Source organism: Myxocyprinus asiaticus, chromosome 34 (assembly GCF_019703515.2).
Source record: "Myxocyprinus asiaticus isolate MX2 ecotype Aquarium Trade chromosome 34, UBuf_Myxa_2, whole genome shotgun sequence".
Classification (NCBI taxonomy): domain Eukaryota; kingdom Metazoa; phylum Chordata; class Actinopteri; order Cypriniformes; family Catostomidae; genus Myxocyprinus; species Myxocyprinus asiaticus.
The window spans coordinates 17,771,537-17,843,625 of record NC_059377.1 but is presented as its reverse complement, the minus strand read 5'-3'; the positions used below and the strand labels follow the sequence as shown (position 1 = coordinate 17,843,625).

At 37.8% G+C, this 72,089-nt stretch overlaps 1 protein-coding gene and 2 long non-coding RNA genes across 4 annotated transcripts; 2 read left to right on the top strand and 1 right to left on the bottom strand.

Moving 5' to 3' along the window:
- Positions 1 to 1,634: 1,634 nt before the first annotated feature.
- On the top strand, positions 1,635 to 13,322 carry LOC127424824 (tribbles homolog 1-like). The gene is made up of 3 exons (XM_051670278.1): positions 1,635 to 2,458; positions 3,162 to 3,454; positions 11,657 to 13,322. Exons 1-3 carry the CDS (start codon positions 2,174 to 2,176, stop codon positions 12,120 to 12,122), a joined length of 1,044 nt encoding a protein of 347 aa, XP_051526238.1. The 5' UTR covers positions 1,635 to 2,173; the 3' UTR covers positions 12,123 to 13,322.
- Positions 13,323 to 36,264: 22,942 nt separating this feature from the next.
- On the top strand, positions 36,265 to 38,740 carry LOC127424830 (uncharacterized). The gene is made up of 2 exons (XR_007894532.1): positions 36,265 to 36,501; positions 36,683 to 38,740. It is a non-coding gene; the product is annotated as an uncharacterized LOC127424830 (long non-coding RNA).
- Positions 38,100 to 43,569, bottom strand: LOC127424829 (uncharacterized). 2 transcript variants are annotated; one of them, XR_007894530.1, is made up of 4 exons: positions 43,255 to 43,569; positions 40,143 to 43,031; positions 38,264 to 40,032; positions 38,100 to 38,177 (listed from the first exon to the last, which is right to left on the bottom strand). It is a non-coding gene; the product is annotated as an uncharacterized LOC127424829 (long non-coding RNA). The 2 variants fall into 2 exon arrangements; XR_007894531.1 differs by lacking the exon at positions 38,100 to 38,177 and having other exon boundaries at positions 38,890 to 40,032; positions 40,143 to 40,195; positions 40,319 to 43,031; positions 43,255 to 43,565.
- Between the last annotated feature and the right edge of the window lie 28,520 nt (positions 43,570 to 72,089).

Here is a 72,089-nt window from a genome sequence, read left to right as displayed (position 1 = left end):
AATCCTCAGCCTGGCTGTGTTGGAACTCCAAACCTGAAGGCCTCGCTGTCTACAGTACTCTACAATGCATTCTGAAATATTCCACACTTTTTTGTTGGAACTGCAGGAACCTTCCTCTTGGTATAAAATATTGACAGTGTAATGCAGTATCCCGACAGAATAATTTTAATGGGCACATATTTTCCTTTCTTTTGGGCATCAATAGCCCACTAAAAATACCTGTTTATCTTTCTCATTAATTACAATCTGATAAAGATCTGGTATTTCAAGCATCAAAAACAGTCTGCATTCTCTTGAGTCTATTCTAAAATAGCTCTCTGGCTGGTGAAACAGGTGCTTGTTTAATTACTCTACCAAATTAAGAGCAGTGACAATGGGGATAAAGGTTCCAATACTGACTTTGTGGGGCGTACAGTCATTTGTACATGATTACAAATCTTATTCTAGCCACACAATTTCTTTTTCCATCACACTGTGTCAACTGTACTGTCTTGTGTGCCCTGAAGGCTGGTAAACTATTTCCTAAAGTATAATGGGCTACAGGACATGGTAGAGGTATAAATTGATTTTGTGAGTCATTTGCAGTTTTGCAAGATTCCTTCTGACCTCTCTTCATGCATAACCCCCTTCAGTTTAAATTAATCAAACATCCCTTTAGTAGAAAGATCTATGGTTATTTTACAAAGGGCACAACCACTCCCTTGTCTTTCTCTTTATGGCGATGACTCATCAGCACATTATCAAAAATGAACTGCAAATATAGAGTACGACACCCCGATCCATCAGACACTGACCTTTTTTAACCAAGCAGTAATGAAGAGAAGGCAAATATATGTCATTATGGTTGACACACTGGCAGAAAGATGTAAAGTCTTTAACATATTGGTGAGAAAATAAGCACAGGCTTAGTGCAACTAATGAGCACAACATAGCCTGAATGTCGAAATAAAGCAAGTTAATCATTGCCAGCCACGTGTTTTGATGTAGAGGGAAAAATATGAATGCATAAAGTTATTTGGATTACACAATGTCGAACATATGGAGCAATTTGTGCAAGTACACAACATTTACAAGATTGTACAAGAATGCAGAGTACAAATTTACATGAACGTGACTAAAATCCTTTGCGTGCAGCTTTTATGACTTCTGAGGTGGAAAAAATGAAGTCTAGCGTTTTAGTTTTCGTCTGGAAGCGGGTTGAGCAGCATGTGCCGAATGCTCCATGAATGTGTCACTAAAGACTCTGAACCGGGCAGAGTTCCAGCAGCATTGAGAAGCCCGATTCATTTGAGCGAATCGGTTCGTTCGGATCGGTTCGTTTAAAAGAAATGGTTCGATAAAAGCGATTCACCCATTCTTTTGATTATCCGTCAAAAAGGTGTCACCTGAAGTCGAAGCATTTTACGTTTCATTTTGGTTGTAAAATATATTTTTTACTTAAATATTGCTCTTTATCGCTATGTTTTCGATTAAATGATCGTCAGTGACACAAATGCTGTGTTTTTTATGCTTCCGTGTCACCTCAGTTTTTAGTGGAGTGATTAACAAACGCTTGTTGGTTCGAACGAATCATTAAAACATTTTATTTTTGTAGTAAAATATATTTTTACTTAAATATTGCTATTTATCGCTATGTTTTCGATTAGATGAATGACATATGACACAAATGCCGTTGTTTAAGCTTCTATCAAACATTTCATCTCACAATTCTCCCTGAGAGTGGAGTGATTCACAAACTCTCGTCGGTTCGAACGGATCAAAAAGAACTCGTTCAAAAGAACGACTCGTTAGCGAATCAGATTTCACCACGGTTGAAAGTAGAGCTCAGACAACAGCATCAGTAGTTCATTGAGACAGATAGCCCTTCAGTCGGGCTTTAATTCCACATTGCTCCTATATACAGCATCTTTCGGTCAAGCTACAATTCTCCAACGAGCTTTAAACTGATAAATGCAAACACTGAAAAAAGGATGGATAAGCGGAACGGCAAATCCATGATACACACACCTTTTGTGCATTTATTTCCATTGATTAGGAACTAGGATCTTCTCGTTTTGCAGCGCGGGACACATATCTTTTTCTGGAAATATGTGCATGTGAGATTAGTCGGATAGTCCGACTCACGGACTCTGTTAGAGAACTGTCAGTTTTAGGTTGACTGTAGTTTGTAAGCATGAGTGTGCAGTGGATTCATAATCCGGTACCGGGAAGACACGGACACAAGCGCTTTGACACGGACGAGCCAGTGGCCAAATGTCCCAGGCTCAGCGAGTCTTCGGCTGATGCGGGTCTTTTGGGTTCCTCGCCGGGATCTCCGGTCAGCGGAGCTCCTCTGAGCGTCACTCCAACCCACCAGGGTCCCACTCGCATCGGGCAGCTCCTGCTGGTTCCCCTGACCGATCGACCGGGGGTGCACAGCGCTTTAGACATGGACACAGGAGAGGAACTGGTCTGCAAGGTAAGTGACTGTATACAATAATGTACACGACCCATTTACTTTGGAGCAACCTCGTTATCAATCTGAGACCTAGCAAAAATTACCATGTATTTATTTATTTATTTATTTATTTTTAACATCATTACTGTATTTGGTACATAAAACGTATTACGAAATTATATTTATATTTCATAGATTTTTAAATTATTATTATAAGCATTATATTATTTAGTATCACATTAAAGCCCAGCCCCAGAGTGTCATCTATAGACACCAAAACTTAAATAGATGTATTCCCTGTCATGTTGATTTAATATCAACTATTTGAAAAAGGGTCCAGCATTTGTTTCAGTAATATGAGAGACAAAACAGAGCTGACATGACGCTCAAAGAGATTGTGTTCTAGGAGCTCAAGCTTCACAAGTGAACCATTAAAATATGTTTGTTTGTTCTCTTATTGTATTATCCATTCCCATCCAGCTTTCAAGAGTGTTTCATTGTCAGGGTGCTTTCATTAAGCAGGTCTGACTTTCATTTAAGTGAATTCACTTATTCTTATGAGTGACCCTCACATAAGTGTCGTAAAGGCAATGACAAATAATTGCATGCTATATCATTTTAAGCACCAGTGTTGTGTTTTTTAATTTGTATTGTGGTTTCATTGACTTACCCTCTCAAAACTTATATGAAAATGTGAACACAGGTATTTTATTGCCATCTGTAGGTGTTTGATATGAGCCAATACCAGCAGAAGATAAGCTCCTACAGCATGCTGTCAAAGCACAAGAACATTGCACAGATCAAAGACATAGTTCTTGGGGAGCGCAAAGCCTATGTGTTCCAGGAGAAGGATTTTGGCGACATGCACACATTTGTAAAAAGCAGCAAGAGGCTTCCTGAAGACCTGGCCTCCAAGCTTTTCTTCCAGGTGGCATCCGCAGTGAACCACTGCCATCAAGTTGGCATTGTTTTGGGGGACCTCAAGCTTCGCAAGTTTGTGTTCTCAAATGAGAAAAGGTGAGAGTCATTGTTATAAATAAACGTGTGTGCACATACTTAACTATAGTTTGGGGATAAAATTGTACCCAAAATAAGGGATGCACCTATGCATTGGCTGCCGATATTTATTACTGACCAAATTAAAACCATCGGGTATCGGTTAGAAGCATGAAAACACGGATATGAAAAATCAATAGTTTATTTATAATTAATTATCATCACACTTTTTTAAAAATCTGTGAATTCACATGCATGATCCAGAAATAATAAAAGCACCAAAAAAGTTAGAAGGGTTGGCACTCCGAAGAACATGTTCATTTCATTTCATTTTTATTCTTTCTCGTTTTCACGTTAATGTGGAAAAACCGCCATAAGTTGACATGACAGTTGTGAAAGAATTACCTTCAGGCTACATGATGAGGCAAACCATCAAAAGTAGATTTTGACCATTAATGCTGCATTTAAGATCAAAATCACAATATGGCCTTGCATGATTACTAAAACTTAAAAGGCTGTCTTTGCTTTCAGATATTCTTTCAGAGTTGTGTGAGCAAGTGGCGCCCTCTAGCAGTCTGGATGACATTATCCGTTATCAAGTATACCACTATAATAAAGACTTTAAAAAGGTTTTGATTTCCTTTGGTTAAAACTTTTTTTCCCCATGATGTGGTTGACATATATATTGACAGGGTTGGGAGGGTTACTTTTGAAATGTATTCCACTACAGATTACGGAATACACGCTGTAAAATGTAATTTGTAACGTATTTCGTTAGATTACTCAAGGTCAGTAATGTATTCTAAATACTTTGGATTACTTCTTCAGCACTGGTAGATTTTTTCACTTGTTTTGACTATAAAAACTCTGCCAGTACAGTAAGACAAAATACACATGTTAAAAATACATTCTCTGAAAAACCTAAATATCTTATGCAGTGTTGTTTCTAAAACAAGATAAATCAAATTGATTTTGTTTTATTTTTAGATATTTTTCAGGAAAACAATACAAAAATTATTATCAAGAATATGATTTTTGCTCTAATATCAAAAGTCTTACTAGAAAAAAATAAATTATGATCCTGTGTGAATTTTGTTGATAAAAAAATATGATCATGCCTGGTATCATGTGCATATAAAATGGCTAGAAATAGCATTTTAGCTTAGCGTAAAACTAACAAATAACACAAGGTTCATTTCTGTTTCTTCTGCTCCAAACTTACTTCAAACTTACTTCTCTGTCTGCTCGTATGAATGTAACACATCATAAGAAAGTGTTTCACCGCTGTTCAAATGCACTTTGGATCGCATCATTTATATGTATAAATGTTTTCCATCTGAAAGGACTAAATATTAAATTAAACAAATGACAATAAAATGCAAAGTAATCTCTTCAGTAATCAAAATACTGTTTGAATGTAACTCTATTCTAATTACCAATGATTTAAATTGTAACTGTAGTGGAATACAGTTATTTATATTTGGTATTTTAAATACGTAATCCCGATACATGTATTCCGTTACTCCCCAACCCTGTCTATGGAATTGCCTAACATATGCATATATGGTACATAGTACATATATAGTACATACAGTATATAATACATACATGTAAAATGTGAGTTCTGTTGTTTTGAACTGCAAAAAAAGACAAAAATGCAAAAATAAAATAAATTAATATCAATCATGTTATCAGATTTAGTGTTTTTTATATATATATATATATATATATATATATATATATATATATATATATATTTGTATCTTCTATTTATATTTCATTGTGGCTCTCTTTAAAATTGTGGCCTGTCATGTGTTCAACAGATCCAATCCATGTTCAACGGTGATTGTTTTTTGTTAGAACAGTGAAAAAGCTTGTTTACCTCTTTGCACATTTTTAAAGCATAATTCCTAAGAAAACCAGTGATTTGATGACAAAATAAGGTGAGTGGCAAAATATCAGTATCGTATCGGTCAAAACTTTTTGTATCGGTTCATCCCTTCCCATAAATAACATCATTTTGACAAAACCTCCTTTGGGCCCATTTTGGGATGTCCTCGTTTGTAGGTAAACAATGAAGTAAATAAAGATATATATATATTTTTATTATTATTATATCTAAAATGCAAAAAAAAAATAATAATAATAATAAATAATAAACAAAGTTTTCTTAGAGGATTAGGTTGTGGGTTAGGATAAGTCTATAGTAATTAGAATAAGCTTTATATAAAAACAATAAAAGTCTATGATATGTTCCTATTTAGGTAGCAATGAGTCAATGAAGTCAATGTGTATGTGATTGTGTTAAAGTGGGTGTTTTTGGGATCTGCCTGGTGCAGTACCTCATGCATAATGATGTGACATCAGTAGTGTTATATTGGGTGAATAGTGTCAGTTCTTGTTTAATTTGTTTCTCACTTCCTTACACATTTGTGACACATCGCAGGTGATTGGTGCCACTTCCCAAAAGATTCAAAGGAACAAACCTAAAACATTCACTTACTCATGTTTCTCTGTAAGAGGAACAACACAAGAAATGAGATCTCTGGATCTGTGTCACCGATTTTTTGTCAGGAGTCCTCTAAATTATGCAAGTAAATTATATATAAAATATATAAATATATATATGAAAAGCAAATGGCCTAAATTTTTATCTGGTCCCCGATGGAACATCCTGTAATAATCTACACCAAGCCTGTGTCGTGTAGTACAATATAATCACAGTCCATCTGCAGTCACAAGTAGATAGGTTTGTCATTTCTGGGGCAACATTTTAAAGGCTGACCTTTGGGCATCGGCGTGCTTGTGAGTGAATGGAAATAGACAAGAACGTGTAAGAGGATGTAGTCACCCTTCTTTCATAGCAGCCAGCGGGTGCAGTGAGATGAGTCATAGCAATGCACTTACAGAGGGGAAACGTACCATTCAGGATCATGTACTTACAGACGCAATGCTCAGCTCCTAAAGACGGCATCAGTTGTAGGCAAGCAGTGCCAGCTATGGACATTGCGACAATGGCAAACTGGCAGTCTGGTCTGGCAGACGCGTCTAGATGTGACCAGGTCATGATGACATTTGGGGGGACGAGAAGTGCAAAGCTGCTATCTCTATTTTCTTTCACTTTGTGCAGCACCAAGAAGAATAACACACTGACAGGTTATGCAAAGTGTTATAACAGGTTTTTCTAACTCTGCGAAAACATTTCCTCATGCAAAGGTTATTGCCGCTGAATTATGTGACTCTTTGCAATAATTGATTCTGATTTATCAATTCTGCAGTCTAATATTTTAGGACAATGAATGCTGAACTGTCTATTTGAGCATGATCTCATTAAAATTACTCATGACTGTGGTGACATGTTTGCAAAATTAAATTTTTTTTCTTTACAGTTCTGTTCTTTACATGTATAGCGACAGTTCCGTTGTGAAATGTCCACGAGTTAAATGTTAAAAATGAGTTAAATGTTCTCCCAAGCAGATGAGATTTTTAAGGTTAATGCATCAAGTTTAAAATCAACAAAAACCTCCTTGTCTTAAACCATAACCACTCTGGTGCATTTTTGGGTTGCTGCCTGCAATTTTTCACACTCAAATTTAAAAGCTCTCCATTCACCCGTACTGTGGACTAATTGCAAAAAATTGTCACATTTTTTCAGAACACCCCCCAAATTATTAAAAGACTCGAATTATTCATAATAAATATTGTATATGTTCACAATCTTATGATGAACCAAAATTTCTGAAAACTTTTTTGTTGTTGATTTTCTAACTTTGTAAGCATGTTATTCAGGTTCTGTTCACTCTATCTCCCTTTTAAAAATCTCTTTTTTTCACTAGATGGCAGTAAGTACTAGAAAAAAGACTTTTTCACCTACCATCACAAAATGCCGATCTGAAATGTAGGTGGCACTCATTTTAGCCCTCACAGATGTGCTCGTCCATAGAAATTCAGTCTAATTTTCAGTTCATGCACCACCCTCATTGTTTCATCAAATATCTTTGCTTCTTAGTGGACTAGAAGCTCAATACATTTTATCACCAATAGTTGATAGCATATTTTTCAGATTATTTGTTTATCATGCTTTTCCTGCTGGACTGCATATTTTGTTCTGGACATATTAGACATAACATTGTGTTATTCACCCAAGTAAACTCACAGACAAGTATTAGTGAATAAAAGTTGTTGCACAATGAAATAATTCAAAACTCAAATCAATATTTCAGGATAATCTACAATCACAGTAATGTATAGTACAGATAATACAAGTCCTATTGGGGTTTACTTTGCGATAATGACCAGTTGACTGTACATTATCCATTACAAATATAGTATATAGTCCTTTTGAGCTGAAACTTTGAGCCAAAATCGTTTCCGTGAGCCAAATGCAATTCCTATACCTGGAATAGCTTTTACGAAATGCAACGATGATGAGTGTTGGATAAGTGATAGGCAAATAAGGTTGAAACCTTGATAACACTGAGATATGGTGCGTGATCACAAACACAAAGACGCTCGCTGACCTGGAATGTGTTTGTAGTTAGATTGTGAAACAGACACAGGTTGTGTAGGGGCTGTTCATGCGTCACTGATGTATGAGCAGTGTTCATGGGTAATCAAGGGCTTGCAGATGCGTGAGCATGAGATACAGGTGCAGCAAGAACACAGTAGACCTGCAGCATGGCAATCATTTGTCCTATCGCTCAGTCTTTCTGTCTGTCACACACACACACACACACACACACACACACATCGGCACACACAGGGCTATGACTCATTTTCTCCAGCTCTCTGGCAGAATGCTGTTGTGTCATCTACAAACCCCCCAAACTGAGGCTGATAGCTGGTGATGAAACACAATACCATGCATAGCAGCTCATGTTTTACTGAAAGGGATACCAGCAGACACCCATACACATACACACACACAAACTCATATGTCATCAACTCTAGACAGTGTTAATTTCCACAGGGATATTCCTAGACTAGTAGCAGATTGTGTCCTATTGGAAATTGAGCTAAACTTACCCACGAGTCTACAAGATTTCACTGGCGAGTTCTACAGAGAGAGGAAGTCTGTTTATTGTGCGTGTGCGCTGTGGAAACTCTGGTGCATGCTTTTGTTTAAACGAAGGCCATAATTAGACAAGGCTCTGTCCTTTAGCTGTTGTTGTAGCACTGTTTGAGAGTCAGAACACTAACTGTATTGTGCCTGTCTCTTCCATGATTTAAATGCACTGCAATCTGTGATCTAAACAAAAGTGACAGAGAGTTATTTTAGTTTAATGTACAATAAAGGAGGGCTTCCAGACATTGCTTTATTTAGCAGTGGAAGAGCGAATTCTCTCAAGATACTAAATCCATCATCGGCAGACCCACATGGAATCAGCACCTGCAGAACTCTGCAGAAAGCTCCGTAGATTTCTGCAGAACTGGAACGCATGTCAACGGCTGACGCGTTTGTTTATTAAATATTTTGGAACGGTGATTTTGTCAAGTAAGACATATTTCTGGATCAACATCTTTTGTTGGCACTGGAATAACATTCATGCCAAAGTAACAAAGTCCTAACCCTATTCCTAATCCCAATTCTAACAATAACAACCCTTAAAATAAGAGTATAATGATAGGTTGATTAGAATGGTGTACATCCCCAGCCCCCCTTAAATTTGATTGGTCAACCAGAATTTTTTCACGATTTTGCATCCATCTGCACTGTTCTTATATATATATATATATATATATATATATATATATATATATATATTTATTTTTTTTTTTTTTATTAACATGGTTGATGACCATTGCGACACGTTTTGCTGTTTTTCAGCGTCTCGTGTAACATCTCACGTTGTTAAGATGCCATGTCAAATTAAAAAGAACATGAAAGTTTTTTAAGATGAATATTAGATGGAGGTTTTAATGAGTACAACATACGTCCCTAACCTAAAACTTTAACCTAACCAATACAGATATTAAAAGAAATGAGAGACAGACACAAAACAGACATCCTTACCCTTAACCAACTCATGAACCTAACCAATAGTGTCCAAAAACAAAATGAGAAATTAAAATCACATTTTCTGAAGCAACAATTTAAACTTGTGTCACTTCTATGACACTCTTTTCTCATGTGTCAGCTTGCATGCTTGACTGGTTTCTAACTGCGGTCTTCTGAGGTCAAAGTACAAAACTCAATGAGTTGAGCTACTGCGGAAGCTAACCACATTGGATTACGTATGTAAATGTAGGTATCTGTAATGCAAGTGTTAAAATGTATCGTTTTTTCTAATGATGTTTTCGAGTAAAAGCGTTTTGATATCATAAAATAGCAGTGTGTGAGTAATAGTGCGAGAAATAAGTGTTTATAAAGTCATAATTAGCTGTTTTAGTTGTGATTTGTGTGAAAGTGAATAAAACGCACAGTTGTTGTCTCTAGTGTTAATTTCACCAGTAAACTGCGGCTAAAGGTGGAACGCTGTACGTAAAGTCAATTTTCAAAGATGTAGTTATAGTAATGTAACTGTAGTAATTTTTTTCAGAGTCTGGTGCAGCATCTCATGTTGACTAGTTAAGAAGAACATCAACTTTTAAAAACATCTCAAGACACCTGCATTTTTTGACACTGTGTCAAGTTAATAAGAACTTCAGCTTTTAAAAATGCATCTCATATCACCTGCGTTCTATTCTATTCGTTGCATTTCGTCTAGCTTTTTTAACACAAGAACATGCACAAGAACACATTCGGTATGAAAGGCCCCTTACTTGTCAAAATCACTGTCACCTTCAGTACTATTAATAATAGTGTTGAACTCTCAGCTCTGTTTAACACTTTTTAACATGTTTAAATCCATTCTGCAAAATTCTACAGATTTCTCACCCAAAATTAGTGCAGAAAATAAGAATAAAAGTCTGTAGATTCCATCTGGGCCTAATCATTGGACACATTTTGCTGTATCTGAATGGGTTGTAAAGTGCAAAGACCAAAACTCTAAGCAAGCTCGATTTTGTGCATTGTTGCATTCCAAAATATGTCCAATTCATAAGCACAAATGTGCATTGCAGTCTCAACGTTGCCACAAGGGGCTTTATAGCTGACATTAGTGTGAACTGTCCGCTTCTACTGTGAGTTTCCTCATTCAAACCAACTACTGTCATGGCAGATCAACAGTTTGAAGAGAATATTGCTAAGTAATTAAATTAAAGTTAATATACAGTATTATTAGCAATTTACCTGAATAATTATACATCCAGTTTAGCAGGGTTGGGGAGTAACGGAATACATGTAACGGGATTACGTATTTAAAATACAAAATATTAGTAACTGTATTCCACTATAGTTACAATTTAAATCATTGGTAATTAGAATACAGTTACATTCAAAAAGTATTTTGATTACTGAAGAGATTACTTTGCATTTTATTGTCATTTGTTTCATTTAATATTTAGTCCTTTCAGATGGAAAAATATATACATATAAATGATGCGATCCAAAGTGCATTTGAACAGTGGTGAAACACTTTCTTATGATGTGTTATGTTCAAATGAGCAGACAGAGAAGTAAGTTTGAAGTAAGTTTGGAGCAGAAGAAACAGAAATGAACCTTGTGTAAATTGTCACCTTTACGCTAAGCTAAAATGCTATTTCTAGCCATTTTACATGCACATGTTACCAGGCATGATCATATTTTTTTATCAAGAAAATTCACGTTGGATCATAATTTATTTTTTTCTAGTAAGACCTTTGATATTAGGGCATAAATCTTATTCTTGATAATTTTTGTATTGTTTTCCTGTAGAAATATCTAAAAATCCTTAAAACAAGATCAGTTTGATTTATCTTCTTTTAGAAACAACACTGCATAAGATATTTAGGTTTTTCAGAGGATGTATTTTTAACAGGTGTGTTTTGTCTTACTGTACTGGCAGAGTTTTTTATAATCAAAACAAGTGAAAAAATCTACCAGTGCTGAAGAAGTAATCCAAAGTACTGAAATCCCTTTTGTACTGAGGTTTGTTACCACCACAGTAGCACAAGACCGCACGTTAAGAATGTTAAACCAGACAACGCGCTTGCATTGCGTTGGCCAAGCATGTGCATTTATGTACACGTACTTGTGTAAAATATGTTTCTGGCCTAGGCCAATCCTATTAATTTCTTTACACCCATATCACAATGACTCTTGTGTGCTACTCATTATTAACAACACTGATCTGTTTGTTTTAGGACCCATTTGATGTTAGAGGGTCTTGAGGACAGCCATATTCTGTCTGGTGAGGACGACTCGATGTGCGACACGCACGGCTGCCCAGCATACGTGAGTCCTGAGATCTTGAATGGTGGAGGGAGCTACTCAGGCAAGCAGGCTGACGCGTGGAGCCTCGGCGTTATGCTGTACACAATGCTGGTGGGCCGCTACCCTTTCCACGACCCGGACCCCGCTACTCTGTTCTCTAAGATCCGCCGGGGCACATACTGCCTCCCCGAGGGGCTGTCTTTAAGGGCACGCTGTCTACTTCGCAGTCTGCTCAGAAAGGACCCCAGCGAAAGACTCACCGCTGCAGAGGTGCTTATTCACCCGTGGTTCAATGGCAAAATACAAGATACAGGAAATGCAGGAAATGAAGTCATCCTCAGAGAACAGACAGTGCCCCAGATAGAAGTGGGGCAGGACGAGGATCTTTTCTCCTGAGAAAACCAATATAGCTTGAAAATGGACCAACACTGTTCAGCATTCTCTTTGTGTTTTGTTTTCTGTTTTGTTTCAAATGCATTTTGTATAGATAAAGAAGTATACACACAGTAAAAACTAGTGATAGACCAATATGCTGTATCGACAAGGCCGACTAATCGGATGATATTTAGCCATTTTGAGATTATCGGCATAGGCTGATTAAAATTCAAGTTTAAGGTATGACTGCGTGTAATTTATTTTGTAGAACAAAACATGCAAGTCTCTTCAAGTAATGTAAAAGGGTTAGTTTACCCCAAAATGAAAATTCGGTTGGAATGTCTTTCTTAGGGGCTGACAGCCTCAGTCACCATTCAGTTTCATTGTATGTAACAAAGATGCAGTGAAAGTGAATGATGACTGAGGCTGTCATTCTCATTTTACATTCCATGGAAGAAAGAACTATTCCTTTAACTACACACCTAAATAGAAAAAAAAAAAGAAAAAAAAACTATTCTAAAAATAGTTTATCTAATTTACTATAATTAAATTACAATTTTATATATCTGCATTATTATGGCTATCGGCCATATATATCGACATCAGCCATTGAAACAAATCCATATCGGTCAACTTCTAGTGAATACTCACTCAAAGTACTGTATCATCTGTGTCAGGTTAAAGGACAGCGTGCAAAGCCAGTGTATTTTGAAGTTGTTTGGTGCTAGTAACCATTGTTGTGCTGTATGAAGTGAATGCTGAGTCTTGGCATTACGGTTCACGTGAAAGCGAATGTCACATGGTGACTAACCTCATCAAGAGGAATCAGAACATACAGTATTAATTACAAAGGAGGGGCATTGACAGACATGCGCCAGACCTGTGGCTTCACTCTTACTCTCAAAACCAGAAGTGTATGTTGACTCACCCATTGAATATTGTGGTACCATAAGATATGAGGCGAATGGAGACACACAGCCACACATTTATTCTCTCTATACATGCATTCATGCAATAAGTTGTTCTAAATCACTGATACTGTGTGTCAATCTGACTTGCGCTTTGCCAAACTGTACAGGAAAGGTGTTTAAAAGTGAAGTAAGACTCATGGTACTGTAAGCTATACTGAAATACTTGCCCTGTGAGTCATAGATGTAATGGTAAAAGCCATAGATTCTTAAATTCTGCATGAATTTCAAATAAACTCAGGCTTTCTAAATGTTCATGGTGAGCCTATAGATTTTAAACAGCAAAAAAAAAAAAAAAAATTAAATTATGAGTATTTTGTTTCGTTTGTCTTGTAGGCAAAATTGCTTAAGATATTAAGACTTGATTTAAGAGAATTTATGTTAAATTATTTATTTATTTACTTAACTTTAGCTTCAATTAACTTAATTGAAGATTGATTCTTACTATCTTACACAATTTTGCTTTTAGTAAAATTAATTTAGTTTTAAGGATGTTTAGATGTTTTAACTGGGAAACAAGACAAAAATACTCATTAGGAAAAGTATTATTATTACCATTTTTTTTTTTTTTTTTTATGTAAAGGTTGCTTTTATTCTGAGTTAAATGTTTATTTCAGTAGACCCCTTACCCGACTGTATCCTGACCTTTTTATGTCATACTTGAATCCAAGGAATCCTTATACAATACAAGGATTCAATACGGCAGTTCAGTCTATACTGCGGGTAGGATATAATATGACTCAACAGCTGGGTGTTGGTGTGCAGAAGAGAAAAGGGCTTTGAAACCGATTAGTGCGTTCAGTATGACTATGTGTGTGAATCTTTACTCACACTTGAAAGAGAACAGTACTACAATAGTGGACAGTTAGGGTAGAGTTGTGTTTCCCATAAATCATAACTCTTGTCTGTTTTTTGCTTCCCCTCATGTTGTGGGAACTGTATGTTTTCTCTGATTCCAAGCATAATGGTCAGTGGCGGTTCTGGCTTACTTGGTGCCCAAGGCGAGATACGACATGGCACCCCCTTTAACTTCCCAACCCCAATATTATGAACAATATTATGGATTTTACGATGTTAACAACTTAGAAATATGCTTTAACACAAAATATATAAAAGGGTTAGTTCACCCAAAAATTACAATTCTATCATCATTTAATCACCCTCATGACATCCCAGATGTATGACATTCTTCTGCTGAACACAAATGAAAATATTTTTAGAAGAATATTTCAGCTCTGTAGGTCCATACAGTGCAAGTAAATGTTGGTTAGAAACTTGAAGCTACAAAAATCACATAAAGGCAGCATAAAAGTAGTCCATAAAACTCCAGTGGTTAAATCCATGTCTTCAGAAGTGATGTGATTGGTGTGGGTGAGAAACAGATAATATTTAAGTCATTTTTTTTACTCTATATCTCCACTTTCACATCTTAATGTCACATGTGATGCCTGTTTAGTTTCACTTTCAGCTGTGAAAGTGTAAATGGAGATTTAGAGTATAAAGGGATTATCAATCTATTTCACACCTATCATATCACTTCTAAAGACATTAACCACTGGAGTTTTATGGATTACCTTTATGCTGCCTTTATGTGCTTTTTAGAGCTTCAAGATTCTGGCCAACATTCACTTGTATGAACCTACAGAGCTGAAATATTCTTCTAAAATCTTCATTTGCATTCTACAAAAGAGAGTAAGCCATGTTTCTGGAATGGCATGAGGATGAGTACATGATGAGAGACTTTTAGGGAATAACTAGACAATTAATATATAAATTAAGTAACTATGTATATATGGCAAATTATATTAACATGTACATTATATATACAGAACTTAAATTGCACAATTAAATTATAAAGTCAATAAATAAAGAAAATGGCAGAATACACATAATTCCTAATTTCAAATTGAACCCTCCCCTTAGATTTCATTGATGCAAAATCATCAATGACTTTGTCAAATCTGCCCAGCAATTACATGGTTGATACTTATTTTCTCAAGACCACTGAGTCGATCCTGTGTCACGGTGTACCTACACTGTTGATTATGGTTATCGTATGTTTGTTCAGAATGTAAGAATACTTTATGAACATCTATAATCCTAACCATTTAGAGCCTTTTAGGCTGAGTAGCCTGTCAGGAACAACTCGTGGCACCTTCCCCCCATCGTGATATTGCGAGCTCTGTGTGGGGCGGGTCACGGGGTGGCATGATTTGGGGCACCTCTCTCTCATCACGATCTTGTGAGCAGGGGCGGGGTGGCACGATTTGGGGCACCTTTCACCTATCGCGAGCCAGGGGTGGGATGGCACAATTCGGGGCACCTTTCTCCCATCGTGATCTTGCGAGCTCTGTGCAGGGGCGATCAATTAAGTATCCTGTCGTGCCGCCCCAGAGAGCGTTGCCACCCTAGGCGCCTGCCTATATCGCCTATGGCAGGATCAGTTACATGATAATGGTTATATGCGACTCTTACGGCTTCTGAAAGGCTCTTTTTAAGCAAAGTCTCTCTGAGGCTGCAGGGCATGCAAAATGTCTGTCTCATGCACATGGAGAAAGCTGACACAGGTGCACAAAGTTCATATTGCACTGTCAATTATGTATATGTGACACAAACCCTAGGGCTGACCACGAGGGTTTAACGGTTAAAATTCATTGTAAATATGTACATTTTAAGTGTGTGGATAAAATGGAATAAAGATCACTCTTTTTATTATTTAAGTTTGTGGTTGACTGAAAAGTGGTTTCTGAAAAAAAAAAAGAAAGAAAAAAAAACATGTGACCAAACACAGAATCTTTCTTGATTTACACATTTGCCAGATGATTTTGTCCAAAGCAACTTTTAGTGCATTCAAGATATATATTTTGTCAGTTAAGTGCGATCCCTAAATGGGAATTGAACCCAAAAACTTTTGCTAGTATCATGCTCCACCAGTTCAGCTACAAGTATGCCTTTCTAAAATGTTGCATTACCTTTTTTTTTTTTTTTTTTTTTTGTGCACATGTATGCTCAACAGAATATTTCAGTCTATTTTAAAATTCTCTGATCATTTACTCACCCTCATGCCATCCCAGATGTGAATGACTTTCTTGCTTCTGCAGAACACAAAGATTTTAGAAGAAAAACCTACTCTGCTCTGTAGGTCCATACAATACAAGTGAATGGTGAAAAAAAAAAAGCAAATAAAGGCCACATAAAAGTCATCCACATGACTGCAGTGGTTAAATCTATATCTTCAGAAGTGATATGATAGGTGTGGGTGAGAAACAGACCAATATTTAAATCTGTATTTACTATTAATTCTACTCCCTGCCTAATAGGTGGCGATATGCACAAAGAATGCGAATCGCCAAAAATGAAGAATGTAAAAGTGGAGATTTATAGTAAAAATTCTGTTTCTCACTCACACCTATCATATAGCTTCTGAAGATACAGTATAGACTTAGCCACTGGAGTCTTATGGATTACTTTTATGCTGCCTTTATGTGATTTTTGGACCTTCAAAGTTCTGGCAACCATTAACTTACATTGCGAGGACCTACAAAGCTGAGATATTCTTCTAAAAATCTTTGTTTCTGTTCAACAAAAGACAGAAAGTCATACACATCTGGTATGGCATGGAGGGTGAGAAAGTGATGAAAGAATTTTATGGATTTATGGATGAACTATCCCTTTTCTGTCATTCAGCTATTTAAAGGTGCAGTATGTAACAATTTTCATGTAATATTTGCCTTTTTTTTTTTGCCAATGTATGAACGGCTTGTAACGCAACTTAAAAAATGAGCCCTTCTCAGACTTCCTAGGTTGCCTATTAAAGCCTGTAGACTGATTTTCATGTGAAGGGAGCAGGTCGCCTTTGCCGGGAAAATCCAAAGGATGTGACGTTTATGCACGCTCCTGAGAGCCTTGCCTCAGTGCTTCTCTTCTGCTATTCAACAGCGACAACAAACTGCAACACTAGGTAACGTTATCTTAGAGATGGAATCCAGCAAATGTCCGGCTCCCAGCACAACACTGACTCCTACACAAACTCTGAGTAAGCCATATGACATACAAAACATACAATAATGCAACATTACTGCAGTGCAACAGTAAACTGTCTGGTATATTTCGGTAGTATGTAGCTGTATGTGTGTATCAGTATGCTATGTTAGCTGATAAGTAGTTTTAGTTTAGTCTCAAAGTTTGTAGTAAAACAATCATAACTATTTAATTTTAATTATGCTACCTCATCTGTCAGCACGATGCCGGTGAATCACGTTCAGTCTCTTTGTACGTTACGTCATTGTTTTGGTCGATGCTCGCTCGCTCGTGTCCCTATGGAGTGTGTGCATGAGCACGAGCAACAGGTAGCTGGCTGCAGTTCACTTAACGGCCACAGGTGTCATTAATAACAAGGGTTTCTGAATCTTACATACTGCACCTTTAAGTAATTTTTTTCCCCATTTTAAGGATGTGTACATATTTTTACTGAAAAAAAAAAAACTTTGTTTTTGCGGTGCATGTACAGTATGTTTAATTTATAATAATGTATATTATTAAAAGATTACTCAGTTCAGTTTAATGAAAATGTGTCATACTATTGAAATGTGTAAATTTTTAATATAGACTAAAATATTTTTTGAGTGATAGCAAACAACAATGCATGGCTATAGAAGAATTGTGCAGTTTAAAGGTACACTTAATAAGGAAGTTAATGAGATGAAGTAAGCAGTTTTCAGCTGGTCATGTGATCTCTGCATATTGACTCGCTTTTAGTAGAATAAAACTGAATTTCTAGGCCACTGATATGAGTCTTCATCCCATGTGAGCATTATTTTAAATATATAAGTCAGAAGTAGTCATGCCTTTAGGGCTAAAACTTTTTTTGTACAGTGTAGAAGTTACTTAGTGCAAGTTTAGTTCCATAATTAAATCCTTGTGACCTCCGTCATTTTTTCAAAGCCTAAAGACCTTAAAGGGATAGTTCACCCAAAAATGAACATGTTGTCATTATTTACTCACCCTCATGTTGTTCCAACCCATAAGACTTTCTTTTCTTTTTCAGAGCACAAAAGGAATTTTTGTTTAGGAATATCTCAGTATGTCTATTCAGTACAATGTAAGTTGATAGTGACTCACTTCAAAGTTTATAAAAGGACCAAAAATATTATAAAAGTAGTCTATACGACTCTTATATCATATTCAAAGTCCAAAATTTAAAGGGGTCATGACATGAAGAATAACATTTTCCTTGATCTTTTGGCAAATAAAAGGTCATTGTACCATAAAAACATACTGTAAGTTTCAGAACTCAAAACTTCCTCCTCACTGCAAAAAAAAAAAAAAAAAAAAGAGCATTTGTTGAAACCAAGCTGCCAAAACGACTCTTTCTCTACTTCTTCCACATTGTGATGTCACACTGTGGTAAACATTTGCATCTGACCGCCTCCACAACTTCACATCAACGCCTACTTTATCAAATCACTTCCCTACCCCGCCCAGTATTGGTGAGCAGTGAGACGGCAAGTAGAGAGAACAGGTCAGTCAAGAGCAGTGAGCAAATCATAACAGTGGGCATTTACTGTCAAGTCTTAAAGGAGAAGCAGCACCAAAATCCGAGTGTTTCTGACCATGTTTTACAAATATATGACTGTTTTTTGTGCAAAAAAACTTTATTAATATAATAAGCGAACCTCATGTAACATATTCAAATAATAAAAAAGGCATGTCATGACCCCTTTAAGTCATTTTTTTTATTGAAAAATTAAGTACATTAGAGACTCTTGTTTACAGTGGTTTGCTAAAAACAAGTTTATCTCGTAGCATTCATGAAGGCAAAATGGACGTCAAGATTTTTACTGAAAAATTACTTACATTTTGGGTTGTGCTTTTTTTGATTTCACAAGACTTAGAATATGTCACATGAGTCACATATACTTCTTTTATGATACTTTTGTGTTCTTTTAGCTTGAATCACTATCCACAGCCATTGTATTCAAAAGACAATTTAATGAAGATATTCTTTAAAAAAAAGAATTTCATTTTCTGTTCTGCAGAAGAAAGTCATATGGGTTTGGAACGACATAAGGGTGAGTAAATAATGACAGAATTTAATCTTTAGGTGAACTAGCTCATCCCTTGAAGATTAGGTGTCAGTATAACCTTTTAATGATTGGCGGGTATAAAGCCACCTCCTGTGCTAGATTCCGGGCGGCTGAAAGAGAAAGCTTAATGTGCATTTTGACCTGAGAGTCAGGTATCTCCGCCCCTCTGTTACGACTTCATAGAGGCTTGCGTAAGCGGCTGATTGGGTATCAACAGAGTAGCTGGAGCATCTCCATTGCTGGGTGGCAGCCAAGGAGTGTCGAACGCCATGGATGCAATTGCTAAACATGTCAGAGCTGGCCTTGGGTGACACTCTGATAAAAAGTACCACTGTGCCTGAACTACTCAAATGATGTGCCATCTTGACTCTTGTCTGTCTAAGTGACATTATGATGAGTGTGCATGCTGTATAAAGATGTCTCCAAATCAAAGGATGATGTGATAGTGTGATAGGTAATATTTAAGGTCCTGTTAGGCAGCTTAGTTGTGATATGCAGTCAGGCAATAAACATGGGGATAGATAAAGGGGTATAAAGCGGCTCTGTGAGCAACTTGCGACACAATGTGTCACTGTACAGCTGCCCTAACTATGAATCTCTTTTGAGAGATGGTTATGTTAACAGCCCTTAGTGGCAGCAACTGCCTTTAGAGACTTGATAACGTTGCTAATTATATATTACCTTCATATTATACTATGTTAAACGTATATTACCTGCATCTAAATCTAACTAGAAATTCTTTATCACATTGAGGCAAATAATGCACCAGATTCATTGTCAGTTATACAGTAAATTCTAAATGTATTCATTTAGCAAACTCTACAGTACGGTGCTTTCAAGTTATACAGTAGTACACTTTGTCAGTTTGTTCCCTGAAAATCAAACTTGTGACCTTGGCTTTGCATTTGCCATGCTTTACCAGCTGAGCTACAGGAACTACATTCTGCATTGACAAATAAATCAAATTAAAAAGAGATTTAGACTGATGATCAAATAGTACAAAACCATCAAGAATTAATCCAAGCTGCACTTGTTGCTCATCCATTTGAAGATTTTTCATACAAATAACTTACTGTACATTAATTTCAAGGACAGACCTCCTGGGCCTACCTGAGGCAAAGTGACGTGCTCAAGGACAACAATATTGTAAGACTTACTTCAGTTGCTCTTAAATTCAAAAATATGGATCAATTCTAAGATGTGCATTAGTATTTCCTGACACGCATTGAGGACATTTCATGTTTGATTATCAATGTTATGTCACAGCCATGTGGATATGTTAGGTACTGCAAAATTTAAAATGGATAATTGTATAATAATTGAAATAACAATTATAATCAAGCAATCACGTTAAACATATTCCAACATAAATACATCAGCCATCTTCATAACAAACAATTTTAATTATTATTATTATTATTATTATTAATTGTTTTTTTTTTTTTTTTCAAAAGTATTATGTAAGTATTATTAGTATATATGGTGGTTTGATGATTGTCCATGCATGTTTAAGCATCAGAGTATATTAAAGTATGCACATCACTTCTCAAAACAAACAAAAAAGTGCCATTCACCCACACAAAATGTAGATCATTTTACCCTGTAACTCGGCATCAAAGGGAAGTTATGGGATAGCCTGTCAACCTCAGTCAGTTTTAATTAAGTGTGCTTACTAAAGCAAGCATAACAATTACTATTGCTCACGCTTCAAGAAAGAGTTCACACACACACAAAAAAACCGAATATGAGGATTGAACTCACCCTCATGTCGTTCCAAAGCCGTATACAGTTATTTTTTCAATGGAACACATTAAAATGAGGAAACAAGAATAATTTTCTTTACGTTGAACATGGCTGTTATGCTTAAAAAATGATAATGAATATGAACACCAAAAAGCACCTGATCTCATTTTTTGTTCAACAAAACCCAAAGAAAGTCATATGGGTTTGAAACGATATTAGGGTGTGTAATTCATGAGTCATTTATTATTTTCATTTCTGGTTACTTTTGAACCAAACCCCTAAACACAAGTATTACACTTCTGTGCATAAATCATCCCTCACCATTTTTTTATTTATTTTTGGCTACAGAGATGAATGATAACTCAATATGTGCAGCATCTTGAGGAGAGGTGTACTAGCCTATTACTTGACTTCAAGCAAATTGGTAAGTGCTTTTTGCATTGTTATAGCAACATCAGGAGTAAAGTGTAAATTAGGCTGCTTGAGCATTCAGTGTCAGATCAAGTTTTGAAAAGTAGTGCTGCGTTCCATTCAACTCAGAAAAAACAACTTCCTTCTAGGAAAAGTGCAATGGAATGCATCTTGAAGTCAGAATTACAACTTGTAGGCTCCTGCATAAATTCTCAACACCGAGTTCGCCGAGATGCAGGTATGGCAAGCCGTTTTAGCTTTTATTAATTCGCAGGATAGGAATTGTTGATATCTATGGCAAGCCGACTTTACTTTTATTCATTTGCAGGATATGAATTGTTGATATCAACAATTCAGTTTTCACTATTAAAATGCTAATTCTTGATATCAAGAATGTATTTTTCACTAGTGGAATTGCCAATTGTTGATAATAATTACATTTCCACTAGTAAAAATGTGAATTCTTGATATAAAAAATGACGTCATCACTCGCAGAAATCACATTCTTTATATCAAAAATGGGATTTCAACTAGTAAAACCCATAATTTTTGATATCTATAATTTAATTTTTATTAGTAAAGTTTCACACCGATATGTCATTCACTCTTATTCAAAACGTAATTATTGATATCAAAAATTAGTTTCTTACTAGTTGAAAGTTCAATTTCACATATCAACAATTCTTTTCTTACTAGTAAATAGAATTTTTGATATCAAGAATGTAATTTCTACTAGTGGAAATGCCAATTTTTGATATCAAAAACTGAATTCCAATGAATAAAAATGTTTGATATCAGTAATTCGGTTTTCACTAGTGACAATTTTAATTTCTGATATCTGTAATATCTTTTGGAGTTACTAGTAAGAAAGTCTTGTTAGATATCATTAAATACACTCCAAATTATTAATATTTGACATCCACTTCCAGATATCAGAAATACCAAATGTAACATGTTGAAATTAAATTACTGATATCAAAAATTATCATTTTCACTAGTTGTAATTCAGTTGTTGATATCAAGAATGAACATTTTACTAGTAACAATGTAATTATTGATATCAGTAAAGGGAGCTCTACTTGTAACAATTATTGCCTTGATATCTAAAACAGCCTTTGCAACTAGTGAAAATAGAATAACTGATATCTTAAATGTATTATCAATATCTAGAAATACAATTTTAACAGGTAAGAATAGCTATGGTAATGACTTTATGAATATTAATGAGACCTGGTTTTCCATGAATCCACTTTTGGAGCCAATAGTAGCAGGTTAAAAAATGGAGGGAGACATTCAATGTAGGTAAAAACAGCTTGTTTTTTTTTTTTTTGGTTTTTTTTCAGTTTTATTTTTATGCTTCAGAAACGGAAAATGAGAATTCATTTAAACTTTTCTTTTTTGTCCATTGTTAAAAAAATAAAATAAAAACAATATTAGATTTGCATATGTGGGTGGCACTGCAACACCCCTTTCATCTGATTGGCCAACCCGCGCCGTCTTCTACTGCCTTAATCCTTTTAGTCAGAATAACAGTTCGTACCGCTCTGCATATTTGGCTCAATTTTAATTAAATATTGTCCCGAACTACCACTCGCTGTAAACTACACATGCCATACGCAGAAAAATCTTGTTGCTGGGCACAAAACTGGTGCTGTTGCAAGGTGTTGTCTCTAATGGACGATGTGTAAGAGATCGCAAGCCACATCATATGCTGACTGGGAGTTTAGTCTCATATTTATAATATATTATTTTTATATTGAATAAATTTTATGATTTTGTAATACATTTGTTTTCATGGCGTTTTAATAAATGTAATGGCAAATGGGATTAAGGGAGTACAGAAGGAGTAGGTGTAAATTTTATTATTCCAACTGCAATATACTGCTCATTATTTATAAATAATGGTCGTTGTGCAGTCCTGCGTGCCGATGGAGTTACAGTCGGGATGCCTTTTGTCCAAATAATTAGTCTTAGCTATAGTTTGATGGTTTTAAATGTGTTTAAAATTGACATTGCTCTTTCATGCTTTTTCTGACATGAGAAACCAGTAACAAAAAAATCACTCCCTGCGCTAAATGCCTCCCATGTCTGCTGCTGTCTGCCAAAGGAAAAAGTCTTCTTACCTGCTAAGCCAAAATCGTGGAGGAATGGGTGTTACAATAGCACATAATAACATAAACAAATCTTCTAGAATGCTAATATTGTACGTCTGTGTGTGTTACTGTATGGTAATTAAGTGCATAAGAAGACAGCGCAAAAATGTTTTTTTAAAATTACGGGTGCACCCTTTCAACCAAAATTACTGCATTTAATCCAAGCATAAACATTATGGAAATTCTCAGTTATTTTATGGAAAGTATTATATGTATTATAATTACACATTTTAATTTCATAACAAAATGTAATCAAAGTTAGCAATCTTTAACAATATTAAATCAATAAAACTTGAATACATTTAAGTTGTATTAATATTAGCTAAAGATCACACAATTATTATGTTATGAAATTGAAATGTGTAAATTTTAAATATAAGCAATATATATATATATATATATATATATATATATATATATATATATATATATATATATACACTATATTGCCAAAAGTATTCACTCACCCATCCAAATAATTGAATTCAGGTGTTCCAATCACTTCCATGGCCACAGGTGTATAAAATGAAGCACCTAGGCATGCAGACTGCTTCTACAAACATTTGTGAAAGAATGGGCCGCTCTCAGGAGCTCAGAGAATTCCAGCGTGGTACTGTGATAGGATGCCACCTGTGCAACAAGTCCAGTCATGAAATTTCCTCGCTACTAAATATTCCACAGTCAACTGTCAGTGGTATTATAACAAAGTAGAAGCGATTGGGAATGACAGCAACTCAGCCACGAAGTGGTAGGCCACGTAAAATGACAGAGCGGGGTCAGCGGATGCTGAGGTGCATAGTGCGCAGAGGTCGCCAACTTTCTGCAGAGTCAATCGCTACAGACCTCCAAAGTTCATGTGGCCTTCAGATTAGCTCAAGAACAGTGCGTAGAGAGCTTCATGGAATGGGTTTCCATGGCCGAGCAGCTGCATCCAAGCCATACATCACCAAGTGCAATGCAAAGTGTTGGATGCAGTGGTGTAAAGCACGCCACCACTGGACTCTAGAGCAGTGGAGACGCGTTCTCTGGAGTGACGAATCACGCTTCTCCATCTGTCAATCTGATGGACGAGTCTGGGTTTGGCGGTTGCCAGGAGAACGGTACTTGTCTGACTGCATTGTGCCAACTGTGAAGTTTGGTGGAGGGGGATTATGGTGTGGGGTTGTTTTTCAGGAGCTGGGCTTGGCCCCTTAGTTCCAGTGAAAGGAACTCTGAATGCTTCAGCATACCAAGAGATTTTGGACAATTCCATGCTCCCAACTTTGTGGGAACAGTTTGGGGATGGCCCCTTCCTGTTCCAACATGACTGCGCACCAGTGCACAAAGCAAGGTCCATAAAGACATGGATGAGCGAGTTTGGTGTGGAAGAACTTGACTGGCCTGCACAGAGTCCTGACCTCAACCCGATAGAGCACCTTTGGGATGAATTAGAGCGAAGACTGCGAGCCAGGCCTTCTCGTCCAACATCAGTGTCTGACCTCACAAATGCGCTTCTGGAAGAATGGTCAAAAATTAACCTTGTGGAAAGCCTTCCCAGAAGAGTTGAAGCTGTTATAGCTGCAAAGGGTGGGCCGACGTCATATTAAACCCTATGGATTAAGAATGGGATGTCACTTAAGTTCATATGCGTCTAAAGGCAGATGAGCGAATACTTTTGGCAATATAGTGTGTATATATATATATATATATATATATATATATGAGGTCTGTCATTTTTAGTTAGATAGCCACGGTAATTGTTAGTGCTGTCAAAAGAGACTAAATTATCATTTTTCCTTAACCACCCCCCCCATTCCTGGGCCTTGTTTCCCAAAAGCATCGTAACTTAAGTAGTACTTGAAAATGCTGTTAGATTAAAAAGTGCTCTGGAGTAATCGTACAGCACTAAGAACATCGTAAGGACACAGACTTATGCAGACACCTGCAGGACAATCGTGAAATTACACCTAATACAATTTAAATACCTATAGCTACACTTTATGCTCATTTAATATCAGTATAAATTCATTTTGATTTTATTATTATTATTAACCAACAAGGCTAATAATAATAACAATAATAAATGCAGAAAATGATTGTGTAAAATAAATCTATCGTTCTGCAAAACAAAATGCAGTCATTATGTGGTGAATTAAGTTGTACATTTAAGAAAATATTTTTCAATATTCCCAGCGAGGTAAATTACAACATTTTTAAAGTTACGCACAAATATAATGAAGTGGCAATGACAAGCAGCACTATGGTCACATTTCAGCACTGCCACATGGACAGTGACTCTCTTAAGTAGCACTTAAAGCGCGTCCTCGCACGTTCATGTTAAGTGCAGTTTTGGGAAACGCACGTAAAAAATATTCATAAAACATTCGTAAAATCGTTGGTAGAAAATGCTCTTAACCGCTAAGATCAATCATCATTGGGAAAGGAGGCCCCGGCTGTTAAATTAGTGCATTTCATTTTAAACTAAAGTGTATAAAATAATAATAATAATAAAAATTTATAGATTTAGCCAATTTATTTTCTCAAAGGTTAAGTAAAAAGTAAAACGTGAAAACCATTATTTTTACGGCTTCTTTACACACACAGGCACACAAGTTTGTTAGATTTTATATCTACTCATCCTTGTTCATCCTAATACCCAAACATTAATTTAGCCTACGATTTTATGCAAAGTGATGGAACACGTTTTCATACATTTATCAACAGCACACACAGGGGCGGGTTTACGATTTCTGAGGCCTCAAGAAACCGACCAACCCAGGGCCCCATTTTGAAAATTTTTGCTTAAAAAATTACATAATTTTAAATTCATCCTATAAACTGTTGTAGCCAAGTACATTCAAAATGTTTAATTAAATAAAAATCTAGTTAACTATAATGAATGCATGTTTTCCAGATTTTCCACAGGTAAAAAAGCAATGTTTACCTAGCCTACATCTATTTTATTTTATTTATTTATTTGTTTTTGTTTTTTTGAACAGGGTGTGCAAAAACCTACTACTTCACCCAGTAACATTATAACCCATCAATTACAGTATTTATTGTTGTCCAGTCTGTCATTATAATATGATACAGTATTAGTATTATAACTTTGAGGATTTGTTGTGTACAATATATATTCCTGTCTTATTTACTTCACTTTCACCTGGAGTTTATATTCTGATTCTGCAGTGTATTGTTCATCATGTTGCAGAAGGCTGTATTTTCTGTAGGCTAAGCATCGTAGGCAACATTCTTAACAGTAACAGTAAACACACAAGGTGCGGCCCATCAGCACACTAGAGCAGAAGGGAAAAAACATTGCCGTTTATCAAGTGCTGAAACTTTGCTTGGTGCAGAACAATCTGGAATAATGTTAAAAATTGTAACAGTCACCTCTTTGCAACCTGAACGTTAAATCTTTGTGACACCTGGGCTAAAAACAATCTAGACACAGCGCAACGAATGACACTGAACGCTGGTGTCTCGACATACATTTTTGAAACCTGAAGTTTTTATTAACTTGACACAGTGTCTAAAAATGTGCCGGACACTGCGTGAGATACTGAAGAAACAGCGAGACGCGGTGCAACAGTCAAGGACATTCGTCCAGTGCGTGTTTACGTAGGAAAACAATGAAAAAACAGAGCAGACGCACAAAAAAATACATTTGGTGTGAACGACCCCTAACTCATCCTTTCGCGCGTATATGTGTGAGTGAAACGAGTTCGGAAGGCCTATATATTTTTTTCATAAATTACAAACCCAAAGTCCTACTGACCTGAACCCAGCAGCTTCTAACGTGAAATGCTCTGAGAAGGCTGACAACGGCGTGTTCGCGTGTGTACCCAGAACAACATGTCACTTCAAGCGGTTTTTGCTGACCTTTCCTACCAGGGTGGGGGCCCTCTCGATGTCCGGGGCCCCATGCAATTGCGTGGTTTGCATGGTGGTTAAAACTGCTACTGAGCACACAGATACATTAGACACAATAGTATTCATGTGCTGAGCCACAGAGCCGTGGTTTGACACAGAAGTATAAATGGGCCTTAAGTCACAGCAGTTTCAGGCCCGCAGTCTCCGGACAGATGTTATGGGCGGAGCTAATGACAGAACAATCATGCCGGAGAGCACGGTAAGTTGTTGTCTTTGTAAAGTTTTATTAAATCTAGAATTTTTGGTAAACAATTACTTTATTAAGATAAGTATTTATCTGCTAACTACTGGATCTGTATAGCCTAGATGTATTTCATAATGAATATTATTCTGGAAACAGTTCGATTGTCGATCGGGTTGTATTTTTTTTTTTTTTTTAAATGATTTGGTTTGGAATCACTCAAGCTTTTGTTGTTTAAATAATTATTTTAGTTTAATTTATTATTATTTAAATGTCTTATCAATTATGTAATTGGTTTTTTATTTTTATTTTGCAGTGTATATGTTTTGTTAGGCTTTGTAATTGAGTGTTTATTTTGAATTTGATTTGATTAAATATGGCATTAAATGCCCATTCTTTGTGTCTTTTTTAAGTACTCTTTGTAACATTATGAACAGGAAGGAAATCAAATGATCACATATAATATAGTCAAATGGGTAACACCTTACAATAAAGTTTCATTTGGTAACATTTGTTAACTTGAAAAACAATGAGCAGCATTTGTTAATCTTGGTTAATGTTAATTTCAGCACTTACTAATATATTTTTAAAATTAGAAGTTGTAAATGTTAACATTAGTTCATAAAATATAAATTAACAAAGAACAATGTTTTATCCATTAACAGAGATTAATAAATGCTGTTAAAAAATGTATTTGTTAATTCATGAAACCTACTGTATTAACTGTTGTTAACATGGAACCTTATTGAAAAGTGTTGAAAAGACTACCATTAAATGTTTTACATAGTAATCAAATCAAAATCGATGTAAAAACAGCACATTTGAAATCTATAAAAGCAAACAAACGTAAGAAATGATGCTCCAAACTATAGATGGCGCTAACACTGCATTGGTCCTGAGACTGCTGTGGCTCTGCGGCTCTGCAAATAGACGTATCTCGATACACATTTCAAAATCATACAATGTTATTAAATATCAAATTAATATACACCTTGTGGTGTTGATATGAAATATAAAAGTGTGGTTTATAAATGACAGAGTAAACGGATCGTGTGGATGAAGAAAGTTCTCTTTTCCCCTTGTGTATCCCCTTCGAGGTTCCATACTTTTCTTTTTTTAAATATTCATAAGGTACGTAAGGAACTCGTAAGCACTCCTCATTATTATGCACATATGCAAAAAGGAATTTATGAAATCTGAAATGACCATTTGAACTAGTAAAAATTACTACATTTCAACATGTAACAATTCCTTTTTTACATGTAAGAATTCAGTCACAGATATCAAGATTGATGGTTTTTACTAGTTGAAATTCAATTTTTTATATCAAGAATATGTTTCTCTGAGATCAGCTGAATGTGAACAAGTTCACTGAAACTGAGGTAAGCTACAAACAGACATTTTCAGACTTAACAAAATGTGCATTTTTCTCACAGTCACTTGAATAAGAGCGCGCGTTCTCTCTCCCTCACACGCAGCACCTGAGGGAGACACGCAAAACTGGTTAAAATTAAAACGATACGCTAGATTTAAATGGCGAACAAACACATATTTATGACATGTATCCATGTATGACTACAGAGAGCACTTCAATATGAAAACAAGCAAATCCCGGGCATTTAAGGCAATTTAGAAATCCCGGTCTGACTTTTTTAAAGTCCTGTTCGGGGGTACGGACATATTGTCACCCTAAACTAGCAGATATTACAGATTTTCCTACTTACAATACAACTTGTGGACAGTTTTGCCGCTTCTTTTGGTGATTGTTGTGCTGCACTGATAGACTGAACAACGGGGCAGGTGAATGCTCTGACATCTCGATCAGCGTATATGTTCTCCCTCGTAATGAATATTATCCATAACGATTGATTGTCACTTGAGGGTGAAATGCAACTGTCGTATCCACAAGCCGGAGATGGTGAAACGGGGGTGTTTTCGCCTGTAAGTCATTGATGCTCTATGAGAGTTTGGGCATACCAAGATGGCTGCTCAAACACTTCCGGTGGCTTCACCTTCTGCTGGCAGTTTACTGTTGCATATATATATATATATATATATATATATATATATATATATATATATATATATATACACACACATATACATCAGTGAGGTGAACCCAGTAGGCTAATTCGCCATGAGTTACCTCTGGATTTCCCTAAGGGTTTTAATGGCAGATTATAGATTTATGAGTAAAATAAGGTCTGTGGTAAACATTACTTTAAGATACTTGGACATTTTGTTCTACAACATAAATTACACACATTCATACCTCAGACGTGAATTTTGAAGCCGCCGTGTTTTTAAAAACATTATCAGAATCAGCTTATGTTGCTAATAAGTGCTAAACTAGGACTACAACTACGACAAGCAAGAGTGAATGTGCCTGACGGAATGGAATATCATCATAGTCCTTATTTAGCAACTTGTTAGCAACTTACTTTTTTTAAAAAACACGGCAGCTTCAAAATTCAGGTTTAGAGTATAACAGTGTTTTATTTATGTTGTAGAACAAAATTTCCAAGTATCTTAAAGGTGCACTCAGTAATTTTTTGCACCTTTAAAGTAATGTTTGCCACAGACCTTATTTTACTCATAAAAACAAAACTGCATTATAAAAACCCATAGGGAAATCCATAGGGAACCCATGGCTCGAAAATGCTAATTCTCTTCTGGGTTTTTGGACTACAACCTGAACAGCTCTATAGCAGGTAAGAAACACTCATTTTTTTTTTTTTTTTTTTTTATGTTCTTCTGTTGTTGATGTTACTGTTCAAATAATTTCACAGAATACATTTTGTAATGCATTACTGTACCGAATATGACAATTTTCCAAGCTACTGTAGGTTTGGACTAGCTTCCTTGCCATTTCAAAAGGTACACTGTTCCCCCTCATGAGATCACATGTTTATGAGTGCTCTGCTGGCAGTGTTATATCATTACTCCTGATGGAACTGAAAGTTTCAAAACAGCCATAATTTCAATACTGCTCAGAAAGATGATGCCTGAGTCACACTCATTCATTATTTTACTAAATTTAATGTTTATTCCAGCTCCACTACTATTCCATGTAGTTTTATACTTTTTAATGTAGCTATAAAAAGGGTTTTCTTAAAGGTACACTCAGTAATTATTCCTGTTATTTTGCAATATATGTAGGAAATCATGACCACTCACATTAAAATGAAGACTCCAGTTATATCAGTAATCTTATAAAAGCTGTTTTATTCTACATGGAGAGGGTCCGCACATGGGGGCTGCCATGTTAGTGTCACATGACCAGCCGAATACTACTCACTTAATCTCAGTAACCGTCCTGTTATTTGACTCTTTCACTCATTGATTAAAGTAATCATGGCTGACTGTGAATACTACATTTCTACATTGACATCTGAAACTGAAAACTATTGATTTTAAATTATGCTGCATCCAGGCCGCTAGGTGTCAGTGTACATCCAAGATGACACAAAGACAAAAGTTACTATCAGTAATGGCCCTGGCCCAATACCCACACTTGTGGTCTTGATACTTAAGTGCGCGTGCACGCAGCACCGAGAAAGTGTTCAAGACTTTCAAGTTTTTCAAGTTTTTTAACAAACTGAGCGGGAACTTCAACGCCTTTCTTTAGTGACTACAGAGAGTTGTCTGCGAGAATTTACAATCACCATTGGGGAGAGGCTGATGGTGACATCGTCAGCGGGAAGTAGAAAGGGAAAGGCGGGGAGGCACAACTGCTCCGGGAATGGAACAGAGAGGTGTGAATGGGGGGATAGCGAGGGAAGTATGGGGGTAGGAAGTGAAGGAGAAAATGGTGGCTCTTATAGGGAAAGTTGGAAAGAGGTAAGAGGGTAAACGAGGGGAAAAAAGGAAGGATAGAAGTGGTTCAGAAGAACCAGATGAACAGAGTGAGAAAAATATTAAATGCATCATAAGGATTGGTGATCAATTTGGGGTAAGTAAAATTAATCCATTAAAATTGACAAAGATGATAAATAAATCTATTGGAAATATAGATTTTGCAAAAGTACTATCTGATGGATATTTGTTTGTGTGATGTATCAAAGAAGAACAGGCAAATAAAGCTCTTAAACTTAAGGAAATCGCCAGAATTAAAGTGGTTAGTACAAACAAAGTAGGAGAAAAAAGTAGAAACGGCACAAAGAGGTGTTATTTCTGGGGTACCACTTAACATAGACATGGATGAAATTAAAAGTAACGTAAAGGGAGGAATAATAATGAATGCGCAAAGAATGAAATCAAATGTGAAAAGAAATAGGAGAAAAACTGAAACAGTAATGATAGAATTTCAAGGGGAACAAATACCAAAAAAAAGTGATGTTAGGGTTGATGAGTTCTACTTTGAGAGAATATACACCAGGGCCAATGAGATGTTTCAATTGCCAAAAGTTTGGACGTGTTGCCTCAAGGTGTAGAGAAGAACGTAGATGTGCATGCTTTGGAGGGAATCATGAATATGGTAAATGTGGGGAGGGAGTGCAACCAGAGTTTTGTAACTGTGGAGAGGCCCACAGTGCTGCATATAGAGGATGTGAAGTAGTGAAACGGGAAATAGAGATACAGAAAAGGTGAGTAGAGAATAAATGACATATGCTGAGGCTGCAAAACAGATTAGAGGACAAGAGATAGGTCATAATGTACAAACATGGGAACAGATGGGAGGAAACAATGAAGTAACAAGGGAAAATATAAGAACTGAAAAGAGAAATTTGGAAATATTTATTGCAGGAGTTATACACAGTACAGCCGGGATTGAGTCTAAAACACAAAAAATACAATTGATAGTCATAGCAGCAATACATCACCTAGGAATGGAAGGGTTAACATGGGAAGAAGTAAGAGATGAACTCCAGATAAGATCCAGTCAAGAAACATGTGGGTAATAATTAGTTATGGTAGTAATACTTTAATGGAATGCAAGAACTCTAATAGCAAATGGTCAAGAGTTTAAGCATTTTATTGAAGGATTACTAATAAAGCCAGATGTAATTTGTGTTCAAGAGACATGGTTGAAACATTATATACATTTTGTTATACAGGGGTATATAGTAATAAGAAGTGATAGGGAAGAAGGGAATGGTCGGGGATGTGCAACATTTATTAAACAAGAAACACCATATAGAGTACTGGGAAAGGGAAAAGGTCAAGAATATGTTGTGGTGGAAATGTGGTGCAGGGAACAGGAGTTGGTGATTATAAATTATTATAATCTGTGTAAAAGATTAGAGTTAGACAGATTTTTGGAAGTACATGGACAAGAAAGACAAAGAGTAATATGGTGTGGGGACTTAAATGCACTTAATACACTTTGGGGTGATAGGAACATAGATGCAAATGGCAAGGTAGTAGAACATTTTATAGAGAAAAAGGAACTGGTATGTCTGAACGATGGTAGGGGGACTAGGTTAGATGCTAATACAGGATTGGAAACAGTGCTGGATTTAACATTATTGTCCAATAATTTGGCTAGAAAATGTAATTGGGAGGTATGGGAAGAATAGCATAGGGAGTGATCATTATCCAATAGTCACACCAATAGATATTGACACAGATATGATAGCAACACAAGGAGGGGGAAGATGGATTTATAAAAAAGCAGATTGGATTGAATTTGAGAGAATATGTGAGGAAATAGTGACAGTAATTGATGAAAAGGTAGATATTGAGAAATTAAATGAGAAACTTTGTAAAAGCATCAGAAACAATACCAAAAAGGAAAGGGAAAATGAAAAGGAAAGCTGTTCCATGGTGGACTGACAAGTGTAGCAAGGCGATAAGAGACAGAAATAGAGATTTTAGAAATCTTAAGAGAACACATAATTATACACAATTAATTGAATACCAGAGAGCCCAAGTGGTAGTGAGGAAAACAATAAGACAAGCTAAGAGAGGAAGCTGGCAAAGTTTTTGCAATGAGAAGATCAACTCCAGTAGAAGTGTGGAATATGATCAAGAGAATGGGGGGGGTAATAGAAAGGAATGTGAGTATCCAGTATTAGAAGTAGAAGGTGAAGTAGCAGTTACAGACAAAGATAAAGCAGAAATGTTGGTTAAAGCATTGGTCCAGATACATGGGTCAGGGAACTTAAATGAGGAAGGAAGAAGCAGGAGAAAAATAACAAAGCGAAAATATTTAAAAATACTGGAAAGGAGTGGGGAAATGGAAGATCACCCAATCAGCTTTCCATTTACTCTAGAAGAAATGAGAAGAGCTTTAAGTAAATCAGCCAATACTCGTACATCACCAGGGAAGGATCAAATAGGGTACTTAATGCTGAGACATCTTAAGGATGGAGCAATGAGGAAACTGTTGACACTATATAATAGAGCATGGGAGGAAGGTAGGCTTCCAAAAGCATGTAAAGAAGCTTTAATAATTCCTATTAGGAAGACTGGGAAGGATCCATCTAAGCCCACAAGTATAGGCTGATTGCCCTTACATCGAATATATGTAAAATAATGGAAAGTATGGTCACAGAAAGGTTAACATATTCTTTAGAAAAGAGAGGACTAATAACAAAATACCTGAGTGGATTTAGAGAAGGAAGAGGAACAATGGATCCTATTGTGTGTCTGGAAAATGAAATTAGAAAAGCACAGATAAATAAAGAATCAGATATAGCGGTATTTTCTGATGTTGAAAAAGCATATGACATGATGTGGAAAGATGGTCTTCTGATAAAACTAAAAATGATGAATGTAGGAGGAAGAATTTTCAAGTGGATAAAGGATTTTATGGGAAATAGGAACATTCAGGTAAGGGTAGGATATGAAATATCAAATAGACATGAAATAGAAAAATGGACTCCACAAGGAAGTGTAATAAGTCCATTAATGTTTTCTATAATGATTAATGATGTTTTTTCCCAAGTTCAGCCAGATATAGGAAGATCTCTTTTTGCAGATGATAGGGCAATTTGGTAAAGGGGAAGGAACATTCTGCATATAAATAGAAAGATGCAAGAAGCAATAATAAAGGTAGAAAAATGGGCATACGTATGGGGATTTAAATTCTCAGTAGAAAACACAAATACAGTAGTTTTCACAAGGAAAATAATTCTCCCAGAAATTAACTTGAAAATGTATGAAAGAACATTGGACAGGGTGAAAGTTTTTGGATTCTTAGGAATCTTATTTGACACAAAATTAACATGGGCAGATCATATAAATAAAATTGTTGGAAAATGTCAGAAAGTAATAAACATCACGAGGAGTTTAAGTGGAGTGGAATGGGGGGGGGGGCAAACTTCTCATTAAAAACTATATATGTGACAGTGATTAGGTCTGTGATTATGGAAATATAATATATGGGTCAGTGCCAAAAACTTTTTTGGAAAAAATAAATTAGATACAAGCTCTCAAACTCTGAGGTAGTGCAGTTGAGCAATAAAAACAACATCCACATCAGCTCTGCAAGTTCTGACAGGAGAGATGCCACTAGAAATAAGGAGGAAACAGCTAATGATTAATTACTGGGTCAATCTTAAAGGGCATAAAGAGGAACATCCTACAAAAATGGTGATACAAGAAAGCTGGGAACAAGTTAAAAGAAATAGTTTTGGGTGGGCTGGTAAAATATATGCAAAAGAAATGGGGATTAATAGAGTCAAGATGAGCCCAACAGTTTTAAGCCCAGAAACAGAACCGTGGGTACATAAGACACCACAAATAGACATGCATATGTTGGAAATAAAGAAAGCAGGAAGAGGGGAAATAGATTTACCAACAGAATTTTCAATTCATGTCAGTGTTAATTACCCCCAATATATACAAATATTTACAGATGGGTCAAAAGATCCAGAGCATCAGACAACTGGAGCAGCATTTATAGTACCAAAATGGAAAGAAAGTGGAATAAAATGAAGTTCAAATTATATGGGAGTATATACAGTGGAAATGCTGGCGATATTCATGGCTTTACAGTGGGTAGAAGAACACAAACCAGGATACATTTTAATATGTTCTGACTCCGTTTCAGTCCTTAAGAGCCGGAGATCTTTCAAATCCAGCCGACAAGATATTCTGTTTAGAATTTTACAAGTACATACAAGAATCATTCGAGAGGGTGCAGTAATTAGGTTTATGTGGGTTCCGGCACATGTAGGTATAAAGGGAAATGAGGAGGTGGATAAATTAGCAAAACAAGCATTACAAAGAGAAACAATAGAATTACAAGTTGCATTAGTAAGTCAGAAGTTAAGGCAGTAATATGGGGTAAAGCAATAGAAGAATAGCAAGGAAAGTGGAACAATAAAACAAAGGGTAGATTTATTTACAGCATAACCAATAAAGTTAATCGGAAAATAGGAAATATAGGTAAGTCATGGAAAGAGGAAGTTGTTTACAACAGAATAAGGTTAGGACATTCCAATTGAAATAGTACACTAAAAATAATAGGAAAACATCCAGATGGGTTGTGTGAATACTGTCAGGTTGAGGAGAATATATCACATGTAATTACTGAATGCAATAAATATGAACAAGAATGGAAACATATGATGGAGGAGTTGATGAAGAAAGGAATTAAGGAGTGCAGTATTAAGGAATTAACAAATATGTCAAGTTGGAAAAGCAGTAGAACTTTCTTTGAATTCATAAGAAAAACAGGATTGATAGGTAGAATTTAAGCTCTGTTCCACACTCCGGAACAGAAGGTGGCGGTAATGCGCCATTTATGTTGGATGCCACCCACCGTTAAAAACCAAGAAGAAGAAGAACATGCCAAAGCTCGGTGCACGTAACCTACACTAAATCCACACTGGCCTGAATACATCTCCGGAGTGGTATTTCAGGCTAAGCGTATCCCAGAGTTCATCACGTTCAGGAGCCGACACCCCACCTACCCGAGTGATCGCCGTATCTTCGCCATGATGACGTCAAGGAAAGCTTTTCAATACAAGTTATTTATTATACTCAGATGGTAAAAACGTAAGTGAAGCATATGTTATTGTTGTATATATGAAAAAATTCAACATAAAGCCCAATATAATGTTCACAACTGGTTGGGATTACTTAACAGCATCATCATTATTACAAAATATTTATGTGTATATTTATATGCCTCTTTGTTCTCCTTCTAATCACCTGATTTGTTTGTTCTCACATACAGCTGTTGGTGATTTTGGTCATTTATCAGCCAGTGTGGCATGCAATATACGATTTTGCAAATGTTGTTTTTAAAATGTTATTAACTACTACCACTGTTTCTGTCTCATCTGTACATGCGTTTATATATTTAAAGTATAACCTATGGTTTTATTTGTTGTATGAAACCACATACTGATAAGTTGTGTAAAGTAGTCTTTGGTTGTCTTAAATACATGAATACACAACGCATATAATTTAAATGGTTTGTATTAGTAGCTATTAATGGATCACATAGGTTTAGAAAAGTTTTATGCAGTGTATTGAGAAACAACGTAGAAAGAAATGGCTTTAATATTTTACAGTTTTAATGTGCAAAGTATTGAAAATCAAAATGAGTAAAAATACTTAACTTTTACAATTAATTTAACACAATAATACATTGTAAAAAACCAAACCAAACCAGTAGTGTAATGATAAATAAAAGGATGGGTAAACTATTCAGTTATTTATTATTTTAAGTAGACTATAACAGTCACCACTACTAACAACAGTCAGTGTTCTGAGTGCAACTACAAAAACAGCTGTTGCAACTGGTACCAACATAGTTTGTCAACAAGTCTACGAGTGTCCCATGTGCATTCAAAAATCATACACGCACTAACAGTATTCACGTCTACTTGCACACTGTGGCCAAACACCGGAAATACGTAAGACAAGTGGGTAAGTAGGCAAGACCAAAACCGCAAGTGGGGGTATTGGGACAGGGCCAGTGTTTATGTTTTGCTTGCTGTTGTAGTTTCGACAAATACTGACACCTATTGGTGTGGAAGCAGCACCACCTTTAAGGTGTTTGTTGAAACTGAGCACAGTTTATAGGCCAATGTAGGCACCTGAAAGGATGAAACTATACAAGTTATTAAGAAAATAGTATGACCCTAACATGACATAGGCATTCTGAAAGATTTAAGAATGTTTTTTGTAGAAAGATTTAAGAATGTTTTTTGTAGAAAGAGGTGTATAAAGCTACAAAGCACAATGTTTTTCCCTTTTTGGAGATAGCTAACATTCAACAAATGTTGCTGTTTTGTGCAAACAGAGCTTTTTTTATCAAGTACATGATAAAATGGTACATATTAGATGTATTGAACGTTACACAGTAAAGCAAGAGCTGTAAGTAGCTTAGATCCAGGCTCCATCAGCAAATACCTAATTAGCATTTTTTTAAACCCACCCAAAATAACAAGAAAGATTAATTATAATCTTAATCTTACACCACGTTGTGAGAGAATGCTGTCTCTATTTTCCAGCCTCCATATGTCAAATGAGAGTCAAGCTAGTCCTTCACCCAATGAGAAACACAACATGCCATTCTTGTCTCCGTGGCAACATATCAACCAGATTCCAGGGCTGCAGGACTGTGTTTCTTTCAGCGTAGATCTCTGCCATTCTCTGGTTCAAGACTCAATTGTGAAATATCTTATTCCTCCTCAAACAGAACACGCTGTAGGATATTTCATCTGGTTTGTGGCAGAAGAATTAGGGAAAATTATATTTAAATGCTTTTGGGACATTTTGGAGATACACACATTGTTCTTTGGCTGACCTGAATGTGCCTCTTTGGTCCAACAGAAGCATTGGGCTGGGTCGTCAGGCAGACCAACCTGTCTGTCACAGAGAGCTGGATTCTGATTGGATGACAGGGTGGCAGGATGTAACCACCCTTGCAAGTGATTGATGGCCAGAGTGTCTTGATGAAACGCACATTGCAGCAGCGTGATTTATGCAGGGATTATCTCTATCTTTCACAGCCTTATGTAGAAAACTAATCGCACATGTGGATATCGATCCCATCACCTTTCCATGGGGACATGTGGAGGAAGGACAGCCGGTCTAAAATTCAAAAAAAGTTCAACATTCAATGTGATGGCTAAGGTATTATTTGAAGATGTATGTATGTAATGGCCAAAGAGTTATTTTAAAGTATATGCCTCATGTAAATGATGTAAATTTAGAGTTACATTACACTACAATTGTAAAGATGTGAATATTTTCTAGAAATACAAATTCCAGACACTGCAAATTAATTTTTTAACTTTCTGTATTTGATTATTCTTTCTTACTAGGTTCTTTAAAATTCTAGTTACAATCAATCACAACAATGTATATACAATCACAGGTGATTCACAATTACAATCACAATAGTTTAGAAAAAAAAAAACATTCAATTCTCAAAGTGAAAAGCATATAAATTGTCAGTTCATTGTTTTACACACAGACACACACATGCACACAGACATTATTTCATACACGACATACTCTTTCTTTTTTGGGCACCACAGATTTACAGAAATTGGTAAGAGCACCACACACAATCACCATGTCATCCAAGAGGCTAACTTGGGAAATTGGAATAACAGAATGCAAAATTTTGTAACTTCCATCTGCTTATAAATCTCTCTACGTGTATTCTCACATGAGACAGTTGTCTGGATGAATCTACTTCACAAGCAGGTAACTGACTCTTTCCTTTAGTGAAACTTGGCATATGCAAAGTGGCACCATAAGCAGCAAGTTCATGCCTGATCAAAAATCCCCTGTCTGCTAAGATTTCATCTTTTGGCTCTAACAGGTGCAAAAATCCTGATTCATGTGTTATTTGCTTATCTGACACTCTCCCATCCCAGCCTGTGGACAGAAATGAAACTGCCCCTACAGGTGTTATTCCCACCAGGTACTTAACAGTGTTGTTATGCTTGTAGTTGGACCAGGTTTGAGCTCTAGCAGTCAAGTTAGTAGGTCTCTCTATGAATTTCTCTGTACAGTCAATTATACACCTGCATCTCTTGAAATGTCGCCTGAAACCTTTGGGCATATTTTAAGGACAGCACTGTTACTTGGCCATTTAATAATAGATTTTAATATGTTTGCCATTACAGGCAACCAGGATCTTAGAATGTTTGACACTGTGCTTTCAGAAACTTTGTATCTATATGCTATATTTCTGTTACTGAGCCCCAATCTCAGTTTCATAAGGACCACTAATAAATGATCTTCCAGCATGAGACTTTCAGTTTGCTTCTGCACACTGTCTTTTATTTTTGACATTACCCAACTGAAGATGACTGAAGTTAGCCCAGTGAGAAACAGAAAGTGTGCAGCCTTGTTTTTGACCGTGGAGAATGAGAAGCGTGATTTCTGAAGCTCCTGTTTCAGTCTTTCATTCTCCTCTTTGAGTTGGTAAAAGTCATTTCTCAAGTTGACATATTCCGTGTTGAGTTGGTCACTTCTCACTGAGACTGTTGTATGCTGCTTGAGGGACCATAGCCTCAGCTTCTTCCACTGGTTCCTCTGGTGTCATTGGATCATCATCAGCTGGAAGACATTTGTGAAAGACATGTCAAAGATTAGTGACAAAGCAGTTTGATAATTCTGTATGACAAAAACATTGTACAGTTCATAAAACATCATTTGAATGTTCTTACCATGGCAAGGAGCCTCTTGGTCCACTGTCAGACTTTCCCTGTTCCTTTCCAGCCTTAGAAAAGCAGGACAAAACAGAGACAAAACATAGAGATTTTAGTGAAGAAGACTGCACACATGAATTACAGCCTATGGTAACACTCACGTAGCCACATTTAGAAAACTCAATTTCACCTACCTCTCCGGCTTTTCCACAGGCCTGTCACTATGCCGTTTATAAGAAAACACAGAGGGGACGCTTCCATAGAAGCCTCTCCTACAAAATAAGATGTAACTGAAGCTAATGTCAGCCTAGCTTACTACTTCGCTATCCTTTTGATTGGCTACTAACAGTGGCAAACGTTAGCAAATGCAGTTATTTGAATGCACACCTGACACATAACATGGGCCTTCTCACTGTTCCCTCTCCCTTTCTACAATTGCACTTATGGCAACTGTAGAAAGGGAGATGACACAAACAGTTTCCTTTATGTTTAGTCTCTGGTCATTAGCTAGCAGTTAGCTAACTGCTAGTTGTACGACTAACAAAGTTAGCTAACTTATGCACTAAAAAAAAGTTAGCGTTACGTGAGAAATCACTTAACTTGTTCCTCGATTTCTGATTAGGTGGGCATGCATGAGAAATCTTTAGACACGTAACCAAACCATAATCCATACCAACAAAAGACAATAGTTTATTTAACTTTACTTGATATGAAGTGCGTGCTGCAAACGCAAGCATGTTTGATGACCGTTTCTGTCCAGTCCGCTCGTTTTATTGCTTTTAACCACAGCTGTCATCGTTTTTTTTTTTTTTTTTTTTTTGTCTGGCAGTGGCAGCAGGTATGCAATAAAATTCCAATTAGGAGCCTGTACTCTGTCGATTCTGGCACCCAACAACACAACAAGATGACATTTTAAGCTCCTTATGTAGCCGACTCTGTGCTGGTTTGTCTTGGTCACCTCCAGTATTCCCTTTGTTTTGCCTCCAGCTAATGCCGTGACGTAATTGTGACATCGGCACTAAAAGGGTCTATTGCCTTAGCTAAACTTTAGCAAACTTAATACATTAGCTAGTAGCTCATGAGTCATGCATGTTAGCAAGACACAAGTTAACTATATTTGTCTTTTGGCTAATTAGCTGTAAAGTCGAGGCACTGGTAGCTTAGTCTTTTGTTCATCACCACTCACCTCCACACAAGCCAAGATAAACACAACTGGGATAGGAGCTGGGAGGGGCTGCTGCCTGCGTGTCTGACGTGCCGATGTGTGCTGCACTGCTGCATGGAGAAGCGGGCGGAGGGAGGGAGGTAGGGCGGGCATTGGAACTCGACAAAGTCTCATCTATCGACCTGATATTTTAATTTTTATTCAGTAAATATATTTGTTTGACAGGGAAGTTGTACGCAAAAAGGAATATATATATTTGTTTATTAAAAAAAAAAAAAAGCACCCCAGAAAAAAGGTCACTTTCTCTCGAGGAAGAAAAAGGGCAGGTGCTCAAGCCCTCTTTGATGTCTATGTGTGCAGGTGCCTGCACATGGCAAACAAGTCTTTGCAGTGTTGCTGCTCTCTTGGCAGGTATAGGGGAGAGCGGGGCACAACCTAACACTTTTTGTTTTCTCAAGTTTGTGGAAAAGTACTTAGGGTTCAAAGCATTTTTATTTTTTCACATGAATTTTACACATGTCTGGTACAAATATTTGGTCTTGTTTTTTTTTAATAAAACATATACTTTTTTAATTATTTAACTGGAAAGAAGAGAAGTGAAATGTTAGAACGTATAGGTGGGGCACTTTGAAACATGACCATAAAACATCTTAAAATCCCCCTCTACAATTAAATCTGATTTAACTTAAAAAGCATACAAGATAAACTATGATATTATGTCAGTAAAAACATTTATTAACTTATCAAATCATAAAGTCATATGAAATAATGTCAGTTTACATACAACAAATTTTAATGCTTGACAATGAACACAGAACAAAGCGAAAGCCAAAGACAACATAATGAAGACAAAGAGATAACACACACAGACACACACACACAGGTACACACCTGTCTGTCTTGGCCTGTTTCTCATGCTGCAGTAAATAAAATCATAAAAGGGAATTGTGTGAATTTGCATGGCTAACTGCACGGAATAGCATAGTTTCTTGTAATAGCGGGGAAAGTTTTAACACAGCGTTACAATGTGTCCCCTGTGCGCAATTCTGCAGGCTATATAAGCATTTAGAGACTATGTAGGATTATAAATGAGAGATTATAACTGAGAGCTGAATATTAACGTCTGTGTGAAATTTTACTTACGCTATGGTAAAGTGATCTTCCCTTGATATCTTCGTTTGAATTTTGGTGCGTATTTTTTTTTTAAACAACCGACAGAAAGTACGGAACACACGAAATGATCGCTGACATATTGACAGAAATACTGAGTGCTGAGTAAATAAAATAAAAAAAACATAGTTGAAAAGGTGATGGAGACAGCGTGATTTCGCGCCACTGGTTCAGACTCATCAATATTGTTCAGCTTATCTATCATATGGTCTAGGGCTGCCGTCCTCCTTATATATCAGGTCAATAACACAGTTGATAACATTCTTGTCAGTTTCCTGTAGATCAGGAACAGGTTCAGAAGGTGCCGAATCCAGCTTGTTCCAATTGCCCCAATGCATTCTCCTTTTTCTTGAAATCACCACCAAAATTGCCCTTCTAGAAACATCATGGAATTTCCCAGTTGGAGGAACGTGTGTGTCACAGCTGAATCCATAATCATTCCAGTTATCGCCCCTCATATAAAATGCAGCATGATTCAGAATCACTTCTACTGGATTATTTATAAGAAATAACTTATATGCCACTTCCCACCAATCTTCACCCACTTCGTTTAAGTTTTGCCAGTTTGACATCTGTTGAATAATATGAAATAAAAATTAGTGATAAACAGTTTGCAGTGTTACGAAGTCAACTGTCAAATGTTAAATTGATAAACACTAAATATGCAGATGGTGATAAATTAGATATATAGACACCCTTCGTATGTGTGAATTGTAATGCTCGATGTGGTTGTATCACATGATACTGGGCTAGTTATGCTATCATAAATTATCACACAAATTATTAAAAACTTACTGTTTGTATTCGATGTCCTGTGAGCTCCTGTAAAACTTCTGCGTTGATGCAGACCTGCCACAATGGCTGTACTTTCTTTCGATCAAAGCACGACTAAATCACCACGCCCTGTAGATTTTTGTGTAGGCATCCGTGCAAATAGTGCGAACCAAGCAGTTAAGCCAATCCGGATATACCACGCGTACTACGGTGTACATTTCATACGGAAGATCTGAACCGCAAGGGGGGGAATAGTGTCTCAGTTCCTTCTGAGCCTAAGTCTTCAATTTTTTTCTCTCTTCCTACATTTTTTTTCTTCTCTCTCTTCAAATTTTTTTTTCTTTCTTCAAAAAAAATGCATGAGGTACCAACCTTGGCCACCAGGTGCCACTATCAGTAAACATGTAATCTTATGCTTTTAATGCTTTCGCTGTTGCTATATAGCTGAATTATTTATTTAAGGGTTTGCAAACCTTAATCAAGACAAAATCAGGTTACATATGTTTGATATGGCATTCGTTGTCATGTAATAACTGGAGTTATTTTTTTGTTTGAAATTGTTGGTCTTTCTAAACCATCGTTTGCTCAGTGTTACATGGTGGAAGGGAAGGAATGTATTGAGGAAAACAGGAAACATGGGGAAATTATTATTATGTCTGTCCTTTTGAAGTGTTAGGGGTACATCTGGTAATGTTAATATTGAGTAATCTCATTTCTAAACGAAAAGATCATTTATACATTAAATCCTCGCGACTGAACGGGGATGTCATGTGCAGACTTTCATGGTGGAATTTAATTATAATAATATATTTTAATATAACAAGTTGTCTATGCTTTTGAAACACACTGTCTACTGCAGAAGTGAAGAGTTCCAGATGAAGAATGTCAAATAAATATCCAAATATTGTTGGTCTGTCTAAACATGAGCTAGACAGTTACGCCGATGTAAAATGCTGTAAAGTACTCTACGGTTCTCCGATACGCCGTAGCCTGGTCCTCGGCCACTCCTCCACCCTCTAGTGGACGACAGCCGCACCTCCCCGGGCGGATCGGAGGCAGTCCTCCGGCCCCTGCGTTTTCGGTGGACGGAAGGAGTCTCCCCCGCCCCTGACCGCTCCAGGCGGTCGGTTAGGAGCCCCTCCTCCCCTCGCGGTCGGCGGCAGTTCCACCGCTCTCAGGCGGCTGGGCTCCTACGTCCCCCGGCAGATGCTGCGGCTGCTCCGTTGGGGTGGATGGTAGTGGCGAGGACTCTACTACGGCGCATCCCTCCTCCTTCCCGGATTTCGGCACCAGTGTAACATTCTCAATGGAAAGGAGGCGGCGAGAACCGGCTTGATAAAATAAATAAAGGTTTAATGATAAACTGAACCACACACACACACAGGTGACGGACAGCTGTCCGTAACTCTCTCTCTCTGTCGCCTCTGGTTGGCCTTATCCCTCTCGGGCTTAATCAGCCTCCGCACACCCGGCCCCGCCCTCCGTCCTGCCACAAACTGTTCTGCTGAATCCATCAATGCAGCCATGAAGAAAAATCTCCATGCAATCAGTTTGTGATTAGAGTCAATATGCCTTGAGGAGAAATAAAAAGAGGTTTATTTAAACAATTGAAGCATAGGTAGAAATAGCTCTTCAAAGTAATAATTGCAGGTTACCACTTTTTACAGTATATAAAAAACATGATTTGATTTTATATTTAAAAATCTCAGTAGCTTGGCTGCCTAAAAATTTGAGATACAGTAACTGTCATAAAGCTATGACATTTATTCACATGTTGTTCAGAAGACATAGTAATGTGGGGTTAATTATTTTACTTCCTATTATTGTGCAATTAAAGCTACTACTATACTACTACTACTATAACTGTAAACAACATATCATTTTTCAGGCAACTTTTAATATTAAACCACAAACCATCTGTGTAATCTGTCAGTGATGTTGATAAATGAAATTGAGACAAATGTTGGGACACGCTACAATAGCAACAACAAAAAAATATATTTTCTTACTATTGCTTTGTCAGAATCAGTGTTACTATAAAACCATAAATGGTTTGTTCCTCTTACATTGTACACTCTTCTTCTAATGAGACGTCTTCTGTGAATCAAAGTTCCTGCTGGGTCCATAAAATGGATTCTCTCTCTGACCCGATGCCTTTGAACTCTAATCCCCCTTCCTCTAATGCTTCCTTGAAATGAAACAATGAAAATGAAAATATGAAAATAAAATAAATTTCAGAAATATGATTTACATGAATATAATTGAAAACAGACTATTTAAAAGATTATTTAGTTAATTATAAAAATATTCATAGCTTATAAACAACAGATACTGCTTTATAATGAAATAATGTGCAGCCTACCTTGTACCAGTCTTTCACCAATATTTGAAGTGTGTGCAGTGATGTCTCTATGTCATCCAGCTGACTGTTTGAAATGGCATCATAATTTTGTGGTGATAAGGTCACCATCATTCTAAAAATTCCCATAAAATATAGATATACTATTATATAAATAATATTATAATATACACTGATGGTAATAAGTTTGGAATAATTTAAATTTGTAATGTTTTTGAAAGAAGTCTATGCTCACCAAGGCTGTATTTATTTGATCAAAAATACAGTAAAAACAGTAATATTGTGAAATATTATTACTATTTAAAATAACTGTTTTCTATGTGAATATATTTTAAAATGTAATTTATTCCTGTGATTCAAAGCTAAATTTTCAGCATCATTAATCCAGTCTTTAGTGTCACATGATCCTTCAGAAATCATTCTATGCTGATTTGCTGCTGTTTTTACAATATTTTACTGTTTTACTATTTTTGATCAAATAAATGCCACCTTGTTGAGCAGAAGAAACTTCTTTCAAAAACATTAAACATTTTATTCCAAACTTTTGATTGCCAGCAGCCTACATATATATATACACTAAATATCATAACTGTTTTTTAATAATGGAATTCAGATAAATAAAGAATACTTACAGATTGCTGCTTGTGCTATTACACATAATTCCTAATTTCAAATTGAACCCTCCCCTTAGATTTCATTGATGCAAAATCATCAATGACTTTGATGATCACCATCTATAATCCTAACCATTTAGAGCCTTTTAGGCTGAGTAGCCTGTAAGGAACAACTCGGGGCACCTTCCCCCCATCACAAATTTGCGAGCTCTGTGCGGGTCATGGGGTGGCATGATTTGGGGCACCTCTCTCCCATCACGATCTTGCAAGCTGGGGCAGGGTGACACGATCTGGGTCACCTTTCTCCCATCGCGATCTTGCGAGTTCTTTGCTGGGGGCGGGTCATGGGGTGGCATGATTTGGGGCACTTTTCTCCCATCGCAATCTTGCGAGCTCTGTGCGGGGGGCGGGTCACAGGGTGGCATGATTTGGGGCACCTCTCTCCTATCACAATCTTCCGAGCTCAGTGCAGGGACGATCGATTAAGTATCCTGTCGTGCCGCCCCAGAGAGCGTTGCCACCCTAGGCGCCTGCCTATATCGCCTATGGCAGGATCAGTTACATGATAATGGTTATATGCGACTCTTATGGCTTCTGAAAGGCTCTTTTTAAGCAAAGTCTCTCTGAGGCTGCAGGGCATGCAAAATGTCTGTCTCATGCACATGGAGAAAGCTGACACAGGTGCACAAAGTTCATATTGCACTGTCAATTATGTATATGTGACACAAACCCTAGGGCTGACCACGAGGGTTTAACGGTTAAAATTCATTGTAAATATGTACATTTTAAGTGTGTGGATAAAATGGAATAAAGATCACTTTTTTTAATATTTAAGTTTGTGGTTGACTGAAAAGTGGTTTCTGAAAAAACAAAAAACAAAAACGTGACCAAACACACAGAATCTTTCTTGATTTACACATTTGCCAGATGATTTTGTCCAAAGCAACTTTTAGTGCATTCAAGATATATATTTTGTCGTTAAGTGCGATCCCTAAATGGGAATTGAACCCAAAAACTTTTGCTAGCATCATGCTCCACCAGTTCAGCTACAAGTATGCCTTTCTAAAATGTTGCATTACCTTATGTTATATTTATAATTTTACCTTATATTTAGCTTCTCAAGTAATTTTTTTTTTCCCATTTTAAGGATGTGTAGATATTTTTACTGGAAAAAAGAAAACAAAATCAGTAAGAATTTTTTTTTTTAATTATGCTACCTCATCTGTCAGCAGGATGCCGGTGAATCACGTTCAGTCTCTTTGTACGTTACGTCATTGTTTTGGTCGATGCTCGCTCGCTCGTGTCCCTATGGAGTGTGTGCATGAGCACGAGCAACAGGTAGCTGGCTGCAGTTCACTTAACGGCCACAGGTGTCATTAATAACAAGGGTTTCTGAATCTTACATACTGCACCTTTAAGTAATTTTTTACCCATTTTAAGGATGTGTACATATTTTTACTGAAAAAAAAAAAATCTGTAAGACAATTGTTTTTGCGGTGCATGTACAGTATGTTTAATTTATAATAATGTATATTATTAAAAGATTACTCAGTTCAGTTTAATGAAAATGTGTCATACTATTGAAATGTGTAAATTTTTAATATAGACTAAAATATTTTTTGAGTGATAGCAAACAACAATGCATGGCTATAGAAGAATTGTGCAGTTTAAAGGTACACTTAATAAGGAGGTTAATGAGATGAAGTAAGCAGTTTTCAGCTGGTCATGTGATCTCTGCATATTGACTCGCTTTTAGTAGAATAAAACTGAATTTCTAGGCCACTGATATGAGTCTTCATCCCATGTGAGCATTATTTTAAATATATAAGTCAGAAGTAGTCATGCCTTTAGGGCTAAAACTTTTTTTGTACAGTGTAGAAGTTACTTAGTGCAAGTTTAGTTCCATAATTAAATCCTTGTGACCTCCGTCATTTTTTCAAAGCCTAAAGACCTTAAAGGGATAGTTCACCCAAAAATGAACATGTTGTCATTATTTACTCACCCTCATGTTGTTCCAACCCATAAGACTTTCTTTTCTTTTTCAGAGCACAAAAGGAATTTTTGTTTAGGAATATCTCAGTATGTCTATTCAGTACAATGTAAGTTGATAGTGACTCACTTCAAAGTTTATAAAAGGACCAAAAATATTATAAAAGTAGTCTATACGACTCTTATATCATATTCAAAGTCCAAAATTTAAAGGGGTCATGACATGAAGAATAACATTTTCCTTGATCTTTTGGCAAATAAAAGGTCATTGTACCATAAAAACATACTGTAAGTTTCAGAACTCAAAACTTCCTCCTCACTGCAAAAAAAAAAAAAAAAAAAAGAGCATTTGTTGAAACCAAGCTGCCAAAACGACTCTTTCTCTACTTCCTCCACATTGTGATGTCACACTGTGGTAAACATTTGCATCTGACCGCCTCCACAACTTCACATCAACGCCTACTTTATCAAATCACTTCCCTACCCCGCCCAGTATTGGTGAGCAGTGAGACGGCAAGTAGAGAGAACAGGTCAGTCAAGAGCAGTGAGCAAATCATAACAGTGGGCATTTACTGTCAAGTCTTAAAGGAGAAGCAGCACCAAAATCCGAGTGTTTCTGACCATGTTTTACAAATATATGACTGTTTTTTGTGCAAAAAAACTTTATTAATATAATAAGCGAACCTCATGTAACATATTCAAATAATAAAAAAGGCATGTCATGACCCCTTTAAGTCATTTTTTTTATTGAAAAATTAAGTACATTAGAGACTCTTGTTTACAGTGGTTTGCTAAAAACAAGTTTATCTCGTAGCATTCATGAAGGCAAAATGGACGTCAAGATTTTTACTGAAAAATTACTTACATTTTGGGTTGTGCTTTTTTTGATTTCACAAGACTTAGAATATGTCACATGAGTCACATATACTTCTTTTATGATACTTTTGTGTTCTTTTAGCTTGAATCACTATCCACAGCCATTGTATTCAAAAGACAATTTAATGAAGATATTCTTTACATTTTTTTTTCATTTTGTGTTCTGCAAAAGAAAGTCATACAGGTTTGGAACAACATAAGGGTGAGTAAATAATGACAGAATTTCATCTTTAGGTGAACTAGCCCATCCCTTGAAGATTAGGTGTCAGTATAACCTTTTAATGATTGGCGGGTATAAAGCCACCTCCTGTGCTAGATTCCAGGCGGCTGAAAGAGAAAGCTTAATGTGCATTTTGACCTGAGAGTCCGATATCTCCGCCCCTCTGTTACGACTTCATCAGTGGCAGGCCGTGCATTTAAAGTCTAGGCCTTCAGTGTGATTCATGCCATTAAGAAAACACAGTTTCACAATGAATAAGACACCGTATGCCTTTGGGCATCATACATTATGTCGCAGCTAACTAATAATACCAATTGACATTTTAAAAACACGTCCACGCATGAAAGCCAGAATTTGAAATGACACTTAATGCTCAAGCAAGCCTAATTTTAACTGCAGCATGACTGTTTTGTGAAATGAACGTCTCCCGAACAGACATTCAAAAATCATAATTGTTCATATGAATCTACCAAGGAGGTCTATAATACCTGGAAAAATCTATCTAATAATATTTGCAATTTAAATGTTGCTTGCAATAAATTTCGTTTCGTCAGGGTACACGGTTATGCTGCGTTCCATTCAAGATGGATGTGGGATATTCTTACTTGTTATCTCCGACCATAAATGCATTCCATTCCCAAATATTCGGAAGATAACGTTTAAGGAAACAAAACTGCAACGCTCCCATTAGCTTAACAGGGGTTTGACTCTGTTGAGATGTCTCCTAGCAACCCAACTGATAAACAATGCTGCAGCGCTAGCATTTGTGCTACAGGTGTATGATTATCAAAAGAGATTATAATTTACCATGTTTTATACACCCGTTTCTGCAGGCGTTTATTAAACAAGCTTTAATATCATGTAATGTGGAAACGAACTCATTTATCGATATTACTTAATAAAGTGAATGTTTATCACTTACTTTGTATATCTCCCTGAGTGTCCACATGTTTGTGTGACATCATGCCCCTGCATCTCATTGAAATCGGAGTTGAGAATTTATGCACGAGCCTACAAGTTGTAATTCTGACTTCAAGATGCATTCCATTTCACTTTTCCTAGAAGGAAGTTGTTTTTTCTGAGTTGAATGGAACGCAGCACTACTTTTCAAAACTTGATCCGACACTGAATGCTCAAGCAGCCTAATTTACACTTTACTCCTGATGTTGCTATAACAATGCAAAAAGCACTTATCAGTTTGCTTGAAGTGAAAATCAGTCCTCCTTTCCTGTTTAATAAAGTAAGCAATCACACAGTCATGCAGAACATCTCGTGTTTTTAAATCCATAAGGATCTCTTTCTCAATGGCAATACCAGCAGTGATGACAGCCGACTCGTCAGACAGCTTGATTTTACGCTTTTCGCTCTTGAATTACGTACATCACTTAAAGCATGATTGCTTCAATCAAGGTCAGCTAGAAGGCTTCGAACGGGACATATCCTAAAGATCACACCCACCAAGAACAAATAAATCTAACAATCTGACTTTAGTTGCTCATTCATTTGCACTGTTGAGGGATTCTGAAGAAACTAGAATTAATAACTAGAATTAACATTATAATTTAGTGTTTGTTTAAGATAACACCTTGCCAAATCTACAAAAACAGAAAAAGTATTTTATGCCAAGAACTTAGCTATACCAGAATCAACACCAGAGGCCAGTATTTCAGCACAAGCTGATCAAGTTTTCAGGCCTGCTGAACAGATGGTTTGATCTTTATATATATATATATATACACATGGTTGGGAAGGTTACTTTTGAAATGTATTCCACTACAGATTACAGAATACATGCTGTAAAATGTAATTTGTAACATATTCCATTAGATTACTCATGGTCAGTAACGTATTCTAAATATTTTTGATTACTTCTTCAGCACTGGTAGATTTTTTCACTTGTTTTGACTATAAAAACTCTGCCAGTACAGTAAGACAAAATACACATGTTAAAAATACATTCTCTGAAAAACCTAAATATCTTATGCAGTGTTGTTTCTAAAAGAAGATAAATCAAACTGATCTTGTTTTAAGGATGTTTTAGATATTTTTACAGGAAAACAATAAAAAAATGATTATCAAGAATATTATTTTTGCCCTAATATCAAAGGTCTTACTAGAAAAAAAGAAATTATGATACAACATGAATTTTCTTGATAAAAAAATATGATCATGCCTGGTAACGTGAATGTAAAATGGCTAGAAATAGCAATTTACACAAGGTTTATTTCTATTTCTTCTGCTCCAAACTTACTTCAAACTTACTTCTCTGTCTGCTCATTTGAACATAACACATCATAAGAAAGTGTTTTACCGCTGTTCAAATGCACTTTGAATCGCATCATTTATATGTATAAATGTTTTCCATCTGAAAGAACTAAATATTAAATGAAACAAATGACAATAAAATGCAAAGTAATCTCTTCAGTAATCAAAATACTTTTTGAATGTAACTGTATTCTAATTACCAATGATTTAAATTGTAACTGTAGTGGAATACAATTACTTATATTCTGTATTTTAAATACATAATCCCGTTACATTATATGATATTTAACAGGGGAATACATAGTCATAAAACAATTAATCAAGCAATCATGTCAAACATATTCCATCATAAATACATCAGCCATCTTTCTAAGAACCATTTTAACCATCTAAAGTAAAGATGTCTTTTTATGGTGGTTTGATGATTGTCCATGCATGTTTAAGCATCAGAGTATACTAAAGTATGCACATCACTTCTCAAAACAAACAAAAAAGTGCCATTCACCCACACAAAATGTAGATCATTTTACCCTGTAACTCGGCATCAAAGGGAAGTTATGGGATAGCCTGTCAACCTCAGTCAGTTTTAATTAAGGGTGCTTACTAAAGCAAGCATAACAATTACTATTGCTCACGCTTCAAGAAAGAGTTCACACACACACAAAAAAACCGAATATGAGGATTGTACTCACCCTCATGTCGTTCCAAAGCCGTATACAGTTATTTTTTCAATGGAACACATTAAAATGAGGAAATAAGAAGAATTTTCTTTACATTGAACATGGCTGTTATGCTTAAAAAATAATAATGAATATGAACACCAAAAAGCACCTGATCTCATTTTTTGTTCAACAAAACCCAAAGAAAGTCATATGGGTTTGAAACGATATTAGGGTGAATAATTCATGAGTCAATTATTATTTTCATTTCTGGTTACTTTTGAACCAAACCCCTAAACACAAGTTCCCTATCTGTCACTCACTCGTTGTGTCGATGTAGTGACACTAGGGGTCACTCTTGGGAGCCCGAGACACCTCTGGTCTTTGTTAAAAGGCCAATGAAAATTGGTGAGTGGTATTTGCATGCCACTCCCCCGGACATATAGGTATAAAAGGAGCTGGTATGCAACCACTCATTCAGATTTTCTCTTCGGAGCCGAACGGTCATGCTCATTGAGCTGAATTCCCACAACTGTTCATTCACCTCTGCTGGATCTGACGGCGCATTTCAGCGGCTTCTTCCCCCCTCTGCACTGGTGCACTGCAGAGAATGCCCCTGGGTGCTTCGGCAGAAATAAAAGAGTATATTTCTCTAAAAGAGTATATTTCTCTAAAAGAGCGGCACACACGGAACGTCTTTTTAAAGACGTGTCTTTTTAAAGATGCCTTTCCGATTGTGTGTTATTCCTGGTTGCGCTCGTTATCTCTCGCCTTCTGACGGTCACGGTCTTTCGTGTCTGGGCACTGCTCACACGGAGACAGCGTTCGTGGATGGTCATGTTCTCATTGCGAGGACATGTCCATGGCAATGATGCGGTCGCGGCTCGCCTTCGTAAGAAAGCAAGCCACCCCAGAGGCTCCCCGCCTCGGTCCTATTACCCACAGGTATGAGGCCAGCGCGGCTAGCACTGGGGGCGATTTGGGGACCCCAATGGGACTGCCTCCGCCGGGTATCCCCCCGCGGACCTCCCATTCCCCAGCATGCTCATCTACCCCGATCGGGCTTCCGGATGAGTCCGCCGGCTCGTCTCATGGCGAGTTCGACCTCTTATTCGGAGCCCGTGAAAGTGATGAGCTCTCGAGCGCAGCATCGGAGAGCGGGCTCGTCCAGTCGGACGTAGAAGCCTCAGCTGGGCTCCTCCCTTCGGGGACGATTGCCCAGTCACAGGCTGACACAGAGATGACAACATGCTTTCCCGGGCATCTGCGAGCGTCGGCTAGAGTGGAACCCTCCGCTCTTCACTGAACCCTCGCGGCTCGATGATTGGTTCCTGGGCTCGCGGCGCCGCTCAAAGCCATGCCCCGCCCCCGTTCCTTTCTTCCCGGAAGTGCATGAGGAGCTGACAAGGTCATGGGAGGCACTTTTTTACTGCCCGATCCCGATCTTTTCAGCTTCCCCACCCTCACTACCCAAGGGCTATCGGCAATCCCCCGGTGGATAAAGGCGCTCGCTGTGCACCTATGCCCGCAGAGCGCCACCACCTGGTGCGGGTGCCCAAAGCCCCCATCCAAAGCCTGTGGGTTTACGTCGTCTCTGACGGCCAAGGCCTACGATGCCGCTGGACAAGCCGCCTCCACCCTGCACGCCATGGCTCTCCTGCAAGTCCGCCAAGGCGCTAAAGGAACTGCCCGAGGGTAGTTCCACCCCGGGATTGATGCAGGAGCTGCGCTCGGTGACCAACCTCGCTCTCCTAGCGACGGAGGTCATGGCGCGGTCTCACGGGTGGACGATGTCCACATTAGTGGTCCAGGAGCGCCACCTTTGGCTCAACCTGGTCGAGATGGGTGAGGCTGACAGGACCCGATTCCTTGCTGCCCCATCTCCCAGGCTGGCCTATTCGGCGACACTGTCAAGGACTTTGCCCAGCAGTTCTCGATGGTGGAACAGTAGACGGAGGCTATCCAGCATATCCTGCCCCGGCGTGGCTCAAGATCCCGCACCCCATCTGCTCGTCACCAAGGGCGTCCCCCTGTGGTGACTGCACCGGTTCCACCACAGCCTGCCCCTTCGGCCCGGCCCCGGCGTGGAGCCCACCGCAGGAAGCAGACGCCACCCGTCTCGCGGCCGCCCAGAACCCATGAAAGGCTTCAAAGCGCCCTTGAGACGGGCGACCCAGGGATGATGAAACCCGCTGCTCTGGAGCTGGTAAGCAGACCTCTCCATCTTTTTGTTACCATTGCATTTAATTGCGCTGCATGCCCAAGTGGCTGCAGTACTCAAGAGTTCAGCAAGAGCAGTTTCCTTCAGCAAGAGCGGACCTCACGCTCCTCACGACAGCCACCCCCTTGGCGAATTCCCCTGAGGAAGGACCTTCTTTCTCAGGGACGGGGCACCATCTTGCACCCGCGACCAGACCTCTGGAATCTCCATGTCTGGCCCCTGGACGGGACGCAGAAGACACCTGCGGTGGTAGACACGATCACTCAGGCTAGGGCCCCCCCTACGAGGCACCTGTATACCTTTAAGTGGTGTCTGTTCGCTAAGTGGTGTTTCTTCCCGACGGGAAGACCCCCAGAGATGCGCAGTCAGATAAGTGCTTCCTTCCTGCAGGAGAGGTTGGAAGGGAGGCTGTCCCCTTCCACCTTGAAGGTGTACGTTGCCGCCATAGCAGCACACCATGACGCAGGTGATGGTAAATCCTTAGGGAAGCAGGACCTGATCATCAGGTTCCAAAGAGGCACCAGGAGGCTGAATCCCCCCAGACTGTGCCTCGTTCCCTCATCGGACCACTCTGTAGATCTTCAGGGTCTACAGAGAGCCCCCTTTGAGCCTTTGCAGTCAGCCGAGCTTAAGGCACTCTCCTTGAAGACTGCCCTCCTGACTGCGCTCACGTCCATCAAGAGGGTAGGAGGCCTGCAAGCATTCTCTGTCAGCGAAACATAACTGGAGTTCGGTCCGGGCTACTCTCACGTGATCCTGAGACCCCGACTGGGCTATGTGCCCAAGGTTCCCATGACCCCTTTTAGGAACCAGGTGGTGAACCTGCAAGCAGTGCCCCAGGAGGAGGCAGACTCAGCCCTGTCGTTGCTGTGTCCGGTGTGCGCTTTATGCATCTATTTGGATTGCACGCAGAGCTTTAGGATCTCTGAGCAGCTCTTTGTCTGCTTTGGTGCACAGCAGAAAGGAAGCACTGTCTCCAAGCAGAAGATCGCCCACTGGCTCATTGACGCCATAATTATGGCATATCACGCCCAGGGCATGCCACCCCTGGTTGGGCTACGAGCCCTGTCTACCAGGGGTGTAGCAGCCTCCTGGGCCCTGGCCAGGGGTGTCTCTCTCTAACAGACATTTTCAGAGCAGCAGGCTGGGCAACACCCAACACCCTTGCAAGGTTCTACAACCTCCGGGTGCAACCGGTTTCATCCCAGGTAGTGGCACGCAATACAAGCGGATAAGCTTGGGATAGCCAGCCGGGTGTATAGCTTGCACATAGCGCCTTCCACCTCCTTTTGAGCTGAAGATGTGGCCATTAATTCCCAGTAGTGTTCACAAGTTTTGTTCCCTTAATATGTGTTCCTCATCTCGAGGAGAGGTGTACTAGCCTATTACTTGACTTAGAGCAGTACCATATAAACTACACCAACACACTAGCAGCGCCCAAGCAGCCATCTGGATTACCAAGCATTCCCATAATAACAAGCTAAAAACAACCCAGAAGAACTTAACAATTGCATAGTATCTTGCTGTAACAGAGCTGTTTAGTCATGACGTCAATTTGTAGGCAAACCACTGATATATAATATAGAACTGGATTGCTCATGAGGTCATCTCAGTTAAGCCACTACGCCGCCATATTCCTATGCCCAAACATTCCAATGTCCTTATTGACTTAATAGGAAATCATCTCATTTCAGTAAACATTAGTCATTCAATCACCGATTTTATATCTGAAATCTGCATGTACATCCCTACAACGTAAATGCCCCACAAATGTAATTATTTATTTATTTAAAGTCGGCAGTTTTTCCTGTTTCTTGAAAGCCCGAGCGAGTTATACATATCTATATCAAACAGTATCCACCTCTAACAAACTTCATCATGGTATAAATATTGGGGGGGGTGGGGGGGGATTGTACTTATTTGTTTTGGTTATTGGGGGGAGATCATCCCTGAGATCAGCTGAATGTGAACAAGTTCACTGAAACTGAGGTAAGCTACAAACAGACATTTTCAGACTTAACAAAATGTGCATTTTTTTCACAGTCACTTGAATAAGAGCGCACGTTCTCTCTCCCTCACACGCAGCACCTGAGGGAGACATGCAAAACTGGTTAAAATTAAACTGATATGCTAGATTTAAATGGCGAACAAACACATATTTATGACATGTATCCATGTATGACTACAGAGAGCACTTCAATATGAAAACAAGCAAATCCCGGGCATTTAAGGCAATTTAGAAATCCCGGTCTGACTTTTTTAAAGTCCTGTTCGGGGGTACGGACATATTGTCACCCTAAACTAGCAGATATTACAGATTTTCCTACTTACAATACAACTTGTGGACAGTTTTGCCGCTTCTTTTGGTGATTGTTGTGCTGCACTGATAGACTGAACAACGGGGCAGGTGAATGCTCTGACATCTCGATCGGCGTATATGTTCTCCCTCGTAACGAATATTATCCATAACGAGCAAATTATATTTTAAACATGATTGTCACTAAAGGGCGAAATGCAACTGTTGTATCAACAAGTCAGAGATGGAGATGAGGTGCCCTCAGTAATTTTTCCTCATTAAAAAAGTATAACTCATGAAGACAAGAATTGTAATTTTGCAATGTATGTAGGAAATCATGAGCACTCACATTAATATGAACACTCCAGTCATATCAGTAACCTTATAAAAGCTGTTTTATTCTACATGGAGAGGGTCCGCACATGGGGGCTGCCATGTTAGAATCACATGACCAGCCAAATACTACTCGCTTAATCTCAGTAACTGTCCTGTTATTTGACTCTTTCACTCATTGATTAAAGTTATCATGGCTGACTGTGAATATTACATTTCTACAATGGCATCTGATATTTTAAATGATGCTGCATCCAAGCCGCTAGGTGACAGTGTAATTCCAAGATGACACAAAGACAAAATTTTGTAACTGCCATTATAAAAACCCATAGGGAAATCCATAGGGAACCCATGGCTCGAAAATGCTAATTCTCTTCTGGGTTTTTGGACTACAACCTGAACAGCTCTATAGCAGGCAAGAAACACTCATTTTTTATTCAGATTTCCTTCAGAAAATGTCAAATCTATTTTTATTTTATTTTTATTTTTTTATGTTCTTCTGTTGATGTTACTGTTCAAATAATTTCACAGCTAGAATACATTTTGTAATGCATTACTGTACCAAATATGACAATTTTCCAAGCTACTGTAGGTTTGGACTTGCTTCCTTGCCATTTCAAAAGGCTTTTTTGTCCCCTGCGAGTGGCAAATAACATGAGGAATGTTGCAACAAATCTGAAAGCAAGCTAATCTTTTAATAATCTAAACACTGTTGCTCTGAACCAGATCTGTGGTACACTATTCCCCCTCATGAGATCACATGTTTATGAGTGCTCTGCTGGCAGTGTTATATCATTACTCCTGATGGAACTGAAAGTTTCAAAACAGCCATAATTTCAATTCTGCTCAGACAGATGACGCTTGAGTCACACTCATTCATTATTTTATTTGACGCTCCCTCTAAATGTCATGTTTATTCCAGCTCGCTTCTTCATCAGCAGTCACATCTGCTAATAGACCTGCTACAGACTGGAAGTCTGCTCTGGAAATCATGTAATGTGTACACCACTGGAATGGTAACACAGAACAGAGCTGCCCATTTTGACAGTTAATGACTTATGGATGTGTCAAACTGTTTGACAGATTACTTTCTCTTTTTTTACTGAGACACTAATACTGTTTCAATTGTTATGTGTGCTTTAGGACACATGCTTTATGTAGTTTTATACTTTTTAATGTAGCTATAAAAAGGGTTTTCTTATATGTGCACTCAGTAATTTTTCCTTATTAAAAAAGTATAACTCCTGAAGACATGAATTGTAATTTTGCAATATATGTAGGAAATCATGAGCACTCACATTGAAATGAAGACTCCAGTCATATCAGTAACATTATAAATGCTGTTTTATTCTACATGGAGAGGGTCCGCACATGGGGGCTGCCATGTTAGAATCACATGACCAGCCGAATACTACTCACTTAATCTCAGTAACCGTCCTGTTATTTGACTCTTTCACTCATTGATTAAAGTTATCATGGCTGACTGTGAATACAAAATTTCTACAATGGCATCTGAAACTGAAAACTATTGATTTTAAATGATGCTGCATCCAAGCTGCTAAGTGTCAGTGTAAGTCCAAGATGACACAAGGACAAAAGCTACTGAGTTCACCTAAAGGTGCAGTCAGTAATGGCCCTGTCCCAATACCCACACTTGCAGTCTTGATACTTAAGTGAGTGTACACGCAGCACCGAGAAAGTGTTCAAGACTATCCCATGTCTGAAACATGCCAAAGCTTGGTGCACGTAACCCACACTAAATCCACACTGGCCTGAATACCGTTCCGGAGCAGTATTTCAGGCTAAGCTTATCCCAGTGTTCATCACGTTCAGGAGCCGACACCCCACCTACCCGAGTGATCGCCGTATCTTCGCCATGATGACGTCAGGGAAATTATGCTTTTCAATACAAGTTATTTATTATACTCAGATGGTAAAAACATAAGTAAAGCATATGTTATTGTTGTATATATGAAAAAATTCAACATAAAGCCCAATATAATGTTCACAACTGGTTGGGATTACTTAACAGCATCATCATTATTACAAAATATTTATGTGTATATTTATATGCCTCTTTGTTCTCCTTCTAATCACCTGATTTGTTTGTTCTCACCTACAGCTGTTGGTGATTTTGGTCATTTATCAGCCAGTGTGGCATGCAATATACGATTTTGCAAATGTTGTTTTTAAAATGTTATTAACTACTACCACTGTTTCTGTCTCATCTGTACATGCGTTTATATATTTAAAGTATAACCTATGGTTTTATTTGTTGTATGAAACCACATACTGATAAGTTGTGTAAAGTAGTCTTTGGTTGTCTTAAATACATGAATACACAACGCATATAATTTAAATGGTTTGTATTAGTAGCTATTAATGGATCACATAGGTTTAGAAAAGTTTTATGCAGTGTATTGAGAAACAACGTAGAAAGAAATGGCTTTAATATTTTACAGCGATTATGGACGACACAATTTTACAGTTTTAATGTGCAAAGTATTGAAAATCAAAATGAGTAAAAATACTTAACTTTTACAATTAATTTCACACAATTATACATTGTAAAAAACATACCACACCAGTAGTGTAATGATAAATGAAAGGATGGGTAAACTATTCAGTTATTTATTATTTTAAGTAGGCTATAACAGTCACCACTACTAACAACAATCAGTGTTCTGAGTGCAACTACAAAAACAACTGTTCTCGAGTCAACAGTACACTGATCCAAGGACAGAAGTTCTCGAGTCAACAGTACACTGATCCGAGGACAGCAGCACTTGAGTCAACAGTACACTGAGTCGATCACAGCAGTTCTCAAGTCAACAGTACACTGATCAGAGGACAGCAGCTCTTGAGTCAACAGTACACTGATCCAAGGACAGCAGCTCTCGCGTCAGCAGTACACTGAGTCGATCACAGCAGTTCTCAAGTCAACAGTACACTGATCCGAGGACAGAAGCTCTCATGTCAGCAGTACACTGAGTCGATCACAGCAGTTCTCGAGTCAACAGTACACTGATCCGAGGACAGCAGCTCATGATTCAACAGTACACTGATCAGAGGACAGCAGCTCTTGAGTCAACAGTACACTGATCCGAGGAGAGCAGCTCTCGTGTCAGCAGTACACTGAGTCGATCACAGCAGTTCTCAAGTCAACAGTACACTGATCCGAGGACAGAAGCTCTCGTGTCAACAGTAGACTGAGTCGATCACAGCAATTCTTGAGTCAACAGTATACTTATCCGAGGACAGAAGCTCTCGCGTCAGCAGTACACTGAGTCGATCACAGCAGTTCTCGAGTCAACAGTACACTGATCCGAGGACAGCAGCTCATGATTTAACAGTACACTGATCCAAGGACAGCAGCTCTCGCGTCAACAGTACATTGATTCGATCACAGCAGTTCTCGAGTTAACAGTACACTGATCCGAAGACAGCAGCACTTGAGTCAACAGTACACTGATCCGAGAACAGCAGCACTTAAGTCAACAGTACACTGAGTCGATCACAGGAGTTCTCGAGTCAGCAGTACACTGATCCGAGGACAGCAGTTCTCGATTCAAAAGTACACTGATCTGAGGACAGCAACACTTAAGTCAACAGTACATTGAGTCAATCACAGGAGTTCTCGAGTCAGCAGTACACTGATCCGAGGACAGCAGTTCTCGATTCAACAGTACACTGGTCCGAGGACAGCAGTTCTCGAGTCAACAGTACATTGAGTCGATCACAGCAGTTCTCGAGTCAACGGTACACTGATCCGAGGACAGCAGTTCTCGAGTCAACAGTACACTGATCCGAGTACAGCAGCTCTTGAGTCAACAGTACACTGATCCGAGGACAGCAGCTCTCACGTCAACAGTACACTGAGTCGATCACAGCAGTTCTCGAGTCAGCAGTACACTGATCCGAGGACAGCAGTTCTCGATTCAACAGTACACTGATTCGAGGACAGCAGTTCTCGAGTCAGCAGTACATTAATCAGAGGACAGCAGCTCTTGAATCAACAGTACACTGATCCGAGGACAGCAGTTCTCGAGTCAACAGTACATTGAGTCGATCACAGCAGTTCTCGAGTCAACAGTACACTGACCCTAGGACAGCAGTTCTCGAGTCAACAGTACACTGATCCGAGGACAGCAGCTCTTGAGTCAGCAGTACACTGATCTGAGGACAGCAGTTCTCGAGTTATCAGTACATTGAGTCGATCACAGCAGTTCTAGAGTCAACAGTACACTGACCGAGGACAGCAGTTCTCGAGTCAACAGTACACTGATCTGAGGACAGCAGCTCTTGAGTCAACAGTACATTGAGTAGATTACTGCAGTTTGCAAGTCACCAGTACACTGAACACAGAATCGTCTCTTTCGGACATAATACTGAGAACTGCTGATCTTGAGTGAGGGGGCGAAACATTTCAGTCGAGAGATGTAAACAAATTTTACTATTGAGTATTGTGCATGCAGATTATATCTGAAGTTGTGATGAGCTGGATCATGGTTTCTGTAAAAAAAAAAAAAAGGTGAGTTGATTAAGACAAGTTTAATCACTTTTTATGCTTTAAACATGTAGAACATCCATGTTTGTATATCAGTGTCAGTATTGGGTGCTTTAGGTGCAAAACTTTAATGTAGGATGTATTGTATGATCACTGAATGAAACACTGATGACAATAAAAACCCTTATTATTATAACTTAATTAAATAAAATGTTACAATCAGCAATATGCCCTTACATATGGCTTTATTGAATGTGTTTGTGCGTGTATTCTATGATGCCGGCGCATTAGCATTATATATAGTGACGTCATTATGTGAACTGGTGAATAATTTTTTTTCACCAGTTCATTGAAACAAACCATCATAAAGAATCGGTTCACGGAAAAGAATCGGACTTCCCATCACTAAGTGGGGGTATTGGGACAGGGCCAGTGTTTGTTTATGTTTTGCTTGCTGTTGTAGTTTGGACATATACTGACACCTATTGGTGTGGATGCAGCACCACCTTTAAGGTGTTTGTTGGAACTGGACACAGTTTATAGGCCAATGTAGGCACCTGAAAGGATGAAACTATACAAGTTATTAAGAAAATAGTATGACCCTAACATAACAGAGGCCTACTGTCAGAAAGATTTCAGAATTTTGTGGAAAGAGGTGCATAAAGCTACAAAGCACAACGTTTTTGGAGACAGCTAACATTAAGCAAATGTTGCTGTTTGGTGCAAACAGAGCTTTTTTTATCAAGTACATGATAAAATGGTACATATTAGATGTACTGAACGTTACACAGTAAAGCAAGAGCTGTAAGTAGCTTAGCTCCTAGCTTAGATCCAGGCTCTATCAGCAAATACCTAATCAGCATTTTTTAAAACCCACCCAAAATAACAAGGAAGATTAATTCTAATCTTAATCTTACACCACGTTGTGAGAGGCTTAACTGCAGTTTCCAAAAATTGACCATTATTATAGCCGAGTGCACAGGCAGCTTCGGTGAGCAAACTGTGCATTTTTCCCCTTCTGTAAAGCCACCGAAGAGAGAATCCTGGCAACAAGATTAGATTCTCAGCACATAACACCTATTGTGTTTACTTCAATTCCCATAGATCTCATTGGCAGCCTTGACTGTTGTTCTCCCCTTACAACTACAGGGCCATGATGTGTTAACAGAAGTATAAATAAACGTGGCTGAAAAAAGTAAGAAAAATATGAGGATATTAAATATGGGAACATTAGGTTGGTCATTACAAATATGTTATGGCTGATAGATCTGACTTCTCTAAAATTATATTTGTGAACAACAAATCTGTGCAATAGCGGTATTGGTGTGTGTCTGTGTTTGCATTTATTCATTTGGCAAATGCTTTCTTACCAAAGCAATTTATAAAGAGGGTATTAAAGACTCAATGCATTATTTTATTGATATGAAAAATGAGTTTTGTTCCTCTCTGTCAGGCAGAATGCAAGAACCTTAGAAAAATGCTATTAGCTTCTACACCCACACATTGCTTGCCTTGCTTTTTCAATGTTGCTCTGTCAAATTGAAATCCATATTTAAAGGGACATAAGAGATTTTCAAAATAGACTTATAAATAAACAAAATAGACATATAAAACAGATAGTTCCACTTTCAAAGCTGTTGTAAAAATGCATAGATATACATATGTAGATACCTAATTTGGCTAGTTTGGATTTAATCAAACGTGCCACCATCTCGGAACAGTCAACAAGGACACGTCTTACCAATATTCTGTTTAATTTGGATTTTTTATCATCCACAATATTGTCCGATGTTTATGGCAAACCAAATCTTGTGAAAATCAACAGTTGATAACATTTTTGCAGATAATTTGTTTATCATGCTGGACATCTGAGATATAACATTGGATTCTTTAACCAAGAAAACTCACAGTCAAGTAATAAAATGTCACATTTTGAAGAAAACAGCTTCTAGGTAAGTGCTTATATGGAGTTTGTGGCTACTTGGGGCTTGCATAAGCAGTGACTGGAGCAGACATGAGATGTTTGTCTATGTTGTTTTACAGAGATCATATTTCATGTCATGATTCTTTTGATAATCTTCGAACTGTAGTATTAGAACATCAAAATACTGTACAGTCACATTCCTGAGAACAAGAGCTTTCATTTGATATGTTTGATATGTGACTTGTCTATTTAAGTGTTATGTGAAAAACTTTTAGATTCAAATTCATATTTTAACATTGTCACCTCAAGGTGGCGCTCATTTGCAATGCAGAGGTTTCCAGGCTTTATTTTGTTATTTTATGTAACATAAATACTAAAATAAATGATGGTATTTTGCCGTCAGCCAAAGTGTTCTGCAAAGAGTTTATACCAATTTAATTGAAAGTATTCTGGTTTTTAATATAACAGTGTAGTACGGACAGTTAACTTTGAAGAATAAAATTAAACTGGACAGAATTGTAAAAACAGCAGGGAAAATTGTGGGTGTCGACCTAAGATCACTAGATGATATTTATAAAAGTGTGGCATTCAGGAAGGTCTTGTTAATTGCAAAAGACACAACACACCCTCTTAATGGTTCCAGCTCCTTCCATCAGGGTGATGTTATGGGACACAAAAGACCATAAAAGAAAGCTATAAAAAACATTTGTTGTATATGCAATAGGTCTTCTTAACAAATAGATCACTATTATTGTTATTATTGTTATTATTTTATATTAATAATAATAAAAGGGTTAATTCATACTGGCTTTAAATGTACTTTAATGTACTTTTATGCATCATGTTTGAATATATTTATGCTATACTGTTGCTTGGACCAGGAGCTGTGCAGCATATTCAGACAGAAAAGGTCTACTTTTCCTGATGTTATAAAGCGTGAATCTACAAGACTGGGTGGTGGATGAGATGTGGGCGGTAAAATTAAGCTGAAATTTGAGTCAAATTTCATGGTTCAAGAGCAAATAGCTCATCTACTGCAATGTCAAAGCATGGTGCAAAGTCTGTATGAAGAAACTGTAAGATATATTCAATTTTGTAGCAACTTGGTCAAAAGTGGTCTGGCTTTTATTGAGTTCAAAGATAAAAGGAAGACTTGAAAGTGCAGAGGATGGGCAGAGTGAAAACATCTTTAAGTGCGTCATCCTTTCAGCCAGAAGCAGCTACGCAATAGAACTTAGTTTAAAAATCATAAGGCTTAAAGGAAGAGTTCACTCAAAAATTAAAATTCTCAAAAGGCGTGTTTATTAGGATAATTTTCACAATTTTAATTCAAACATTGTTGACAAATATATAATATTACAACTTAAATCTGTGCAGAAGCAATTGGACAACGGAGCTTGACTTTTTTTAATTGTACTTTTTCTTTCTTTCTTGTTGTTTGTTGACACGTTATCACATATAAACTCTGCGTGAATTTGTGAAGGAATTTTGGGATTGTAGCTTAAGTCGGGGACTAACGAAAGTGTTGTTGATACACCTTATCTGCGATCAGTCGTGTAGTTTGCACATCAGCACAACCGAATACAAAACTCTACACTGAGTTGTTAGGTTTGCAATTGACTTGAGTTGTGCTCTAAATACTTATCTCAAGTTGTGAATAGGCCATTGCCATAACAATGCGCTATGTAGTGCAAAATTAAGAAGTTTCAAAAAACGGAAAATTAAAAATCCGTTAGGATGAAGAATCCACAACACAGTTACTAAGGATCTAATACTTTACTATCTTCATCAAATTGTATTATTTTAGGAATTTATTTCAAGTTTTCGCAAGGTCTTTATGTAAGATGACATATTTACGTCACGTGCATATCCACCTGTGGCACTCTGTCACCGCGGTGGGATGGTTATCATGGTGATACTAGCAACCCTAGTTTTGAACAACATGAGGATGAGTAAATGATGGCAGAATGGTCATGCTTGGGTGCACCATCCCTTTGAAACAAACAGAGCTACCATAAAGCAAAGATATAAGCTAGGATATAAATACATCAATTTCTTTCTTTCTTTCAATACTGTAAAGAAATGTCCACTCCAATGTCAACCAGTCAGATTAAATATAAGACTTTTGGAAGTTGTAATTGATTTTTTACGATATACAATATATATGTATATATAGATATAGATATATCCCACTGTATTACAGTGCTGGTGTCATTTCTTACTCATCTAGATTACCCTCTTATGTCTCAGAATAGCTTTCAACTGGACCACAGCACACAGCAGGTGTTCACTGATGTCCAGCAGTGTCCGAAGCTCCGCATCCCTCAGTTCCCCTCACCTTTGTGGACACCGGGTCCCTCCGGGTGAACAGCAGGCTTCAAACAGCTGCTGCAGAGCTTTGAGTGCATCACTCTCATCTCTTTCTCCAAGTCATCATCACAGTGAGAGGTGCTTCATCACATTCCCACTCGACCAGCTCCTGGGAGACCATGCTGACAGAGTATGGAAGCATATTAATGACAAATGTCTTTGAAAGAAAAAAGCACACAGAATTGCACTAATTGAAAAATAAACGCATTGCTTTAACAGTATTTAGATTTTTGCAGGGATGCCATTTTATATGGTTGTATATTTAAGCTGTGAATATATCAGTTGAAAACATTTCACACCTGTAATAATTAAAAATTCAATAATAAATATTCAGTTCCAAAATATTCTTTATTTTATTTTATTTTATTTTATATTTAATCTTTTTTATTCAACAGGTAATATTCAGTCAATTAAATTTCGCTTTGCAAATTCACCTCTAAAATTTCAGTGGTTAAAATTCAGTTGGAAATTCAACCCTGTACATCCTGGCATTGCAGGAAAAGCAGTAGGGTGCCAGTCCACAATCTTCACTTGCTGCTACTATGCTTCACCACTATATCGTGCAATCAGGTGTTGATGAAGACCAAGAACATCAAGAAGAGGTCCTCACCAAATAAATCTTTATCACAATTTGTCATCACATTCAGTTCTGATTAGTAGGGATAACAAAATTCCACCTGCATTGTTGTTAATGGACGGTGGTCAGTTTTTATAAATCACTTAAATTGTAAGGTGAGTTTCACGTATTGTTTCTTAACCAGACACAACGCAATAAGATTCCAGCGGCAAGCATTCTGTCTGTCCACACAAGACACAACACGACACCACAAAATTCATATACTAAAATAATGATACTTGACAATAAAATCAGAACAGTCTGTTTATTGAACATAAATCATTTTCTGACTGAAGCTGCGTAAGGGCATGTGCTTTCTATGGGAAGCCCAGAGGGGATAAAAATACAATAACACACATACACGGGGCAAAGTTCACGTGGTACTCCTCGCCGATCTCTACGTGACAGGGAAATGGAGAGAATTCAGTGGCGACATCTCGATGAAAGAGGACCAGGACTGGGACTGCTTTACTGAATGTGCATTACTCGTTATATGGTATTATTACTCACTGGACATTTATTTGGACATTCTTAGTTTTTTTATGTTCATATTGGTTAGTTTCCTCAATCAGTTTCTTTTTGTGGTCATTTTAAGCTTTTGTTCTGTTGCTCTCTCATGCAACCACAACGGAAAAGCATGATTGCATCTTATTCATCTTTACTTTCCTTTAGTTTACATTACTGTAGTTTGCAATATCTAGTGTAGCTTGTCATGTACTGGTTTTCTTATTCTTGTTTATATGTTTGTGTGATTATGCTACTGCCATTTTACAACTAAGTCAATACACTCTGAAAAGAAACTCCAGTTTATCTTATTCTTCATGCCCTGATACACACACAGGGGTGTTTACAGTAATTACTGTTCAGTTAGTGTCAACTGCATCCTCCCCTTCCCCTACAATTGGATTCACCTTTACATGTGTTTAACAATTATTGATTTTCGGAGCACTAAACTGAGAGGTAGCCATCAAAAACATCCTGCAGTTTTTCTAACCTGAAGACAAATGTTCCTCTGGTAAGAAACCTCTTTAAGTTTGTTCATTGAAACCTGTTTGGGTGTAAAGAGTAGCATCTCAAGTTTCCTTTGATATAGCGCTTTAAGAAATTAATTCATTTTTCAAGCGTCAGCACGCTGATAAACATGATGTCCACATAAGTGGATTTTGGGACATTATTCCCTCAAAAGTTGAAAAAATATGGTTTTTTTTTTTGTTTTTTGTTTTTTGTAATTCACATTTATTATTAAATCATACAATAACAATGAAATGCAAAACATATATATACACTATATTGCCAAAAGTATTCACTCATCTGCCTTTAGACGCATATGAACTTAAGTGACATCCCATTCTTAATCCATAGGGTTTAATATGACGTCGGCCCACCCTTTGCAGCTATAACAGCTTCAACTCTTCTGGGAAGGCTTTCCACAAGGTTTAGGAGTGTGTTTATGGGAATTTTTGACCATTCTTCCAGAAGCGCATTTGTGAGGTCAGACACTGATGTTGGACGAGAAGGCCTGGCTCGCAGTCTTCACTCTAATTCATCCCAAAGGTGCTCTGTCGGGTTGAGGTCAGGACTCTGTGCAGGCCAGTCAAGTTCTTCCACACCAAACTCGCTCATCCATGTCTTTATGGACCTTGCTTTGTGCACTGGTGCGCAGTCATGTTGGAACAGGAAGGGGCCATCCCCAAACTGTTCCCACAAAGTTGGGAGCATGGAATTGTCCAAAATCTCTTGGTATGCTGAAGCATTCAGAGTTCCTTTCACTGGAACTAAGGGCCAAGCCCAGCTCCTGAAAAACAACCCCACACCATAATCCCCCCTCCACCAAACTTCACAGTTGGCACAATCCAGTCAGACAAGTACCTTTCTCCTGGCAACCGCCAAACCCAGACTCGTCCATCAGATTGCCAGATGGAGAAGCGTGATTCGTCACTCCAGAGAATGCGTCTCCACTGCTCTAGAGTCCAGTGGTGGCGTGCTTTACACCACTGCATCCAACACTTTGCATTGCACTTGGTGATGTATGGCTTGGATGCAGCTGCTCGGCCATGGAAACCCATTCCATGAAGCTCTCTACGCACTGTTCTTGAGCTAATCTGAAGGCCACATGAACTTTGGAGGTCTGTAGCAATTGACTCTGCAGAAAGTTGGCGACCTCTGCGCACTATGCGCCTCAGCATCCGCTGACCCCGCTCTGTCATTTTACGTGGCCTACCACTTCATGGCTGAGTTGCTGTCATTCCCAATCTCTTCCACTTTGTTATAATACCACTGACAGTTGACTGTGGAATATTTAGTAGCGAGGAAATTTCACGACTGGACTTGTTGCACAGGTGGCATCCTATCACAGTACCACACTGGAATTCACTGAGCTCCTGAGAGCGGCCCATTCTTTCTCAAATGTTTGTAGAAGCAGTCTGCATGCCTAGGTGCTTCATTTTATACACCTGTGGCCATGGAAGTGATTGGAACACCTGAATTCAATTATTTGGATGGGTGAGCGAATACTTTTGGCAATATAGTGTATATATATATATATATATATATATATATATATATATATATATATATATATATCAACATTTAAACCCCACAGTGCCCACCACGTCACACACAAAATTCTGAACCTTCGAGATGCAAATTTGTAAGGCAAAATTACAAAACATCAAATATTTTGTAAAACAGACCCCAGCCAATAGGCAGAACAAACACAAAGAACATATAGATTCATTCACAGAACTGTCTCGAAGGTGTGTTCCTTCACAAAACAAATTCCAGCCGATATAAAGCCTTTCATTTTCCTTGGACAGACAAACGAATCTTCAGTGAGCCAGCTGATGAGTGCAGCAGATGACGTAATCATTCCAATGTCCCACGAAAATACTCCACAAATCATACTCCAGCCAACAGGAGGCATAAGCACAAGGAACTGACAGATTCATCCATAACTGTCCCGAAGTAGTGTTATTTAACAAAACAAGCTCCAACCGCAAGGCAGAACCAGCACAAAAGGAAACGAAACACACATCCCGGTTCCTCGGAGGGTCAAGAGTCAATTCACTCGGAGGCCGCATAAAAGTATATCCCATGATTTACACAGTCCACCAACTTTATAAAAGACATCCTTTGTGTGGACATGTAGATATTTTGCGGTCATCCGTAGTGTCTATTCTCAATCTACCCGGGAACTTCATTGTAAATGTGATCTTCCGTCAATGCAAAAGTTTCTTTAAGGAAAAGTGTTAATCCACAAAACAAAACAAACTCCAGCCGCTCGGCGGAGCCAACGCAAAAAGAAACAAAAATGGTGCCCAGCTTCCTCCGAAAGCCAGAGTATGTACAGTGAATCAATCCAGTCACAAGAAAAACACCCAGTGGTTACTCACCCATTGTTTCAATAAAAGACATTGCCTGATTGGGACATGTAAATACTTTGCTGCTGTCCTTGGTGTTTATTCTCAGTCTGGCCGGAAACATCAGAGCAAAAGTGATCTTCCGCTGATGTAAGTGTTTCTTACATTCCTGAAACCGATCGCGTTTCTCTCGTCAAGTTCGCAAAGTCCGGGAACAAGAAAATGTTGTAATTCTTCCAAGAAAGCTTTCCTTTGCTCCTTGCCTGGCGCAACACGAGATCTTTATCGGATGATGTAACAAATTTGGCCAGAATTGATTGGGGCCTTTCTCCCTCAGCAGATCTGTGAGCCGGGACTCTGTGAGCTTGCTCAATTTCCAGCTTGTGGCCTGTTATGTCAAGCAGACTCAGGAAAAGCTCATCAAGGAATTTCACCATATCTCTGCCCTCCTCATGCTCAGGAATTCCAACAATTCTAAAGTTATTCCTGTGGCTTCTATTCTCAAGATCTTCAAGATTTTCAAGAACACGTTCCAAATCAACTTTGGTCGTGGGCAGATTAGCAGCTAATTCCCTCTCTGATGAATCCAAGTAATCGATTCGTCTTTCAACATCTGTCACTCTTGTGACTAACTCAGAGAATTTTTTCTCCATCGCCATAATCGATCGACGTATTACAGCAAGATCCTCCAAGTCCGCAAGTACCTTCATCAACATCATGGACATGTTGGACAGTTGACGCTGGATTCCTTCTCCCGCCGCGCCATCCAAATCGAGTCCCCGGTCCACAGGCCTGTCTGGGCTTTCATCTTGAACCCATAAGTGTCTTATAATGTCTCCAGAGCCTGAGGATTTTGACTTCTTTTCCATGTTTACAAACAGCAAATGTGTAACTGGGTGTATCGAATTTCACCGGATTATATCATGAAAATAATAAAAAAAAATTAGCAAAGTGCGCAGAGCTGTCTCTCACACATCTGCCCTTCGCATGGCGTCACGTGGCTCCCCACATGGATTTCAACATTAACACATCTGTGGGTCATTATGCTTCATTTTAATGTAAATTGTATTTTATTTTGTTACCACTGTACAATATGGTTCTATTCATTAAAAGTGCAGGTTGTAAGATTCAGAAACCCTTGTTATTAATGACACCTGTGGCCGTTAAGTGAACTGCAGCCAGCTACCTGTTGCTCGTGCTCGTGCTCATGCACACACTCCATAGGGACGCGAGCGAGCGAGCATCGGTCAAAACAATGACGTAACATACAAAGAGACTGAACGCGATTCACCGGAATCATGCTGACAGATGAGGTAGCGTAATTAAAATTACACAGTTATGATTGTTTTACCACAAACTTTGAGACTGCATATTATATTTGACTCTCCAGTGCTGGAACAGGGCTAAAACAAAGTGTGGATATAGGTCTGGCTATGCGAGACTGTAGTTTGAAGTAATCACTTTTCTTTGCATGATACACTGACTGCATTTATACGATAGCCTATGTCGGCATTAGCTAGCAAGCCAGCAGAATCAATGGGTTCATCCAAAAGCTGAAAAATGTTGCTTTCAGAGGCTTTATATGGAGTTAGAGTGAAAATAAGGTGCATTTCTAACTGTTCTGAGACCAGTGAAGACAGACAGCACACTGGAGGTTAAGTCATTCACTAAATAGGGAGCAAGGGAGCATGCTTTATCTCAGTGTTTCTCAACTGGTGGGTCGTGACCCAAAAGTGTGTCGCAGGCAGTGTTGGGAGGGTTACTTTTGAAATGTATTCCACTACAGATTACGGAATACACGCTGTAAAATGTAATTTGTAACATATTCCATTAGTTACTCAATGTCAGTAATGTATTCTAAATACTTTGGATTACTTCTTCAGCACTGGTAGATTTTTTCACTTGTTTTGACTATAAAAACTCTGCCAGTACAGCAAGACAAAATACACCTGTTAAAAATACATTCTCTGAAAAACCTAAATATCTTATGCAGTGTTGTTTCTAAAACAAGATAAATCAAACTGATCTTGTTTTAAGGATTTTTTAGATATTTTTACAGGAAAACAATATAAAAATGATTATCAAGAATATTATTTTTGCCTTAATATCAAAGGTCTTACTTGAAAAAAAGAAATTATGATACAACATGAATTTTCTTGATAAAAAAATATGATCGTGCCTGGTAACGTGAATGTAAAATGGCTAGAAATAGTATTTTAGCTTAGCGTAAAGCTGACAATTAACACAA

Coding starts and splice junctions, on each gene's coding strand:
- LOC127424824 (XM_051670278.1), top strand. CDS start 2,174: ATGAGTGTGCAGTGGATTCATAATCCGGTACCGGGAAGACACGGACAC. Junction 2,459..3,161: donor GAGAGGAACTGGTCTGCAAG/GTAAGTGACTGT, acceptor TGCCATCTGTAG/GTGTTTGATATGAGCCAATA. Junction 3,455..11,656: donor GTGTTCTCAAATGAGAAAAG/GTGAGAGTCATT, acceptor TGTTTGTTTTAG/GACCCATTTGATGTTAGAGG.